Raw genomic sequence first — 72,089 nt, 5'->3', positions numbered from 1 at the left:
TAATGAGAAAGGGTAGTGATGGGCAATAGCAACAAGGAACCTCTCAATGCAGATATAAAGTCCTGGATTCCCGAAACCACAGCTTCCACAGTTTGCCATTTCCATACATGCTTTTCATAAATAATGCCAACTTTTACCATCAAAGCAATAATTACTACTTGCCAAAAAGAAACAAAAAATACCAGCTTTACACAAAGAAATTTGCCAACATGTTGGATTGGGCTCAGTTCTTCCTTTAGATTTTTATAAAATAGTAGAAGACAATACATGGCAAACAATTGTGACATGTTTATTATAACTAAATAAGTCTAAGTATATGAAAAGCTAATCATATAAAGCAAGCAGTTCACAGATTAAAACAATGATGGTGGTGAATGGTCTGATAACTGTATACTGTAATATGCCTAGTTTGCCTAAACAGCAATACTTCTACCATAGACTATGGTAGACAGCAACATAAAGGAGGAAAATGTTTCAGCTATCTTCAGCTTCAATAATTAGCACCAGATTTCAATAATAGTTAGTTAGATAATTGGTAAGGAATCTCATAAAGTTGTAAATGACATAAGCTTTATAGAATTCTCTGCAGGTATGCACATATATTGCAATGCTGGAGTATCCAATTATCTAAATTGTAAATGGGTACCATCCAAAGAATCCTTATGATTGATTTTTGTAGTTTAGGTTGCATATAATGCACTAACTGTAGCAATGTAACCCACAGTGATCTAGGTATTGTCAACAGCAGAAACAATTCCAGCGATAAACCAAGCTTTTGGTGTGCATTTGAATCTCCAGTTTCTGTAGTCCCCACATTCATAAGGCAACCACAACCACTATGGACACCAGGTAGATGACTGCTAAAGTTCGAACCCACTGTCTCCAGTTCCTCCAGGTACAAGTGCAAAGCATGTTTTTGTACAAATCAGCTCTGAGTGGCAAGGGAAAGGAGCTTGAAGGAGATTGTAATGGGAACCCTGTCCTTTGTTTTGTCAACTCACATACTATGGAGAAAGAGCTGTTGTGTCATTTTACCAACAGCTTAAGCCACCTCCTTGGCCAGAACTGTGTTTGTGCTGCTGTTACTGCTGCAACTGAGGCCACTCAGGGTGCTACCCTGCACACTCCACTTCTGCCCCACAGCTACACACCCACTGGCTATTTTCTTTGAGGACTGAGATTCCTCCCTCTGGTGTCTCTTCACCCAATTCTGCTGGTAGATAAGGCCTCAGGATTTCCTCACTCATTCACATGGAACATCCCCTGTGATGGAACCCAACGTCCAACCAGGACTTTTAATTTAATGTTTTTATTAATGAATGCATTAGATTACAACTTGGAAGAAATCCTGTATTAGTATCTCAACTGTCCTAAGAAGTGAGTTCTACAAGTTTCCACGAATAAACTTGATACTGAATCCCAAGGATACTTTACATATATTCATCATAAATGACTGCCTGCATTCTGAGTTTTGAGAGGTTCTGAAGTGCCTACCTACCTCCAAATATCTCTCACATCAGACTGCTGTAAAAGCTAAAATCAATACATTAGGACCACTGCTTTGGACAGCATATCTTTAGAAGGCCTAATATTAGTACTCAATTTTTATCAGGTAAATACATTCAGAGTACAGGATTGAAAAGAAAATTGGGGAGAAAACTTATTTTAGAAAGTTTGGAAGCAAATGGTGTTGACCCTAAGGTGAAACCAGACATCGTCTGCATGAGAATGGGGCACTGGGTTACCAAGTAGCTGAAAAACTTCTTAATCTCTATGGGTAAAAGTAAACCAGAAAATATCAAAGAAAAGCTAGTGTAGTTTAATGATCAGGGATGACAAATAGCATAAGAAAATTACTAGAGGGAAGTGGGTGGGTAAAAAAAAAACTTGATTTGCTTCATACTAGCCGTGCCTACCCCTACTCGTCACCCCAGTCTTTTGGGTATAAATACAATTACACTTGAATTTGCTTAAGAGGAAAACAATCAGTAGCACTATTTAGCTGTGCTATTAAAAAACATCTTCTCTCAGAGTATGGAATAAAATAATTGGAAGAAGCAGCAATCTATATGAGCAAGCATCCTCTACAGGAGATAACACAGGAATAGACTTGGGGAGGAGTTTCCCAAGACTAGAGGAAGAATCACAAAGAGTTCACATGAAATGTCTTTCTTCTGAAGTGCTCAAAAGACTGTGTGAACGCAAAATACCTTGGAGGATGGCTATCATGGTGTCCTCAGGGTCTTCATTATGAGGTGAATACATTTTTTCTGGTTTTGCCTTGTACTGAATTCCTTACTAGAATATATGGTCAGGTACTCAAGCTCCTGTGTATTGCTAACGTGCCTCTATACATAAATAATACAAATTGTATATGAATGCCAAAGTGCATGATTTAATTATATCTTTAATGTCTCATCATATATTTGAAGTTCATATCATTTTATTGGTTTTCTTTCCAATTTTTCCCTTGGGTTAAAGACAAAGTCTAATAATTGAAAATAATGAAATTTCCTTCAGTTGAGAATGTCAATGTGGTTGGTATTCTGAATGGGTTTTCTAAAGGGAAGAAATTAAGCATGGAACTTTTAGTAAGACAAATATTACTATATATTAAATCTGGACTAAAATTTAGATGCTACTCCTTAGCTCTTAATGGTACTTAACATGGCTATTTTTCTACAGCATAAAGTAATGTGGTTGGAGGCAAGGTGGGATAAATATAAAATCTTTTAGCCAATTGAAAGATATATCAACACAGTGATATTTTTAGTTTCAATTTTTATGATTGCATATGTGTGCATGTGATTGTACGTGTGTGATGTAAATCATCCTTGCTACAATACCTGCCTTGAAATTATTAGGTTGCCTTCCTTAACTCTCACTCTTAGTAGAGGTAATTCTGCCATAGGGCAGATTACCAATACAGCACTGCATCAACTAGCACTATTTGCTATGTCCATAGAGATATGTCATTACCTAAAGATCTCCAAAATGTCATTAACTAAAAAAGTTCAAGATATGGATATGAAAGATTAGCCAAATTTTAAAATATGTTTTCAGAGTCCTCCATCCAGGAAGTTGGTCCTGTTATTATTATAATAACTGGGGCAAATATATCTATGCTTTCAGAAACTAGTGTGTAATATTTAGTTCACATAATGGATTATGACCTTTTCCTGAACCCTCTTCTTTCCCTTCCTACGAAATATAATAGGATTAAGAAATATCATATGTATTATTTTATACTGAGGAGCATTTCTTAGATATGCTAACAAAATGATGAAATTCTTTGCTTACAGAGTAACGTCTTTCTGGCAGACTCTAATAGTGGTAAAATAAAACAAATTGCATCAACTTGTTCACTTTAGTGCAGTAGAAGATAAATTTTTATCTTAATCCATTTATATAAATATTGGCAAACTTATGTAGGTAAACATTTATTGAGTAGGTAATCTGTGCCAGACACTGCTCTAGATCATATATGGGAATCATTAACCTGAATATGTTTACTAGAACATTCTATTATTAATAATGTCAGAGAAAAGAGGGAATACTGTATATAGTTTTGACTCTAACAGTGAGTCTATAGAACATGTAAGTTTATGTATACTAAATTATTTTATGTTTAAGATCACCAAACACTTCTTTATTGCCAAAGTGATTAGTAATTTTCAGTCTAATCTGCTGACACACCATGATGTATACTTGTTATGGTACCATTTACCGGCTCCTCTCTTCAAGAAAATACTGCCCAGATGACTTATAGAATTGTGAGCTAAATAAATGCCTGTTGTCATAAGCTACTAAGTCTGGAGGGTTGTATGTAATGCAACAACAGTTATTTCAAGTTTGGGGCTATCCCTTGTGAATAGAACTGGTATAGACATTCTTGTATGATATGGTTTGTCTCTGTGTCCCCACCTGAATCTCATGTCAAATTGTAATTCCTAACGATGCGGGAGGGATCTAGTGGGAGGCCATTGACCATGGGGGCAGAATTTCCCCTTTCTCTTCTCATGAGACTGAGGGAGTTATCACGACATCTGCTTTTTAAAAAGTATGTAACACTTCCTCCTTTACTTTCTCTCTACTGCCACCGTGTGAGGATGTGCTTGCTTCTACTCTGCCTTCCACCATGATTGTAAGTTTCCTGAGGCCCCACAACCATGCCCCCTGTACAGTACAGGAACTGTGAGTCAATTAAACATCTTTTATTTATAAATTATCCAGTCTCAGGTAGTTCTTTACAGCACTTTGAGAACTCACTAATACAGAGAATCAGTACTGACAGAGTAGGGGGTACTGCCATAAAGACACCTGAAGGTGTGGAAGTGACTTTGGAACTGAGTAAAGGGCAGAAGTTGGAACAGTTTGGAGGGACTAGAAGAAGACAGGAAGATGAGGGAAAGTTTGGAACTTCCTGGAGACTTGTTGAATAGCTGTGACCAAAATGCTGTTAGTGATATGAATGGTGAAGTCCAGGCTAAGGTGGTCTCAGACGGAGATGAAAAATTTATTGGGAACTGGAGTAAAGGTCAATCTTGCTATGCTTTAACAAAGAGACTGGTGGCATTGTGTCCCTACTCTAGAGATCTGTGGCACTTTGAACTTGAGAGAAATGATTTAGGGTATCCAGTGGAAGAAATTTCTAAGCAACAAAGCATTCAAGAGGTAGCTTGGTTGCTTCTAAAATCCTATGCTCATTTGTTTAAACAAATTACGTGAAACTAGAATTTAAAAGAGAAGTACAGCATAAAAGTTTAGAAAATTTGCAGCCTCAGTATGCAGTAGAAAAGAAAAATCCATTTTCTGAGAAGGAATTCAAGGCTGCAGAAATTTGCATAAGTAAATAAGAGCTGAATGTTATTAGCCATGTCAATGGATATAATGCCTCCAGGGTATTTCAGAGACCTTTGCTGCAATCTTCCCATCACAGGCCTAGAGGTGCAGAAGAAAAAAAATGGTTTTGTGGGTCAGGGCTTTGCTTCTGTGTGCAGCCCTGAGACATGGTGCCCTGTGTCCTAGCTGCTTCAGCTTCAGCCATGGCTATAAGGGGTCAAGGTATACTTCAGGCCATTGCTTCAGAGGGTGAAAACCCCAAGCCTTGGTGGTTGTCACTCAGTGTTGGGCCTGCAGGTATGCAGAAGGCAAAAACTGAAGTTTGGGAACCTCTGCCTAGAATTCAGAGGATGTATGGAAATGAGTGATTGTTCAGGCAGAAATCTGCTGCAGGGGCAGAGCCCTCGTGTAGTACCTCTGCTAGGGCAGTGCAGAGGGAAAATGGGGGTTCAGAGCCTCCACACAGAGTCCCCACTAGGGCATGGCCTAGTGGAGCTGTGGGAAGAGGTCCACTGTCCCCCAGGCCCCAGAATGGTAGATTCACTGACAGCTTGCACTGTGCATCTAGAGAAGCCACAAGCACTCAACGCCAGCCCTTAAAGGCAGCCATGAGGGCTGTACCTAAAGAACAACAGGGCTGTAGCTTCCCAGGGCCTTGGAAGCCCACCCTTTGCATCAGTGTGGCCTGGATGTGTAACATGGAGTTAAAGGATATTATTTATAGCTCTATGACTGCCCTGCTAGGTTTAGAGGTTTATTTTGCTGTGGTTAGGGACCATGGCCCATGACACAGCCTCAGGAGTTCCTGAGAACATTTGCCTAAGGTGATGAGTTACACCTTGGTTTTATACATGCTAGGGAGACAGAAGTTGCAGGCAAAGACATAAATAATATATGTAAGGTATACATACGTTATACCTTAATGTAAATAATTTATTTAAATTATATGTTGGTTCAGCCCAGAAAATTGGGACATCTTGAAGTGGTGGCTTCCAGGGCATAGGTGGATGTAAAGATTTTCTGGTTCTTAATTCTCCCTGAAGAGCTGAATTCGGCATAAAAAAATGCTTGAGTTTAGATATGGGAGTTGTGGAAGTCAAGGTTTTTATCAGGTACATGAAGCCTCTAGGAAGAGAAGATGGTGAATGGCCCTTATCAGACCTTAAAAGATGTCAGAGTCGCTGGGAAAGACCTAGCAAGGGAAGAAGATTCTCTACGGAATGCAATTTTTTTCCCACAAGGGACAGATTTGCAAGGCCATTTCAGCATATGTCAAGGAAATATATTTGGGGGTAAATATTTTGATTTCCTTCAGGGACTGTTATCTGTCATATGATGCTATACCAGTTAGGTTGAAATTTGGTCATAGAATTATTGCTACAAAGAGTCTGTTTTCTCGGTCTTAAGAGCTCTGTTTTAATGTCGGTGCTGGTCCATTGTGTCTAAACACCAAAGGGAAGAGGTATGTGTCATATCTGATTCCCTCTTCTCATTATGGCCTGAACTAATTTTTTCAGGTTTTGTTGAGTTCTCCTTGGCCAAGAGGGGTTCCATGCAGTCAGTTGGGGGCTTAGAATTTTATTTTTGGTTTATATCTGCCATGTAATGAGAATAATAGCTAAAAGTTATTAAGTACTTCTTACGTGCCAGACACTATTATGTGTGGTTTACATGAATCCACTTAGCAAATATTCTCAATAATGTGAAAGCAGGTGCATTGTTTTCCTTAATTTTACAGAGGAAACAGGAACAGGGAGTTTCAGTAACTTGCCCAGGATCCTGCAGATAACAATCAGCAAAGCCAGGCTTTAAAGCCAGGCAGCCTGATTTCAGAGTCTGTGCTCAAAGTCATTATGGTACACTGCTCTTGATCATTTGAATTCTGGAGTTAAGCATCCATGAGCTAGAATGGTAACTCTACAGTGTTATCACTAATTCTGTCACCCTATATGCTTCTGTTTACCCATCATTAGCCACTGTGTTTCATCTGATAGTCAATAGATGACTGAATTACTTCCAGCATCACGGCAGTGTTCCAATAAATAATAACAAACAGCAACATAGACAAGTTGACACTCACCTCTATCATAGGAAAAGTAAAGAGCTTCATTGGCAAAACTTGTCCATGTACCTCAAGCACGAGCAAGGGATTGAGATTTCCCTGGCCCAAGGTTTTGACCTATACTGCCTCCATGGTCTCATCATCAGGAGTCTTTGTCCCAGTGTAGAAGATAGCCCTTTCAGGCTCTCTGAGTTCCATATCAGTAAAAATTTTCAGTGATTGCACTGAAAACCTGGATCTGATTCTATGATCACCAATTAGTCTCCTGATTATGCTTTTGCCTCCCATTAAGGCAGAGAATGTGCTATTCTCTCAGATGCTATGTGGAAATCTATTGAGCAGGAGAGTGAAGCCTGGCTGAGGACACAAATTTTGATTAATTTTACTTGGAAATCCTATAGTTACATAATTTTATTAATCCGTAGCTTATACCCTTTTCTTAATATAGTTTAAAACCTCTTCAGCAAGGGAAGGATGCATGGAGAGAGGGAGTCTGGATCAAAATATTCCGATCTCATTAATTTGGATAAATGAGAGGGGAAAGAAAGGCAAGGAGATATTACAGAAAAGTGAAATATGCAAACAATTTTAAAATAAGTGTATTTTAAAAATGAATGTGATATCCCTAAAGGTGGGCACTATATCTATTTTTGCTCAATGTTGTGTACCCAGTACCCGGCATAGTGTCTGATACAATAGATACCCAATAACGAAGTCAAATTAATGAATAAATGCAAATATTACTAAAAATAGGCACCAACCAGACATGCTTGAATTAATATATAATAAACTTATGGTGAATCATTATTAATTTCAGAATTATAAATGCTTAAGCTTTTGAAAACGTTTGTTCACTATGTGATTATTAATTACTTAAATAATTAATATGCTCCACAAATAATTCAAAATTAATTAGTTTTTTTACCATTTACAAAGAAGATTTATAAGTTAATATCCACACAATCTCTGTATAAATTATCATGAATTTCATTTTAGAAATTCGAGTTATTGAAGAGTTAGTAGAGTTGTCTATTCATAACTTACAGCAAGCAGAAGTAAAAACCTGCCATTTACAACCCTTTTCAATAATAGTCTGTTTACTTACCTTGACCACAATGATGTCAATATAATAGTCCCTATCAGAACGACTTATTCCTGATAAAAGCTAGATGAATCAAGCCTGTGCATAGAAAAGGATTTGCCTTTAAGCTTCTTGAATGGAAGAGTTTAAGATGGTATCTAGAGAAAGAATAGCATATAGAATAACATTCCTGTCTACCAAAGAAAATTATTCTGAGCAAAACTATCTCTTCCACTGGCTTCTTTTTGTTCTTGAATTTCTTAGTATTGGCTGAACTGCAGGTTACACTGTATTGATATGGAGAAAGGTAGGAAGTAGAAGTGTGTGAGATAAAACAACATTTTGGTCAATATTCTAATCACTTTAGTTAGATTATTTGAAAGAGGTTACTTTTTTGTCAGCTGCCAGTGTAGCACGAATCATTATATCCAGAATAACTCATTCCACTTACTGTGATGACATGTTTTGATCGTTTACTCTGTGCCTGTCACTTTATAAATGCTTTACTGAAATATAACTCATTCAATCCTTGCAGCAACCTTGTAAAATAAGCAAAGTTTCACCCATTTCACAGATATTAAAATTCAGGCACAGAACTGTTTAACCGTACTTTTCCAAGGCCACTCAATCAGTAAGTAAATAAGCTGAAATTCAAATTTGGGCATCTGCCTACAAGTTTCCTGATCAGTGTATCTAAACTGCCTTATGACAGAGACTAGGGCCCTGATGAAGTGGGGTGAAGGAAAGGTGATATAAGATGATGACAATATATTCAGGAGAACAAGAGGGCTGTTCATGCTGTGAGCATATGGAGAAAAAAGGGTAGAGAGATAGTCAACACACTTTATAACTTTGCTAATGACCAACCCTGTTTATCATTATTTGTAAATTTTATCATTTGTCAAAGATGCTTTTCACATTTATTCTTTGCATTAATTTTCAAAAATTATAATGTCAGATATTTATGGGCTATTAAAACACCGCTAAAAAAATGTAGCCTTCTGTTGATACTTAGAAATTTACATCAGTTATACATTTCAAGAAATGGTATGGCAGAGGAAAGATACACTCATCAATTAGAATTTGTCACTTTTTTTTTTTTTTTTTTTTAGGCAGAGTTTCCCTCTGTCACCCAGGCTGGAGTGCAGTGGCATGATCTCAGCTCACTGCAACCTCAGTCTCCCAGATTCAAACAATTCTTCTGTCTCAGCCTCCTGAGTAGCTGAGACTACAGGTGTGAGCCACCACGCCCGGCTAATTTTTGTATTTTTAGTAGAGACACGGTTTCACCATATTGACCAGGCTGGTCTCAAACTCTTGACCTCATGATCCACCTGCCTTGGCCTCCCAAAGTGCTGGGATTACAGGCATGAGCCACCACACCCGGCTACATTTTTAAAAATATATAAAAATAAAAATGACAATCTAATCTATGTGGTAGATTGTTTATCAGTTTTTTTTTTTTAAGGTATAGAAATCAGATTTTAGGACAGAAAAACAAGAAACAGATCTTTGGTACACATAATCTGATTAAAACACCAGTAATTTTCTAGGCCCAGAAATAACAAGTAATTTAATAGCATACAACTTAACGACACTCAGTCGCTGACTGTGCAAAACAGTATAGCAAGCACAGTGATGTAAATGTGATACTATGTACCTACAGAGAAACCTTATAAACAAAGGGAATCAGATATTTTAAAAATAAAAAAACCTTCAGAAAATCTGTCTTATAATCAAGCTCTTGGCTACTCTTTACTTTTAAAATTAAATATGAATAACCAGATTTAATTATTTTTATACACACACATACACACACACACAGAGGAAATAAGCTCATTTTGCTGAGTACTAACAATATATATTTAAAGACTTTGCACTTTTTTTTTTATTTTGAGACAGAATCTTACTCTGTTGCCCAGGCTGGAGTACATTGACGTGATCTCGGCTAATTGCAAACTCCACCTCCTGGATTCAAGCGATTCTCGTGCCTCAGCCTCCCAAGTATAAGTATATGGAGTAACAGACATGTGTCACCATGCCTAGCTAATTTTTGTAGTTTTAGTAGAGGCAAGGTTTCACCACATTGACCAGACTGGCCTTGAACTCCCGGCTTCAAGTGATCTTTAATAATAAATATTTAGGAAATATTTTAGGTAGAAACATGTGGATTGGCTGTCAACTGAAAAACTTTTGTTTACACTTTCTGGTTAAAATAAAGGCAGTACCAACATTACAACTTGCATATTGTGGCACTATGCACAATAGCAAAGACTTAGAGCCAATTCACATGTCCATCAATGATGAACTGGATTAAGAAAATGTGGCACATATATACCATGGAATATTATGCAGCCATAAAAAAGGATGAGTTCATGTCCTTTGTAAGGACATGGATGCAGCTGGAAACCATCATTCTCAGCAAACTATCACAAGGACAGAAAACCAAACACCACATGTTCTCACTCATAGGTGGGAGCTGAACAATGAGAACACATGGACACAGGAAGGGGAACATCACACACCAAGGTCTATCGGGGGGTGGGAGGCTGGGGGAGGGATAGCATTAGGAGATATACCTAATGTAAATGATGAGTTGATGGGTGCAGCAAACCAACATGGCACATGTATACCTATGTAACGAACCTGCACGTTGTGCATATGTACCCTAGAACTTAAAGTATAACAATTTTAAAAAGTCCTTGATTAATTAGTATTGGAGTCTTAGACAAAGCCATGGAGATAATAAAAAAAAATCTTATAATGCCACATTAACTACATTCTGGAGGTTGCAGAGAATAGTATTGTGTGATAAAATATGAACTTTAGACTTTGAAAACCTGAAGTCAAACATGACTAAAAAGAGGTATCCCTGGATATAAAATTAACATAAAAAGTGAATTGTCTTTCTATACACTAGCAATGAACACAAGGAAAAATCAAAATTAAAAATACAATGCCATTAATAATCACTTAGAGAAAAAATGAAATGTTTAGTTATAAATCTAACAAAACATGTATAGGACCTATATATTGAAAACTATGATACACTGATGAAATATATCAAAGATGGTATAGATAATTTGACATATAAACCATGTTCATAGATTGGAAGACTCAACTTGATAAATATATCAGTTCTCAGTAAATTGATAAACAGGGTTAACATAATGCTATTGACACCCCAGAAAGATACTCTGTACTTATGGATAAGATTACTTGGAAAGTCATATGGAGAGAAAAATACACTAGAATTGATGAAACGATTTTGAAAAGGAAGAATAAAGTGGGAGGAGTCAGTCTACCTAATTATAAAACTTTTTGTAACTATCATTTTTAGAGGGGAAAGACACATAGAATGGAACCAAACAGAAGAGAAATAGAACTACATGTATATGGTCGCTTGATTTTTGGCATAGACACAAATGTGATTCAATGGAGGAATGACAGACATTTCAACAAATGGTGATGAAACATGTGCATACCAATAGGCAAACATTGACCTTAAACTAAATCTGTCACTTAATTAAAAACTTAACCCAGAATGCATCATTGACTTAAATATAAAACTTCAAAATATACAACTATTAGAAGTAAACACAAGATAAGATCTTTGGAACATAGGGCTAAGCAAAAAAATGTTTAAACATGACACCAGAAAAAATGATGCATAATTTTTGAAAATGATACATTGGACTTCATCACAAGTAAAACCTTTTGATCTGCAAAAGACTCTATTAAGAGGAAGAAAAGACAAGCTACAGACTGGGAGAATATTTGCAAACTATCTTTATATTTAAAATTTATAAATAACTCAAGGTACAGTATACATTCAACAATAAAAGCTACAAATGGACAAAAGACATGCAAAACATTTCACAGAGGAGTATCTGCACATGGCAAATAAGTGATGAAACATGTGTAATATCATGAGTTGTTACAGAAATGCAGATTAAAACCACAAGACATATCACTACACACCTATTAGACCGTTAAAATAGAAAATAGTGGCAATAACAAATGCTGCTGCTGATGCAGCATATGTACCTCTGATACCTTGTTATTAGGAATGTAAAATAGTATAACCACTCCTGAAAACTGTTTCATCAGTTTTTTTAAAAAAACTAAACACACATTTACCATATGACCTAACAATTGCCTTCTTGGGCATTTATCCCAGATAAATGAAAACTTAGTCCACATCGAGACCTATACATGATTGTTCGTATTTGTATTAGCCTAAACTGGAAAAAAAGTGTTATATGATAGGTAAGTAGTAAACCAAACTTTGACACAGCCATATCATGGAATATTACTCAGCAATAATAAAGAACAAACTATTGGTACTTGCAACAACTTAAATGAATCTCAGGGGCATGATGCTGGGTAAATAAAAGGGTCACATGTAGTATGATTTTTTATTTAAATAATATTTAAATAAAAATATTATTATTTTTATTTAATCCTATTATCAAAGGGTTACATGTAGTATGATTTTTTATTTAAATAATATTATTTATTGAAAGAAGTTTATTTACATTCCTCAAAATGGCAAAATTATAGAGATGAAGAACAGATTTGAGGTTTCCAGGATTTGGTTTGGGGAGGGGAAGGTGATGTGGCCATACAAGCAAGGAGTATTCTTATGGTGATAGAATAGCTCTACGCTTTGATTGTGGTGGTTATTACATGACCCTATACATGCAATATATGGAAACAAAAATGTATACACATTGTAGCAGTGTCAATTTTCTGGATTCAATAGAATACTAAAGCTGTGCAAGATGTCACCATTTGATGAGAGCTGAATGAAGATTAAGTAGAAACTATCTGTAATAGTTTGGCAACTTTTTGTGAATCTGTAATTATTGAAAATAGCAAGTTAATGAAGAAGAGATAAAATATCTCTAAATGCGAATAAATTTTTGAAATGACTTACCAAAGAGGAAAGACTTAATTATCATTCTAATATCTGTGTAGAAAATTAGACTTAAAATTCATTGTCATGTGAAGAGGCAATCACAGAGTATACATGTTGGGGGAAAAAGTATTATAAAAGTATTTCAGAGAGTTATTCATTTTAAAAAGTTATGTTTCTGGATTTTTTTGAAGTTTGAGGTATTTGTCAGCTTTAAATTTTTATTTTCATTTTTTTCCTTGCTGAAAATGTATTCACTTTTGTACCTAATTTGGTATTTATAATTTTGAGCTCAATTTTTATAAGTCCTTCATTTTATGGAAGTTTCAGGTCCCACAATAAGTGGATCAGTTTCTTACTGCAATTGGAACCTCTCGATATCACCCCCACTCCAAAACCCAACCTCGTCCCAAGTTAGTAGGTCCTAAGTCCAGTGTTTTGTGCAGGGAGTTTTATATTTAAGCTACCTCTTGAATTTCAACAATAGGCTGTCTTCTGTTGACGAGGAGAAAATGTAAGAGGTGAAGTAACACTATCTAACTCAGTGAATGACTGGAGATCTGAAAATTGCTAGAAAATAGAGAAAGCCTGGTACTTGATAACAGGTGACATTTTAGGGAGATGGTGTTTTCTGAAAATTCAGGGAGGGAGACAAGTTTAAAGAGATAAGTATCAACAGAAGAATAGCAGTGGAACTTTAGAGAAAGATAACTTCATGTGGGACAACACAAAATTCAGCAAAGTTAGGCACTGCTTTTTAATATTCTACAGAGATTCAAGGAGACACGATAATTAGACAGGGAAGGAAAAGAAGATTCCCTTTTTCTTTCCAGCACCCTTCAATACATGTTCTTCACAAACATACATACACATTTGCATATAACTTGAAAGTAGCTCTTATAATTTGTGTAAATTGCAACTTCACTTAGTTCAGTTGGTTTTTGTCCCTTTTGAAGAATTTTGGCCCAAAGAAGTCCAAACAATATCAAGAATCCAGTACCTGGAATGTCTGAACACTAACTCCAAATGGTTATTGAAGGCATCAAATCCCTATCATTGCAGGATTATTATGTGTTGTATTTAACACTTTTGTCTCATGTATGACCTATCCTACCTGCAGATATTACTATTCCTTGAGGTGATATAGTAAAGACTCAATACATTTAAATCTGATTTGTCAAAACTTTTGTGATATAGAAGGTAGGAACTAATGAGTAAAGAAGGTTTTTTAAAAATTATTAATGCAACCCTAATGCCTTATTGCAAGACCATAAAAAGGAGAATGAAAATATATTTTATTAGGATAAGAATAAATTCTAAGACTACTTTCAATTTATTTATACATCTCAGTGCTATTTATATTTATAATCAAGAGGTAGCTTAAATGTAAAATTCCTGCTGGGTGTCGTGGCTCATGCCTGTAATCCCAGCACTTTGGGAGGTTGAGGTAGGTGGATCACCTGAGGTCAGGAGTTCGAGACCAGCCTGACCAACATGGTGAAACCTTGTCTCCACTGAAAATACAAAAATTAGCTGGGCTTGGTGGCAGGCACCTGTAATCCTAGCTACTTGGGAGGCTGAGGCAGGAGAATCGCTTGAACCTGGGAGGCGGAGGTTGTGGTGAGCCGATATCACACCATTGCACTCCAGCCTGGGGGACAGAGTGAGACTCCATCTTAAAAAATAAATAAATAAAAATAAAAATAAAAAAATAAAATTTCATGCACAGAGAGTCCACACTGGGATAGTAGTGCTTGTCTGTGTTTGATGAAACTATTAGCTATTCTTATTAATTTTAATATCACCATTTTATACGTAAGAAAAGTGAGGTTCAGAATATTGAAGCGTTTTTCCTAAATAACATTCCTAGTTTTATCATGTAATTTTTATCAACAACAACAATATGTGTATTATCATCATGTGACTGGAAATGTTCTCTGCTGTTGTCTGACTAAAATAATGGCTCTTTAAATTGTGAGGGCAAATTTAAAAACCTTTCAGATGAATCAGCTTAAAATGTTCTTTGCATTTGTATGTTCTATATCTATTTGCAACAGAACTAGAAGGGAAATAGTTTGCTATGTGGACAAAAGACCTACTAGAACTGAGTGGAAGCTTTGTGATTGATGCAGAATAAGGACTAGAGCACAGCACACTAGGATGAGTACTAGATTTAGGCTCAAGAGCTTTTGTGTTTAGCTCCGTCTCTAATTCTAGCTATGTAGTTGGCTTTTGTTCTGTTTTGTTTTGTTTTCCTTTTAGATGCTCAATTTTTGATCTGTAAATTGATGGTATTTGAGCAAAATGATCACTGAAGAAGGTCACTTTAAGAGTACTATTTGATGAGAATAAACCTGCCTTGTCGAGTAATCCTAAAGCTAGCACTGTATTATTCGTATAAAATAAGCAGCTTGAATATTTCAACAGCAACAAATGCATGACTGAATTCTCTAGATAGTGCTCTCTGAAAATTTATGGCTTCTGGGACAAGCTTTCTTAGGAATCATGTTCAATAGTAAGGTATGATGCTTATAGAATTTTTAAGAAATATGAAACGTGAAGAGGCAAGATATAAAAGAGAAACAGGAAGAAAGTCAAGGTCATAAAATGATTTGAACATGAAAGCAAAATTATGAGATAGGCTAGGAAGGTCAGTCACCAAGGTAGTAAGGCGTAAGGTAAAGAACTCTAAAGCTGGAACTATTTAGGCACCTGAGATCCCATTTACCCACGTGCGTTTTCTGAAAGGTGCTATGCTAGGTTGGAAGAGCCAATACGATGTAGGAGTCAGTCATACTGCTCTCTTTGGAGCATTCTTAGCTACAAGACCCAAAGCCCTGCTTTGCTTTCATCATGAGACACTCTTCAAATAACCAGCCTATGTAATGGTAAGTAATAAAATATGCAGTACTGTGCCTCTGGACATTATTACAATAAAAGAGAAGGTGACATTAATGACTATAAATCCCTAAAGAAAATATTTTCAAAGGATAATGAATTTATACATTCTCATAGTCTCCCAGTTATCCAAAGCTGCATGTGGACATTTTTGGTAGGCATTCTAGTGGCTTCCATTCATTAAGTATATCTGGCTTGTAGGAAATTGTGTTTTATTGTTGTTGCTGCACACCAGTTTTTCAATTTATTTTCAAAGTAGGCCATTGAGAAGGTAAGGAAGAATGTTTGGCTAGGATAGGTAGTTTTATATTAAAGAACTTACTTTGTGTTATTATTTCTACTTTAATAACAAGAGTTTTCAGAAAAAAATTCATAATTGTGTATTTTAATAATATTTCTAATTCTCCAAGATAAATTGAAAGAAAATATTATACAAAGATTATAAATAATACACTGTATCAATTAAATTACTGAACCACAGGGAAATTGAAGATTTGGAAGATAAAACATTTAAGCATTTAAGGGGCAATGTACACACACACAAAATAACAAAGCATTTTCAGGGTGCAGATTACCAAAAACTCATTTTACTACAGAATACCCTCACCAAGACAGAGTGGATTAGCCTTCAAGACTCTAATGAAGATAATTTTGTCAAGGTCATTAGCTGCTCAATAGTGTTTTATAAGAGCTGTAAAAGAATTGCACCTGGATTCTCTCATAATTGTTTGTATATCAGGAAAAGGGAAACGGTGTGCAGATTGGTTACCAATTATATTAAAATATTAGTTACAGCACTTGCAAATGTTTCTGAGTCATAATATCAGCCAGAAGACAGGTTTGGAATCATCTGTTATAAATTCTAGTTTCACAACAGGCACAGACGCATCAGTTCGTGCCTAATACTCTTCCATGTGAGATATAAAATACGTCAGGGTTTCTATAATACAGACTCATTAAAACAGTTAAGACATAATTTTAAAACTCTTTCTGCTAGAGTTAATGTTAATATAGATACTAATTGCTCCGATAGGCCTTTGGGGCCCATATTTACCAAACTGCCATTCTTTTTGACTTACCTAGATTCTGTAGCCACAATTACTTCCTGACAATGAAACTTCTATTAGAAATTCAGTTTTTATACTTGAGAATGAATTTGGATAGCTGTACTGAGAAATAAGAATAATTATTTTGGGTTCCTAGTTTACATAAAAAAGAGAAAATATGACACTATTTACAAAAATTCTAAAGCTATAAATAGTTAAACTCAATATGACATTCATCATCAAACCCAGCCAATCTGAAGTTCTCACATATTGATATAATTGACTTTAATTTAGTCATCTGTCATTTTTCATTTCATATTCTTAAATTCAATTCAATTAATCAAATAACTATTAGGTGCAAGTTTCTCTGATAGAGTTAAAGTTGAATAAGATACAGGCTTTGCCCGCCTCTCATTCATGGGACTTCCAAATAAATGGAAGAGGCAGGTAAGTACTAAGCAACTAATACAAGGCAGAATATCATAAAGATTATAATGTAGTTCAAGTAAAGTGTAACAGGTGAACATGGAGGGAAATGTAGACAGGAATGAAGAAAGGCTTCACAGAGGATATTACACTTGAATAGGTCTTTAAGGTGTACATAAAACCTCAACATATGGAATTTGGAAAGAAGAAAAAGAGTTCAACATAAGTAAAAGCATGGATGCAGAAAACAGAGACATGTATGTTATAGCACGGTTGAAGTATCAGCATGTACTAGGAAAATATGGCTAGATAGATAAGCTGTTTCCAGATACTGAGTTGAGTGGAAAATTTTGGATTTTATTTTGCATACAATAAGGAATAATTGAAAGGTTTTTTTGAGGAGAGTAATGAGTTGGCATTTCCTTTGTTGGCAGTGTAGAGACGTATTAAAGAAGAAGAGACTAGAGATGAGAAGACCAGTTAAGTGGCTATTTAAAGAGAGGTTTAAATTAAATGAATGTAAAACAATTAGAAAAAAAGCATCTTGGAATTAAGACACACTAATTTCCTTATAGGCTCGAAAATAACCAGGCAATATTGCCATGTTCACTTGTATTCATGTATAGCATGATATTACAATATGCATGAGGATTAAAATGATCATAATATTACACCACTAAATCTCAGAAAGATCTAAAATAGGTCATTAGAAACATGTGAGAAACCATCTCCAGTACCTCAGAATTTGACTGTATTTGGAGACAGATTCTTTAAAGAGGCAATTAAGTTAAAATGAGATTATTATGTTGAGTCCTAATCAAATAAGACTGGGTTCTTTCTTACAAGAAGAGGAAATTTGAACATAGGCACACACAGAGGGGAAAAAAAAATGAAGACACAGGCAAAAGACCATCTACAAGTCAAGAAGAAATGCCTGGATCTGATCCTTCTTTCACAGCTCTGAGAAGGCACCAATCCTACCAACACCTTGATCTTGGACTCATAGCATCCAGAATTGTGAGAAAATAAATTTCTGTTGTTTAAGCAACCCAGTCTCTACTACTTGATTACAGCTGACCTAGCAAACTAATAAAAGTTTGCTGTGGTTAATCCAGAAAAGGTGACCTCAGTTAACAATTTCTCCATGACTATAATAATGAAAAATATGGCCAGAAATCTGTGTCAATAACTAGAATAAAAAATGAACACAAATGAACATTACACCACCTTGGTGTCATGCATTTCATCCAAAAAACATGGATATATTAGGAAACTACAGCTATAAACCACTTAAAGATAGGAATACATCCTGAGACATATGTAATTAGTCAATTTCGTTGCTGTGAGAACACCGTAGAGTGTACTTAGCAAACCTAGGTAGAATAGTATACTGCACACCTAGGTTATGTCATATAACCTATAGTTCCAAGGCTACAACCTGTATTGTGTATCACTGTACTGATTACTGCAGGCAATTGTAACATAATGGCAAGTATTTGTGTATCTAAACATATCTAAACACAGAAAAGACTCAGTAGAAATACAGTATGAAAGATAAAAAGTGGTACAGCTGTATAGCGCACTTATGGATGGAGCTTGGAGGACTGGAAGTTGCTGTGGATGAGTCAGTGAGTAAGTGGTGAGTGAATGTGAAGTCCTAGGATATTGATATAAACAACTGTAGACTTTATAAAAACTGCATGCTTAGGCTACATTTTATTTATTTAAAAATATTTGTCTTTATTAATAAATTAACCCTAGCTTACTGTAACTTTTTTACTTCGTAAACTTTTTAATGTTTTTAACTTTTTGACTCTTTTTTAATAACACTTAGATTAAAACACAAACACATGACATAGCTGTAAAAATATTTTATTTTTATCCTTATTCTCGAAGCTTTTTGCCATTTTATTATTTTTTTTTTTATTGCTGTTTAAATTCCTTGTTAAAAAAAGACACAAATGCAAACATGTTCCAGGCCTAGACAGGGTCAGGATTATCAATATCGCTGTCTTCCACTGCCACACCTTGTCCCACCGAATGGTCTTCAGGGACAATTCCACATATGGAGCTGTCATCACCTATGATAACAATGCTTTCTTCTAGAATACCTCTTAAAGGACCTGTCTGAAGCTGTTCTGCAGTTAACACTTTATAAGTGTAATAGAACACTCTAAAATAACAATTAAAAGTAGAGTAAATACATAAACTAGTAATATAGCCATTTATTATCATTATCAAGTATGATGTACTCTATGTAATTGTATGTGCTATACTTGTATATGACTGGCAGCACAGTAGGCTTGTTTAAACCAGCATCACCACAAATCTTGAGTAACGCATTTTGCTATGATGTTATGACAGCTATAAGGTCACTAGGTCATAGGAATTTTTCAGCTCCATTATAATCTTACAGGACCACTGTCGTATATGCATTTCGTCATTGACCAATACATCATTAAATGGCACGTGACTGTATATAATTATTTGGTATTCTTAGTTAATGAATGCATACAATTATCCTTCAAACATGGCTTGATAAAAGTATTTTAATAAAGGCATAAATACAAATGTAACAATATTTTATGAATTAACTGTTCTGAAATTATTAGAATAAAGATCTTTAATCTGGTCTCCAAACCATCATTCTCTTCAACCTATATTAATTATTGTAGTACATGCCAGATGAGCATTCTTAAACCAGAGTTATGATCATATTTCTTCTCTACTCTGTATCTTCCACATTTTATCTACTGCTTCCCTTACTAGATATTGAACATGCTAGAGGTGAACTCAAGGTTTTCACTTATTTCCAAGGTGGAGTATTTTTTACTGTTTATCATTCTCCTTCCCATCCCAAGATGTTGGTCAGATTTTTAATAGCGGTGATCTCACCTTAGTTTTAATTGATCAGTAGCCCTTTCTAATGTGTTAGTTTTCTGTTTTAGGACTGACTCCTGTATCTCCTTTACATTTTCCACAGATCTTGTCCTGTTAGACTTAGTCCATCAGTCAGGATCTGGATATATACAGTAAACAGAAATGTTGACGATAACATTTCTGATTGGTACCAGATTATCTGACTGAATTATTCCTTTTTTGTCTCAAACTTTTGGTTACATATATTGTTGTCAGTCTCTTTTGAATTAAGAATTAAAATTATAGGGCTTCTTCACATGCTGTTCCTGTAATATCTAATTAGTTAGACTGTCTAAATCAGAATCTCTCTTCCTCAAGTCCATCTTGAAAAGAAAAATTCTGTTCTCACCCTGAAAGCCTGGTTTTGCTAAAGACTCATTTTGCTTCATGTCTAAACCAGTCTAGGTTTAAATGCAAATTTTGAATTTTGTGAGGTCAATGGTGCCTTGCTCTTTCGTTGAATAGAAATGCTATATTTATAGTGAGACACATATATATTTACTAGTTTATGGTGTCAAAAATAGATAAGGACTTTTGAATGGCAAACAACAGAAATGTAATCTAGGTAATATGAGAATAATATGGTTGAGATATTTAATGAAAGCGTTTTTATTTTTGCTAATGCCTAATTGCTAGTTGTCCTGTGGTACCTACAGCCAACGAACCAATAACAAAATACATTTGAACACAAAGGAGTGTATTTATTAATTTATTTATTTGCCTTGGTGTCTCAAAATAGAGGGTTGGTTTTTTGTCTTTGTTTCTGTTTTGAGGTTTATGAGTGTGCATAAATGTTTACAGATTTTCATTTTTAGATTTTTTTTATTTTTTAACTTTTATTTTGTGTTGAAAGTACATGTGCAGGTATGTTATATAGGTAAATTGAATGGTCCCCATTACTTCATCACTCAATTAATACGCAGAGTTTTTCAATCCTCACCCTCCTTCAACCTTCCACACTCAAGTAAGCCCCAGTGTCTGTTGTTCCCTTGTTTGTGTCCATATATACTCAAGGTTTAGCTCCCACATATAAGTGAGAACCTGAAGTATTTCGTTTTTCGTTTCTGCATTAGTTCACTTAGGATAATGGCCTCCAGCAACATTAATTTTTCTGCAAAATACATGATCTCATTTCTGTTTTTGGCTACATAGTATTCTATAGTATCACATTTTCTTTATCCAGTCTACCATCGGTGGGCATTTGAGTTGATTCCATGTCTTTGCTATTGTGAAAAGTGCTGCAATGAACATATGCATGCATGTGTCTTTATGATTGAATGATTTTTATTCTGTTTTTCTATTTTTCATATTCTTGTTGGCTGTGTGTTTGTCTTCTTTTGAAAAGTCCCTGCTAATGTACTTTACTCATTTTGTAATGGGGTCATTTGTTTTTGCTTGTTAATTTGTTCCAGCTTCTTATAGTTTCTGGATACCACACTTTGTCAGAGCCATAGTTTGCAAATATTCTCTCCTATTTCATATGTTGTCTGTTTACTCTGTTGGTAGTTTCCTTTGCTGTGCAGAATCTCTTAATTTAATTAGGTCCCATTTATCATTTTTTTTTTCAATAGCTTTTGGCATTTTTGTCATGAAATATTTGCCAGGTTGTATGTCTGGAATGATATTTTCTAGGTTTTCTTTTGGGGTTTCTACAGTTTTATGGTTTACATTTAAGTCTTTAATCTGTCTTGAGCTGATTTTTGTATATGGTGTAATGGAGGGATCCAGTTTCAGTCCTCTGAATATGGCTTGCTGACTATCCCAGCACCATTTATTGCTTTCGCCATTGCTTGTTTTTGTCAAGTTTATAAAAGATCAGTTGGTTGTAGATGTGCAGCACGATTTTGGGGCTCCCTATTCTATTCCATTGGTCTATATGTCTGTTTTTGTACTAATACCATGCTGTTTTGGTTATGGTAGCCTGGTAGTGTAGTTTGAAGTTGAGTTAACATGATGCCTCCAGATTTGTTCCTTTTCCTTAGAATTGTCTTGGCTATTTGGGCTCATGTTTGGTTACATATGAATTTAAAAATTACTTTTTTCTAATTCTCTGAAGAATGTCATTGGTAGATTGATAGGAATATCATTGAATCTGTAGATTGTTTTGGGAAGTGTGGCCATCTTAAGAACATTGATTCTTCCTATCCATGAGCACAAAATGTTTTTCTATTTGCTTGAGTCACCTCTGACTTTTTTGAGCAGTGTCTTATCATTCTGGTAGAGATCTTTCACCTCCCTGATTAACTGTATCCCTAGGTATTTTCATTTTGTGTGATTATTTTGAATGGGACTGCATTCTTAATTTGGCTCCCAGCTTGGACGTTGTTGGTGTATAGAAATGCTATTGATTTTGTACATTGATTTTGTGTCCAGAAACATTGCTGAAGTTGTTTTTTCAGATCTAAGAGCTTTCGGGCAGAGATTATGAGGATTTTTACATGTAACAGTATACTGTCTGGAAGTAGAGATAGTTTGACTTCCTAGCTTTCTATTTGGATGCCTTTTATTTCTTTGTCTTGCTTGTTGGCTCTGGCTAGGACTTCCAATACTATGTTGAATAGGAGTAGTGAGAGTAGGTATCCTGATCTTGCTCAGTTTCTTAAGGGAAATGCTTTTAGCTTTTGCCCATTCAGTATGATGTTGGTGGTGTGTTTGTCATAGATGACTCTTATTATTTTCATGTATGTTCCTTCAATGCTTAGTTTGTTGAGGGTTTTTAACATGAAGGGATGTTGAATTTTATCAAAAACCTTTCTGTGATTATTGAGATAATCATATGGTTTTCTTTTTAGGTCTATTTATGTGATGAATCTCACTTATTGATTTGCATATGATGAATCACCCTTGTATCCTAGGGATTTAGCCAACTTGATCATGGTGGGTTATATTTTTGATGTGCTGGCAAATTGGGCTTCCTAGTATTTTGTTGAGGATATTTGCACGTATGTTTATCAAAGATATTGGGCTAAAGTGTTTTTGTTGTTGTTGTTGTTGTTGCCGTTGTGTCTCTGCCAGGTTTTGGTATCAGGATGATGCTTGCCTCATAGAATGAGTTAGGGAGGAGTCTCTCCTTAATTTTTTGGAATAGTTTCAGGAGAAATTATGCCAGCCCTTTTTTTCTAAATATGGTAAAAATTTGCTGTGAATCTGTCTGGCCCCAGACTTTTTCTGGTTGGTAGGCTTTTTATTACTAATTCAATTTCAGAACTCATTATTTGTCTGTTCAGGGATTCTACTTCTATCTGGTTCAATTTTGGGGGTTGTATACTTTCAGAAATTCATACATTTCTTCTAGGTTGTCTAGTATGTGTGCGTAGAGGTATTCATAGTAGTCTCTGAGGGTTTTCTGTGTCTCTGTAGGGTCAGTTGTAATGTCCCTTTTGTGTTTATTTAGATGTTTGTTTAATTAATCTACCTAGTGTTCTATCAATCATGTTTATTCTTTCACAACCCAACCACTAGGTTTGTTGATTTTTTGTATGATTTTTCTTTTGCCTCTCAATGTCTTTCAGTCCAACTCTGTTTTTGGTTACTTACTGTTTTCTGCTAGCTTTAGGGCTAGTTTTTTCTTGTTCCTCTGCTTCATCTAGGTGTGATATTAGGTTATTAATTTGAGACATTTATAACTTTTGGATATGGGTGTTTAGTGCTATAAATTTCTCTCTTAACAATGCTTTAGCTGCGTCCCAGAGATTCTAGTATGCGATATCTTGGTTCTCATTAGTTTCAAGTAATTTTTTTCTTTCTGCCTTAATTTCATTGTTTACACAAAAGTCATTCAGGAGCAGATTCTTTAATTTTCATGATATTGTATGGTTTTCAGTGATTTTCTTCATACTGATTTCTAATTTTATTGTGCTGTGGTTTGAGAGTATGGTTGTTATGACTAGTTTTTTGAATTTGCTGTGGATTGCTTGTGGGCCAATCGTGAGGCTGATTTTAGAGTATATGTCTTGTGCAGATGAGAAGAATGTATATTCTGTTGTTTTCTGATGTAGAGTTCTGTACATGTCTGTTAGGCTTAGTCAAGTGTCATGTTAAGGTCCCAAATATCTTTGTTAGTTTTCTTCTTCAATGACTTGTCCAACACTATCAGTGGGGTGTTGAGGTCTCCCTTTATTATTGCACAGTTATCTAAGTATCTTTATAGATTGCTAAGAACTTGCTTTATGAATCTGAGTGCTCCTCTGTTGGGTGCATATATATTTAGCGTACGTAGGTCTTCTTTTCAATTGAACCCTTCACCATTTTTAGTGCCCTTCTTTGTCTTTTCTTTATATGTGTTGGCTTAAAGTTTGTTTTGTCTGAAATTAGGATTGCAAGCCCTGCTTTTCTCTGATTTCAATTTGCTTGGCAGATTTTTCTCCATCCCATTGTTTAGAACCTATTCGTGTCATTGATGTGAAATGGGTCCCTTGAAGATAGCATGACATTGGGTCTTGCTTCTTTATTCAGCTTGCCACTCTGTGCCTTTCAAATAAGGCATTTAGCCAATATGCATTCAAGGGTAATATTTATAAGTGTGTATTTGATCCTGACGTTGTCATGTTAGCTCTTAGTTATACGGGATTACTTGTGTGGTTGCTTTATAGTGTCAGTGACCTGTGTACTTATATGTGTTTTTGTAGTAGCTGGTAATGGTCTTTCCTTTTCATATTTAGCACTCTTTTCCAGATCTCTTGTAACACATGTCTGGTGGTAATTAATTACATTTTCTTCTCTGTAAAGAATATTATTTCTTCTTTACTTATGAAACTTAGATTGGCTGGATACGAAATTCTTGGTTGGAATTTCTTTTCTTTAAAAATGCTGAATATATCTCCACAGTCTCTTCTAGCTTGTAGGGTTTCTGCAGAAAGGTCCACTGTTAGCCTGATGGGGTTCTGTTTTTATATTATCTTCCCCTTTTCTCTAACTGCCTTTAACATTTTTCTTTCAGCTCAACTTTGGATAATCTGAAGACTAAGTGTCCTGGGATGGCTGCCTTGTATATTACACAGGTGTTCTCTGCATTTTCTGAATTTGAATGTTGGCCTCTCTAGCAAGGTTGGGAAAATTTTCATCAACAATATCCTCAAATAAATTTTCCAAGTTGTTTGCATTCTCTCCCTCTCTTTCAGGGATGACAATGAGTCGTAGATTTGGTCTCTACATAATCTCGTATTTCTGGAAGGCTTTGTTCACTCCTCTTTATTATTTTTTCTTTATTTTTGTCTAACTGAGTCTGGAGAACTCATCTTTAAACTCTGAGATTCTTTCCTCAGCTTTGTTGATTCTACTGTTAATACTTGAGATTGCATTGGAAAATACTTGAAGTGCGTTTTTTAACTCAGTCAGCAAAGTTTGTTTCTTTCTTAAAATGGTCATTTTGTCTTTCATCTCCTCTATCATTTTATTGCATTCCTCAGATTCCTTGAATTGGTTTTCTTCTTTCTCCTGATTCTCAATCATCTTCATTCCTATCTATATCCTGAATTCTATTTCTGTCGTTTCAGCCAATTCACTCTGGCTAATAAACACGGCTAGGGAACTAGTGTGATCATTTGGACATGAGTAGAAACTATAGATTTTTGAGTTGCCAGAGTTCTTGTGCTAGTTCTTTCTCATCTGTGTAGGCTGACGTTTCTTCAATGTTTGAAGCTGCTATCCTTTGCATGAGTTTTTTTTTTTTTTCTTTTATTATCTTTGATGCCTTTGGAGGTTTGATTGTGGTATAAGGTTGATTCTGTCAACTGGCTTCATTTCTGGAAGATTTCAGGGGGCCAAGGCTCGACTCAGCACTCCTAGGCTATGTGCACTAACTGTTGGGGGCTGGTATCAGGCCCTTGGCTTTGTTTTCTGGCTTCTTGAGGTTAGAAACCTGTTGCACTGGAGGGTTCCAAGTGTTCTTAGTCCACTGACCACAACACTCTGATGAGTGTTGCTGGCCAAAGTGCTTTGTTGGGGCTGTGGCAGGGAGATCCATGCTCACTTGTGAGTGTCAGCAGCTGTGGCAGCACAGCAGGGTGTATACATGTTGACTGGAATCAGTGTACTAGTGGAAGTAGGGCAGCTGTGTTTCCGCACATGCTTGCACCAGTGCTGGCAACATCCTATGGGGACCAGAGTGCTGGTGGGCATGGAGCTGGTGGCATCCATGCATACATTCACACTGGCAGTGGTGGCAGTGCAGGGGGTTGGGGCCATTGACATTTGTGTTCACATTGTCACTGGCAATGGCAGTACAGCCAGGTACCTGCACATAGGCAAGGGGTAGTGGGGTGCACTCATGCACATGTGCTGGCAAAGTGGTAGGGGGTGGCCATGGGTGCATCTGTGCTGGCAAAGCAGTGTGAGGGAGAATGCAGTGCAGAGAGGGTGTGGGTGGACTGGTGCACTTCAGTGGGGCCTGCTCTGCTGGAACTCTCTGACAGTCAGGTGCAGTCTTCTCGTGAAAGAGCTATGATGAGGGCCTCTGGGAAGTACTCTGGTGGGGCAACTGAGGCTTTCTGCAAGCAGATGCAGCCAGGCTGAGAGGTCCTGAGAGAAGCTAGCAGAGAGCAGAGCACTCAGATTTGACAGGCCATGTCTCACAGGCAAGACCACGCTACTCTGTCCAGGTCTGACAGTCCTTCCAAGACTAAAGTCTCCTAGAAAAGCATGGCCAGTCTTATGGGATGGGCATCTTTGGCCATGCTCCACTGCAGAAATTCCCACATAAAACTCTCTAGGCTTTTACCAGGCTGGAGTCTGCTCCTTATCACCTCTCTAAGCAGCGCTCTCAGTTGGCTCAAGTATCTGTGGGGCTCCTGGAGTCTCCTGCTGCCAGGCTTCCATAGATCTGTGGTAAGAGTGGGCCACTCTTCACCTATTTAACTCATCCATTCCCCAGGCATTGCTGGGGACCAGGAATGAGTCTCAGTGCTTGGTAGCTACATGCAGGGTTCCCAGTTTCCTCCCATTTCAGCCTAGCATCGGGATCTTCCCTCTATCCGCCCTCAATGCCTTCCCTCTGAAGATCTCCTCAGAGTAAGCCAGTCTTCCTGAGATCCCAGTCTCTTGCTGACAGATGTTCTTCCTGGTTGCATTTAGTCAACCATCTTGGATGAAAAAAAAAGTTTTCTTTTTTCTCCTTAGTAAGAAATGTTAAACATAAGTACTTTTTTTTGGAGCCAGGATTTGTTGAAGAAATAAAATAAATTTTATTTCTTCCACAGCTTGGCTTTTATATATTAAAAGCTATGTTTGGCTGACTCAGGTTGCATAATTTTTTCTGCACATCACAGAGTAGGAGAGGATAAATATATTATATAAAGAAGATATCTACCCATTAAAATTATAATGTTCTTCTGGTGCCAGAAATGAAACCAATGGACAAAAGTATGGGTTACACAATGGAGGTAGTCAAAAACCTGAAGAACAAACTCAGACAAAAGGCCCTTTTCCTGCTGCCAAAATATAACATATACATCCCTATGTATATAGATACCACCCAAGGAAAACTAATATGAAGGAAAGGGGAAGTTGGAGGAGTTAGAAGCCCCCAAAGACTAGTTTTGCTGTAAAATAAATGAGTTGTGAACTTATTGGAATCAACAGAATTTAGCTGAAGTATTTTTATCTTGCTCTTTTAGATAAAATGGAATTTCAGAACAAAATCAAGGTAAAATTCAGAAACAATAAAATGATATATTTTGGTACATTTGAATTGCCATGTGTAAATTTTGCCTATACTTTATTGGCTTAAATTTTTTAAAAAAGACATGATAATTTATTGGAAAAAAGTCATCTACCTTACAGAATTGAGGAAATTGTTAAACAACTAGGGCTTGGGAAGAGTGAGAACCAGCATTGTTTTTTAGAAACAAGCAATAGAATTTTATTTAAAAGGGACCTATTAATGTTGCAAGACTCTAAGTATTCTCTGTCTCCATGTCTCTTCATTTTTTGGATTTCTTGAGGAGGATAGTCTGATTGTTTTACTGTGAGTCAAGCTTCTACCCTGGGACCAATGTACTATAAAGAAAGGTCAAGACAGTCAAGACATGGCCAGTGAGAACTATTCTCTGCCTATTGAGGGTTGTTTCCAGGAAAAGGGGATGTTTCATTTACCCACCATTTATACCTAAACTTGGTAGCTTAAAATGACAACAGTCTTATTGCTCACAATTATTTGAATCAAAAATTGGAGCAGGGCTCAGCAGGGATGACGATCTCCTGATATCACATGGTATCAGCTTAGGGACAGGAAATTTGACTGAGGGCTGGAGTACCCAAGATAGTCTCACATGTCTACAACCTTGGAGCTGGCTGTCAGGTAGGTGAGTTACTTTAGTTCTTCCTGGAAACCCTTCTGTCTTCATATGACCTCTTACCATTTTGTAGATTAGCTCGAGCTTCTCTACTTGGCAACTGGTTTCCAAATGGAAGGTGCCAGATATCTTAGGGCTTAGGTCTTGAAGTCACAATGTATCATTTCTGCCACATAATATTGATCTAAAAACGTCATGGGATAGCTAAGATTCGAGGAGAGGAGAAATGGACTCTACCTCCTCGTGGGAGGACTGGCAAAATAAAATTGCAAAAAGCCATATGAGATGGAAAGAATTACTGTGACCATCTTTAGAAGCAATGTAATATATGGGAACTGGAATAATCTATGCTGACATTACAATTAGTGTCCATCATATTATATATAGGATAAGGACAGCAATTTAAGTTAAGAAATGTGCTTGCTGAAATTCTCACCAGGCTTGCGTTCACATATCAATGGATTCCCTAATATGGCTCTTGTTGCAGCAGCTTAATATCCCATGAGGGTCTCACTGGACAAAAAGAATGCAAGAACGGTGGAAAGAAATAGGGTTCTGGAAGTATTTTGGCTATAATGCCCGTAACACTGATACTACTGACATAATGCTATCACAGTAGCATTTATAACTTTAGTGGGAATTGGCATCAGTAAAATAGGTTCCACATTTGCAAAATAGCAACAAGAGTGATTGAAACATCAGAGCAATGCTGGAGAGAAGAAAATCAGATGCTATATAGTTGCCAAGAGGACTATTTGACTTAGCATCCATGAAACTCCTCTAGGGAACGGTCAGAACTCTTTGGGAGAAGTTTGAGGAAGGCTGAAGTTTTTAAAAAGCACATAGAGGTAGATTTACAGAACATAGTTTCATGGTGATGACTGTCACACTCTCAATCCTAAACTTGTCAGACCTAAAAAACATGTGAAACATTCTATTGAAGCAGTTCATCCTGTTCAAAGTGTGAACCGCCAAGTTTTGAGACAGTTTTCAGTCAATTTAGAAAGTTTATTTTGCCAACATTAAGGACATGCACCTGCGAAACAGCCTCAGGCGGTCCTGATAACATGTACCCAAGGTAGTCAGGGAACAGCTTGGTTTTATACATTTTAGGGAGACAAGAGCCTTCAATCAATCTATATAAGATAAACTTTGGTTCAGTCCAGAAAGACAGGGCAACTCAAAGCAAAGCTGGGACAACTCAGTTAGCCTTTCCAAAGGAGGCAGTCAGATATACATTTGTTTCGGTAAGCAGAGGGAAGACTTTGAATAGAATGAGATTCAGGAATGCCCTAAGCAGTTCCCAGATTGACTTTTCCCTTTAGTTTAGTGATTTTGGGGTCCTAAAATTTATTTACCCTTTACATCTGTCCTCTTTTCTTTGTAAAATCTGTCAGAGTTCGATATGCTTTATCTCTGTGTCCCCACCCAAATCTCATCTCGAATTGTAATCCCCACATGTTGAGGGAGGGTCTGGTGGGAGGTGATTGGATCATGAGGGCGGTTTCTCCCATGCTGTTCTCGTGATAGTCAGTGAGTTCTCACAAGATCTGATGGTTTTATAAGTAGCAATTTCCCTGCTCTCTCTCACCATCTTGTGAAGAAGGTGATCACTTCCCCTTTGCTTTGTGCCATGATTGAAAGATTCCTGAGGCCTCCTCAGCAATGAGGAACTGAGTCAATTAAAGCTCTTTTTTTAATAAATTACCCAGTCTCGGGCACTATCTTTATAGCAGTGTGAAAATGGACCAACATAATCTTTTGGAAGAAAATGAGTCTCTGGTCTCAGGTTTTGCTGCTCTCTCATGGCTAAGATGGTTTATTCCTAAATGGATAGGTCCCACATTATCAGGAAAGCTCATTTTTAGCAGGTTGTGAAGTCTCATGTCCTACAACGGGAAAATAGGGAAAGGAAGGGAGAAAAATGACAACAAAAGAACAATCTTGGAAAATTAATATAGGCCCTCTTACTATAAAGTTCATATAGGCCCTCTTACTATAAAGTTCATACATCAGTAGGCAGGGAAGAAAGTGGCTTATGTATGTAAATAGGTTGCTGTTATTTTTTTCTGAAGTTTAAGTTGTCTAGCTTTGGTTTGCAGGGCTTTAAAAAAGCACAGATTAATTTTCAATAATTTCAAATTAGGAAAAATTGGGAGAAAAATGGGAAGAAAAGGAAAATAAAGAAGGAAAAATTGTTTAAAGAAAACATTCTTATTGCACTTATGCAAAAAACTACATTTCCATAAGTTAAGAATACTCAAAAATAGTTTCCAAATTCTGAAGAAATCAGGTAAAGAGAAACAAATATGCTCCAAATTTTGTTCATAGTAGTATACTGTACTCAATTGCAACAAGCTATAAATAGCTCAAAAGAAACATTTTCTTGACTTGAAATAAACAAAACAAAGGAACAGCAATGTTTTAAGCAAAAAAGTCAAAAAGGTTATTTCAGTCTTCTGTGAGTTCAGTCTATGAAGGTAACTCCTGTCCTGCTTGATATTCATGAACATTCCAGCTCTCCATGAGAGTCCTGAAAGATGTTCCTCTATTCCAATGTCACAATCTCAAAAGTTATTAGAACCCTGCCTTCAAGAACACCTTCTAGAGTTTTATAACTTATTATAAAACTACCTTCTAAATAAGACCAAAACAAGATGACAATGATCTGCAGATGACAAAAAGTTTTGGAGCAGCCACAGTCAAAGACACAATTGACAAGGAAGTTTATTACTTCTGTGGCACAAAATATTTTAACATAACAATTATAATTATTACTTATAATATACACTGTCATATCAGAATTATAAGAGTTTTCCATAATTTTGGACCATGTACCAATAACATTTTGTACAAATACAACCCAAAGAAAGTCAAACATTATTTCATGTTTGACAATGCTTCCTGTATGATTTTTATACCAAATAAGTCAAATATGTCAGTTTTGAATTTTAGGGAACCTAATATCTTAAAGGATTAATTGGATCAGAGAAAAAAACAAAATTTATAATTTTATCTTGAAAAGTTTGTCAAATATCAAAGGTTTAAAATACTTGATATTACAAAATAGGATCACAGGTAATTGTTAAATAAGTCAATCATTTAACCAAAGTAATAACTCAAAGATTTTTTTTTTAAAAAAGGCACAAACCTTTATTCTTTGAGAGAAGAGACTTAGTTTTCCAAACAATAAGCCATAATAAAAACAGCATAAAGCCAATTAAATTTGTTTTTCAAAATGTTATAAACAATCTATAAAATTTGAATCATATGGGCCATAAGATATGGTCTTTATAGCCTTTATTAAGGGGTTGGTTAATTCTCAAGAAAATCTTGTTAATATGACACAGGGGTCCATATTCTGGTACTGCATCAGTATGCCTTTGACATCAATGTTTAATTTATAGAGAAACTGAAGTTATTTTTTCTCTCGAAATCAGCTCTTACAATCTCATGTGCCCACCTCTTCTATGATAGTCCCTTGGCCTTGAAGAGTGGAATAGCTTTACTTTGTGGCCCTGTGTCTCATGAATGCAGTTTATTTTGATTAGTGTCTTCTATCAGATCTGAATTTGAGGCTCTGACTGCTGTCAGTGTTAAGATTTAGCAGGACTTGGTGTCCTTCTTAGACTAAGAAGTCAAAGCCCTGTAACTTAATGACACCAGGACTTTAAAAATACATGCAGAAAGTTACACAGATGTAATCTTAATTAAATTTGTTTATACTCTCAGTTTTTTTAAGCAAACCAAACTTAGTAATAATGACATATGATTTATTTTGATAAACCATAAGATCTGTATCTTATCAGGCCGGTTACCCAAGGCAAAAGAAAAGACTTTGCTGTTCCATATGGGAAATATTATGTTAGGAAAAAAAATCCTTTTAAGATATAAGTTTTATTTTTATGTTTTATTTCTTATTTATTTTTTTTTTTTTTAGCATTAGGCCATGGCAGTTAGAACCCAAAAGGGGAAAAAACACAAACTTATGCAAATTGAAAATGACTTGAAAGATAGAGTTATTATTTCATTATAGTCCTTTCAAAAGGTGAGAGAAAGCTTAAAAAACAGTGAGACACAGTAAAAGTTGAATTTTCCATTAAAAGTAGTATAATGTCTTGTATTTTAAGAGTAAAGCAATATCCCAATAATATTTTGTAGTTTGAATGAATTCTTCAGTGTTTAAGGTTTTTTTAAAATCAAAATTTAATCTCTAGAAAAACCATTATAATTTTCATTTAATTACATGCAACTTGATCAATGAAAGTTTTTTTAAATATAAATCCTCCTGTTACAACTTACACAGACCATTTATGACATGATTGGACTTTCTGGTTTGTCCTGACCATCCTTCTTTTTTTAAAAAACCAGTCATTTTATTCTAGGACAAATTTACCATACAAGATTCTTTCCCTTATAAAACTATTGGTGTTTAAGCTTTCTTGCCAAAAATACCTCTTTATTTCTATAACATTCTTTAAATCCCTCCTATTTCCTAGTTCCTTTTACATTGTTTTATACATAACCTTTAAATAAACTTTGAATTAGACACAAATTATTCGTCTTTTAAAAAGGACACATTTATTTTTTAGAAATAATGTTTTTCTACAATATTATTATTGAAAAATACCCAATTAATAATATATCCATTATTTAATTTAATATAACTTTAGATTCTAAATTATGACAAGTGTATCCAGAAGTATTTATCCCATTAAATTTACCTAATTGTTTTGTTTTAATAGTTTACTTAGATTATTTATAAAAACTATGATAATCGTCATTTAGAGTTATGAAACCACACTGAAAAATTATAACTGAGACAGTGAAAGAGATCTGACCTACTGACTCCATCTTGTTTCTAGCTTCCAAGCTATCCTTGTTCATTCCTGAGCTGAGGCTGAACTAACTTTGATGGGAACTAGTTTATAGTTTACCTTTGAAACAAGGATGACAACAGTCCTTTCTCAAAACAAACCCCCGTCCTACCTGGAGACTAAACTGCCTAAAGCCACAAGATTAGAAATTATGGTTCAGGATTCATGCAACTGGAGGCTGTGAGATTCTAAATCTCCCCAAATTGCTAATAGGGATAACATTGCTATTGTAAAATTTAAAATCAGTGCTTCAGATATTTTGTAGACTCTGCACTCTCTGGATCAGCTGGCACCACCCAGATTGATACACTGGCTCATCTAGTCTTGTGGCCCCCACCTGGGAACTAACTCAGTCCAAGAGGACAGCTTCTACTCCCTAAGATTTCATCTTCAACCCAGCCAATCAAAACTCCCAAATCACTGGCTCACTAACCACCAAACTGTGCTTAAAACTCTGATCCCTGAATTCTCGAGAAGACTGATTTCAATAATAACAAAACTTCAGCCTTCCATACAGCTGGCTCTGTGTGAATTACACTTTCTTTGTTGCAATTCCCCTGTCTTAATAAATCAGCTCTGGGTAGTGGGTAAGGTGAACCTGTTGGGTGGCTGCAGTTATTTCCCTGTCAACTATTTTATAGCCTGTGAATTTTAGGTGTTTACCTAAGTAAGTACCTTAAGATTAACTAAATAATTTAAGATTTAGCAATTTTTATTAAACCAATATTAACATCTTATGTATCAAAAATTACAGAAGCAAAGATTATTCTATTCTGGGCTTGGTTTATAGATTTGTAACCCTTATTTGACAGGGATAACTGTGAAATTGCTTGATCAATAAATTCAAAGAAAAATGTATGCTGGAAATTCTTAAAACATTTCTAATATGACTTTACCAATGATTTTAAAGCTAACTTATTTATTAAAAATTTTACTTAATTCAAATAAATGGGAAAAAGCATTTGACTAGTCTTTTTTTCTGATAAAGTATTTGATTTAAGTGCTTTTATTTTTCTTAAGCTAATTAATTAGAGTTTTGTATATTTTTAATAGTGAAACATTATGTACACAGCTCATGGATACATAGACATATTAGGAATGGTGATGGAAGTACATCTTATAGATTTATAAGACTTTTTCTTAGAACAAAACAGGTATATTTCTATTAGACTACCTGATACAGAAGATAGTGTGGTATGGATGGATAGTGTGAATGACAAATAATACAAATATATTTCATTTGAAATAAACAAAAATGCATACACAGCTCAATGAGTAACAAACTGTTTGGAAACAAACTTTTGCTTGACTATATTACTGAGCAGAAACAAAATGTAAGCACAAACACCTTTTTTTTTTTGACATGTATCTGGAGATAGGTAGGAAGACACTACTTGTTTTTTTAAAAATCTGATCTTCCCTTAAGGCCTGGTTGCAGACATATAAACAATGTAAATGAATCCACTATTACCAGTTGTCATATCATATCTATGTCACCTGTATATTCTGAGATTACACACATACCTGCCAATATACCTGAGAAAGGTTATTTTATCACAGTTACACTTGATTTCTTGGCAGGCAGAACCGAGAAAGAGTGATTTGAAATAAGTTTTACATCCTGTTTAGAGGAAAACACTAGTATTTCCTTAAATAACAGGTTACAACAGAAAGACACTGCCTAGAAGTTATCCTTTTCACTTTTGTTCATTTTTAGTTTTTATGACTTACATAGATGTTTAATTCATTTGCTTATAGTACAATCCTGCCATAAAGTATTAAAGCACAAGATACCTAGTATTCCTTCAACATCTGCATTTTTCAAGTTTTATACTCTATATCCACAGTATGTCAGCAGTTCCTGAATGTTTAAAAAAATGGGTAAAATGCTTCTAAAAATGCAGACGTCTATAACTACAATGGTACTAAGATGGGAAGGAGACAATGTGAGAAGGGATAAAAGCAAACATGTTCATGTACAGGGAATGTGGTTCAAGTGTTTGGATTTAAAAACAAGTTCTGCAGAGAAGCTGACACTTCCTTTGCCCTCCAAAAAGGACCTGAAAAGTTCCAATCCAAACTTTGGAATATTACAGTTACAAGATGCAATAAATGATGATCAAAGCAGTCAGAGGGAGAAGGATGAATGTGTCCATTTAGCTATAGATTGTAGCATAGCCTCTTTAGGTGTTGATGGATCAGTAAAAACCAGTGAAGTACCAGAAGTGGTTGGAAGGATAGGGGTAGAAAGTAATGACCATAATACCTTGTCTAAATCAGTACAGGGCTTCATGGCTGGGAAACTGTTTTAAACAGTAAAATGTCATTAGGATAGATTTCTCTCTCACCAACATTAAATATGGCAGAATTAACAACGATAAAAAAAGGTTTACACATAGATATAGCAATAACAGAAAACTACAAGGCAGAGAACACAAAAGAATCAAGACAGTGCTATAGGTTCAACAGTATTCCATGAGGCCAGAAAACCAGTTAACTTTGAAAGCCCTAGCAAAACATCACTCTTGTTTATAAATTACTTATTTATCATATGACTACACATTGAATCTTTGTCTTTCCACATACTGAAGAATCCTACATTCAGCCTTTAAGCATTCTGCATTTCTTGGCCAATCTTGTAGCTGACTATCTTGTTCCAGTCGATTTTGGTGCAGGTAACTGGAAGCTGCAAGCACAAGGCCTTGAGCGTGGTATCTGACACTGTTTGATAGTTTTCACCAGTTGCTGTCTGATACTCATTTTCTGCATTCTCTATGATTTTAATAAACTCCTTTGCAGTTTGGGCTTCATTCGAAACAGTTAGTGAATCCCGTACATCTTTATGACTAACCAACTGAACACTGCTAACTTCATAATAGTGAACCTGAATCTTAAGCACTCCAACCACCTGGGTTGTAGGTAGTGTGATGGTGAACTTCCACTCTGGTCTCCAACGACCATTCCAAAAGTTTTTAGGCTGAAACTAGTGGCTTTCAATATGTGCAGTAATAGTCTGTTGTCCATTAATAGTTTTAGCATAGACAATACAGAAACCGTTGGAATAATGGTCTTTCACATAGGCTCTTAAAACACTGTCACAGGATTCTCTCCAAGATTTCAGACCTCCATCTAATTCTTCTGGATGGGGTCACTGCTTCTTTCCGTAAGTGATCAAATTTAAAGGAAATTTTGTTTCTTGATCTAAAAATCTGCTATTACCCAGATTACTGTGCTCGGTAATTAAGACCTGATCTTCATATCCTTCTATCTTCACAGGCTTGAATTGATCCATGTTATACTAGGCGAATGCATGTGCTACCCCTCCCCTGAGGAGACTGTCATTATTAAGTAGTAGCTGAATATCATTGAATACTTCACTAAATTCTTCCGGGGGTGCATGAGTGATGAATTTAGCAGCTATGCCTACCTTCTCATCAGACACACAATCATCAAAGTCGGCCATCTTGGGCTGTTCTAAGACCTTTTTTTTTACACTTTTAAAATGATAACCTGTTTTATTACCCTAGGTAATTGTCAGCTAAATAACCACAAATTTTCATATTAAAGAAAATAACCCTTAGGTGAAAATTTGATAACAAAAATTTACATCTCAAAGTAAAGAGAAAAAGTCTGGTGTGCTAGAGGGAAATCGAAACCAGCTTAATTGCCAGTTAAACATAAAATAGAAATCTATCATAAAGGCCTTTTAAATATATACACACACAAACATACACACACTCACACACAAAGATTCTGTAACTTTTGCTTCAGAACTCTAGCCATGAAATATTAATACAAATTTGCTGGCTTTCAAAAACAAAACAAAGAGGTTGGGTTCAAACCGTGGTTTTTAATCTCAGTAGAAAAGTAACAGCAGATTTAAAGCAGGCAGAAAAAGAAATAGAGAAAAAGAGAATTTAGGAACTCTACAGCTTACACATTAACCTTAGGGCTCTTTTTCCTAATGTTAATATGCACAAAGACCATAATATTTCTATTTTTCACAAACTTTAGTAAGTAGAGGTGCCATAAAACTAACACAGTGCCCCGAAGGAGGTCATTCTCCTTGTTTTCTCCTCATTATTACATAATTTCTTTTCCACTGTTTATTTTCTTAAAAGAAGGAACTGAGTTGTCATCCAGGGTTTTTGCGGACTGGGTTGAAGTGTGTGCTGGTTGCCAGTGGGAGGCTACAGTATGTTACCACTGAGTCATTGCTACCCTCTATGTGTTTTGTCTCTAAGCACCTCCAGGGAGGCACAAAGCATGGACTGGCCAGCTCCCATACGCACTTTCTGGATGAGCCTTTTTAAAACTAATTCTGTTGGTGGTTCCCTGTAGGACCATTGCACATCATGGGGGGTAAAGCCACTAGACACTCCCATGAGGCTCCAGATCACCCAGGGGTGTCTTTCAGTTGGGAGGAGTAAAACGCATTTTCTGTTTGGAGCTGAGGAAACTCAGTCTTTCATTTACCTATGAAGACAACAGGTCAGCTCCTCATGTAAATGCACACAGACAAGCCACATTGAAATTAATTTGGGGAGAAAAAGAAATAGAGAAAACCCTTTATTGAACTAGAATTACAATTCTTATAAAAACAACTTTCTAGGAGGAAAAAAGATAGCCAAGACCACTTGCTATAAACTGTCCTCACCCACCCCTCTACTTTGTAGCTCTCATCTGCCATTACACATGCCAAGGTCAAATCCTTTCAGAGTACAACATATTCTCTGGTACCCCCAGAGTCATAAAGTTTAGGTAATGCAGTGCAGGAAATCAGAACTTTGGACCTAAGAAAAATCTGCCCCTGACTCTTGAAACTTCACACACACACAAAACAGAACACCCCAAAAGGGGTAAGTGGCAACATTGTTTTTCAATTCTTTAAATGGGTTTGAGTCATTAGAAGCCTTCTCTAGACTTTTCTTGGTACTGAAGATGGCAAAGGGAGAAGGAGGTATAGGATAGAAGAAAAGCAAATGAAACAACTTTTTTTTTTTTAAGATGAGAAGCAAACACAGCAACCAAGTTAATGGTTTTGTTTGTTGTTTTCTTTTTCCCCTCTTTTGCAGCTGTGAGGAATTTTAGCCAATTCAGTGAGGTCTTGTTACCCATAATTTGGAGTTCTCATTTGGATTTGACCAAGTTAGGTAGAGTTGGTTAAATTAGATAGGAGAAAGACCAGAATAAACAGTAACAACAACAACAACAACAAAAACCCAAGAATATGACCACTGAGTGCTCCAATGGTAAGGAGAAATTTAGACCAGTTTGTTGTTAATGTTAACTTTAGCCAAGACAAAACACCGATTTATCTACTTACCTAGGGATGGGTCTCAGGCTAAAGACTGCTCTCTAACATCCTAGAAGCAGGAAAAAGTTCAAACTCACCTTCCCTGTTTGAAGTGAGCTCAAACTCCAGAAAGAAGCTATCTGCCTTCCATTGTTATGGAAGCAGGGAAACTTTCCTTTTTTGTTGGAAGCAAGTAAAACTCCAAAAAAGAGGAGTTGTGCAGCAAAATACACTTTAGATCTTGACCAAATTTGGGTACATCAGGGATTCTCTGAGGGGCGGGTTGGGGCTAGGGGGCTTCCATGCCTCAGCAAATTATCCTATTTGTTTGAGCCATAAAGATAGTACAGGCTGGTTCTGTTACCAGTGGAAGAGATCCAAGTTACCCTGAGTTACCAGCGGTGTATCCATGAGGGTCTGCAGCAACTTCGGTCCTTTCCTCCTCAGAAGAAAGAGTTAGACTGAGGGACAGAAAGGATTAGACTGAGGGGCATAAAGCAGGAAAAAAGACGGAGGCAAGTTTCAGAGCAGGAGTGGAAGTTCATTTCAAAAGGCTTTAGAACAGGAAAGAAAGGAAAGGTCACTTAGAAGAGATCCAAGAGGGCACCTGAAGATCAAAATAGAGTCAAAAAGGAGCGTTTGATCTTGATCCTAGGACTTTATATGCTCACCTCTTTCCCAGGACTCTTTTATTAGGGTGGACTTCCTTCATGCATAGCACCCTTTTTACCCTTGGGAACTGAGCATACGCAGTTTGTCTAAAGAGCTGTACTCACCCTCATCTGAGGCTTTCTTCTCTTTTTCCAGTGGAGTGTACCCGGAACGTCATACCTCACCACTATGTCTCCTAGTGCACATGCCCAGGAACTTTCTTTTCCCTGCCATCTGCATTCAATGAGCACTTTTAATGTTAATAGCTATGAACATCATGAGACTATCTCTCCCTGTGGCTGCTGAAGTACTATTTTTAGAGAAGCAGTGTGATAATCATCAAACTGTCACTTGACATTCCTAGTGGATCAGGGGAGAGCCCTCTTCTTCCCTGCTCGTGCCTATCTAACTACCTGTAACAGTACCAAGCACCGATAGATTTGTGAAAGGTCAGGGACACCTCCACTCAAAATCCTATCATAGTTACCAACATATGAACCCTCAAAATCTGTGACATGTCTTAGTCCATTTAGAAGGTTTATTTTGTCATATATAAGGATGTGCGCCCATGGCACAGCCTTGGAGGTCCTAAGGACATATGCCCAAGACAGTCAGGGCACAGATTGGTTTTATACGTTATAGGGAAACATGAGACATCAATCAATATATGTAAGATGAACATTGGTTTGGTTGAGAAAGGCCGGACAACTCGAAGCAAAGCGGGGAGAACTTAAGTAGGGAAGGGGCTTACAGGTCACAGGTAGATAAGACACAAATGGTTGCATTTTTTTGAGTTTCTGATTAGCCTTTCCAAAGGAGGCATTTAGACGTGCATTTATCTCAGTGAACAAAGGATGACTTTGAATAGAATGCAAGGCAGGCTTGTCCTAAGTGGTTTCCAGCTTGACTTTTATCTTTAGCTTAGTGATTTTGGGGTCCCAAGATTTATTTTCCTTTTACAAAACAATAATATTATTCATGGGATAAAGCTCATAGAAGGAAATCTCAACCTAATAAAAGATTTGCAAAAGCCACAGTTGCAGTGATTTATACCACTTTCCACTAGTGTGAACTAGATGGTCTTTAAGGTGATAGAGTAAGACTATTAGAGAAGCAGCAATTATAGAGCTCAAAGAAGCAGCTAGTAGCCAGATAAGAATATAAATGACATAATCGTAAGTTAAATACAGTTTTTCATTACTACATAATGTATTTGTATGCACCATTAGTTTTTCAGTTTCCAAACCTACTTGAAAATTGGATGGTTTAAATATTCCCCATTCAAAAAGAACATAGATAAATGGAGAGCAGAAGCAACCTACAGCGACTGACCGCAAGAGAGGCAAACGAATGAATTTCCTCACTACCAGAAGAGCTGAATATGGACACCATCGTCAAAATAGACAGTGATATTTTATTCATCACGAAAAAGGGGCAACAAATTCTTCTCAGGGGAAATTGGCAAAATATTAGTTCCTATTGCCAGTACTGGTTTTATTCAGAGGTAAAACAAAGTTTTTAAACTTTATAAGTTTTTAGTATGTATTAAAAACTACATTGAATAAATGTTTTAGACTGCTTTCATTGCAGAGCAAGTGAGAAAAAATAGTTGAGTTTCAAAATATTTAGAATGACTTTTAAAGAAACCTATCATGTAGGCATTGATTTTATGTAACCAATTCCATAATTTATGAAGTATCTACTATGTAGCAACCACTGTTCCGGACACTGTATGAAGGGTGGCAAAGACACAAAGAAAACTTCCCCTAATGATTTTTACAGTGTAAAGGAAATGCCATTTTGTGCCTTTTTTAAAAGATTGTGTTGATCTAACCCTCAAATCTCATATCCCACTGTTGCAGAACCTACTCAATTCTTTTTTTCAGGCCCAGAATCTTGAGGAAGCCCGAAATCTTCAAAAAAATCTTGTAGTTAGTCAAGTAAAATGAAGTGAGCAGCAGGTCAGAGGACTGACTCCACTGGAATTATTTCAAGGAGCTTTCCAAAGTACAAATTTCAAGGGTCTCTTACTTTGTAGTTTATGATTCCCAGAGATCCTAGATTTTTAAAACATGCTCCCCAGGTGATAATGATTCCCAATAAGATATGAGAACCAGGATTCCAGTTTGTTATTCAGGAACATACTTTACCTCAATTTTTATTCTGAGTTTGTTACCAAATCTAACGATTGGAATTCTACTTCCTTACTTATCAACCTAATAGACACTCTTCCATTTTCTGTCCTTGCCTTGCCTAAATTTAAGTCTGTACATCAGGACTAGCACAGTCTGAAATGTGGCATTAATTTTTGAAACTTCTCAGTCAACTGAAGCTTGTATTCTATTCCTGAGGCCACTTAATTTCTGGCTCTTAGCATCTTCTAAAATGACAGTATGTCTGCCTATTGATATTCAAGTTTCTGTTCTGAGAGACCATGTAAACCAAAAGTAAAATTCTAAGGCCTCTAGCCATCTGAATGCACTTCCTCCTAGGCCAGGTCACTCTAATTTTTAACCTGAAATACTAGCTCAGGCCATAACAGAAAGTAGGGGTTGGATATGCCTCATTATACCTCTCCTGGCATTAACATCAACACAGACTGTAAGTCTCATAAAAAACATTTGCAATCTATTATCTCAGAACCCTGCTATCTGGAGACTTTATCTGCATGATAAAGCTTTGATCTCCATAACCTTTTATCACAACCCAGATAGTCTTTTCTATTTGTTAGTGGTGATGAATCCATATGAGTCTGTGGCAACCTCAATTCTTGCCTCTTCAAAAGAAAGAATTTGACTAAGGGGCATAAGGCAGAAGGAGAGACTGGGGCAAGTTTTAGAGCAGGAATGAACATTTATTAAAAATATTTAGAGCAGGAATGAAAGAAAAGAAAGTACACTTGGAAGATGCGCAAGCAGGCAACTTGAAGAACAAGTGAAGGGTTGACCTTTTGACTTGGGGTTTTTTATGTTGATGTACTTCCGGGGTCTTGGGTCACTTCTGCGTTGATTCTTCCCTTGAGGTGGGCTGCCTGCATGCACAGTGGACTGCTAGCACTTGAGAGATAAGCACACACAGTGTATTTACTGGAGTTGTACACATGCTCACTTGAGGCGTTCTTCCCTTTACCTGCAAAATTTCCCTGGAAGGTCGTACTCTGCCATTTTGCCTCTTAATGCACATGCTTGAGCCAATTTGCCCAACTCCTAAGATCTTATCAAAAAACTGCTGAGAACCTGTTTCAGATGTTTTCTATCTGTAGGGAGACTACTTTTCACTGGCACTGGCTGCAACCTATTATTATTTTAGAGAGGCAGCATGACAACTGCTTGACCATCACCTGATAGTCGCCTGACTTTCCTGGTGGGGTGTGGGAGCCCTCTCCTGCCTTGTTCGTGTTTGACTACTACCCACAGTAAGATACTGATAACTCTTTCAACCAATTGCCAATTAGAAAAATTTTAAATCTGCCTATAACCTGGAAGTCCCCACTTCAACTGGTCCCGCCTTTCTGGAACGAACCAGTATATATCTTAAATGTTTTTGATTGATGTCTCATGTCTCCCTAAAATGTATAAAACCAAGATGCACTCCAACCACCTTGGGGACATGTTCTCAGGATCTCTTGAAGGCTGTGTCATGGGCCAGAGTCACTTACATTTGGTTCAAAATAAATCTCTTTAAATATTTTAGAGTTTGACCCTTTTTGTTGACACCACTTTTTCTAGATTTTTCTGAGAATAGAACAAATATAATGAAACTGACTCTGAGTTACATAGCTAACCCCATGTCTTAGTTGTTGGTGTCTCTTGGGTGCCATAATCAGTTTAAATCTTGCAAGAAGTAAACATACTGCTTCATTGTCAGATATTTTCTAGTATACTAGAAGGTGAGAAGAGCTGCAAAAAATAGAGAATGCTAAAAGAATGAGAGTTACAGGGATAATAGTGTGGTTAGTAAGGATTGGGCCTCACTGAAAAAGTGAAGAGAAAGAAAGAAGAAGGTAAATATCTGGAGGAAGAGCTTTCCAGGTATAGGTGATTGATAGTGTAAATATGCTGAGTTAGAGACTGCCAGGCATGTTCAAGAAATAAAGCCAGAGTGTAGTGAGAGAATACAGAACTGGAATATAATGTTAGAGAGAAAATGGGGATCACATTGTGTAGGACCTTGGTAAAGAATCATAAGGACTTTGGCTTTCATTCTGGTGGAATTGAGGAATCAATGGAGGGCTTTGAGCAGAGAAATATTCCATAGTTCTTTCCAAAGGTTCATTCCGGTTTAGTTGGGAATAAATTGTAAAGGAACAAAAGTGGAAGTAGAAAGGCCAGTTAGGAAGCAATGAAAATAATTCTGGTAAAGAACGGTTATGAAAGTGACCATGTGATATGCATATGATGAAATTCTGCATAAATTATGAAGGAACATATACAAGATTTCATTGATGGATTCTTTTTTTTTTTTTTTTTGAGACGGAGTCTCGCTCTGTCGCCCAGGCTGGAGTGCAGTGGCCGGATCTCAGCTCACTGCAAGCTCCGCCTCCCAGGTTCACGCCATTCTCCTGCCTCAGCCTCCCGAGTAGCTGGGACCACAGGCGCCTGCCACCTCGCCCGGCTAGTTTTTTGTATTTTTAGTAGAGACGGGTCAAAGAGATAAAAAGAGAAGTAAACAATAAGGTCAGTGCTTTTGGCCAGAGAAGCTTGAAAAATGGGGTTGCCAGTAAATGAGATGGAGAAAGCTATGAGCAGATTGGGTTAAAAGGATGGGTGATAAATGATTTAGTTTTTGTATATTAAGTTAGATATGTATATCAGAAATCCAAGTGAATGTATGGTATTGGAGTATAAGGGCAAAACAATAGCTCAACATTTCTAGTTTTGGTAACCGGTAGATGGTAGTATTATTCACTGAGATGAGGAGTCCAGAGAGACTGAAGAATGAATGGTAAGTGACAAAAGAGACACTTAACTATATTTTAGAAGCATGGCTGTAAATGTCAAAGAATGCTTTATTTTTAAACTTTTTAAAAAGTTTTTCCTTAAAATTATTATTACATGTAGAGGTGAAGGATTCATTTATTACACTATTTTCCAACTTACTTATTTTAAGGGCTTTTGGACTAATTTTGTTTTCCATAGCAGTGGGGTTGATAGATAAATTAGGTAATCTAATTGTTTACTTTAAAAGTAATAATTTAACTTTGAAAAACATTTCATTTGTTCAATTTTTTTTTTTTTTTTTTTAACCAGGCATTGAAATCACCATTTTATTTCATCAGATGCTTCGTTTGGGCCAATACAAATGGAACCTCTAGTTGGGCATGCACCTGTGATGCCTGGATAATTTACATTAATTACTTTATTACTAAGTAAGAGTTAATAACAAAATTATCCATGTTGCAAAAAGCATTCTGGTTATAAGAAACAAAACAAGCTTCTGTAAATGGGGCGACTATCAATCTATGGAAACAAGGTTCTCTGCATCTCACTGCCATCAACAAAACTCATAGTGAACTTTGGTCATTCAAGTGCTAATTTTGTGTATAGAGATGATAGAGCACTGAACACCGTATAATACATCTGTAATAACAGGATTCAAGACCCCCTCCCCTGGCACAGTTCAAATTACAGAAAACAGAGAAAGATGTTATCATTGGGTAGATAAGGCCCCTACAAAATCTTAGATTGTGCTATATAGGCATTCATGCATTTGTTTTCTGTACAAGGTTGATCTTGAACTTAAATGGTGAGAAGTGGATATTTTGACAGTGGATGTCATTGGCATGGATAACCTACATTTTATATTAGACACAATGTCATGTGACAATCATTATTCTCATTTTTTCAGGTGAAGAGAATAAGGTTGAGAATTTAGTTTGCTCAGTTAAAAAATATCAGAGCAGATATCCAAATCCAGAGTTTCTAAGTCCGTGTTCAATATTTTTTTTCATTTAACATGTTGTTTCTAATTGAATTTAGTTTATTTATGAATTTATTTGCATTTAAATATAAAAGTAATGCATTCTTACACTAAACCTTCAAATAAAATTTGAGTGGAATATAAACCAAAAGTTGGAAAATGTCAAAGTATTCAACCTACATTTATACTCATTATAGGCAATTGATCAATTTATTCTTTGTCTTCAAGAATTTTTATATAATTTCCATATATATGTATATATACTTATGTGTGTGTGTGTATAAAATAATCTGTATTGGTTTAGATGTCTTCTGAGAAACAGATGTAAATATGCCATTATATGGAAAAGAGATTTATTGGGGAATCTCCTGCGAAAAATGAAGAGAGAGGAAGGAGGAGCAGGCAAGAAGAGCCTTTAGCCTGAAACATGTGTGACACCTGTGACATAAAAAAGGAAAGGGGCAACAATTGGGAAGGAAGAGTCTCAAACCATGTAACACAGTTCTAAAAATTTATGTGTTAGACTAATTGGGAATCCCAGAAAAAGAATTGCCTATTGCAAGAGCCCCGGGTCATCAACCGCCCAAATCTAGCAACCCTCCACCCTGTTAGTCATTGCTTGGCAGCATCTCAAAGGAAGTAAGGCCTCAGCATATGAACACCACAATAAATTTAAATGTTTCACATATGGCATATGTAGGACAAGTGTGCTCACGAAAGTGGGTTCTCTTGAAGAAAGACGTGAGCAGGACTTTCATCACCTCCACAAGGTCATGCTCTATATAATGTTCTGCAACTTAGTTTTCTCTTAATAATAGCAAATGTTAATCAATTTTTATGAGATGGGCCAGGTGTTAAGTACTTTGCATAATTGTATACATGTAATTATTACAGCAACTCTTTGAGTTCAGCACTATTACATAATTATGATCCTCATGTTGTAGATGAGGAAACTAAGGATCAGAGAGATTAACAAAGTAGCCCAACGTTAGACAACACAAAATGACACCTGACTAATAAGATGTGATTCCCCAATATTAAAGTGCAGAAGATCAGGATTTTATCATTGAAAGGTGACAAACATTTTTATCATTTATCTGCTGTTCAAGTAATAGTGTAAAGAAGGTGGTAGTGTTTATTTCAGAAGCCTATATTTATTACTTACTTTATTCCAAAAGTGACTTAACTCTAAATCATATATAATACAATGATGTTATTTTAAAATTAAACAGTAAAAATTGTGATCATTTAATTTTAAAAATTAAAGTTATTGAATAACATTTTATTGGACATAGCAGTTTGCTCATATATCTTTCTTTTCTGCTTTACTAAGCAATGACTAAATTTATTTTTTAAATTAACAAAATGTTTTAATATATAAGGACAAAGTGTATGGGAGACATAGTGCAATGGGCAAGAGATTTTATCAAATTCGTAGAAGACATAATTGAAACAGTGGCAAGTGATTATCAGAGAAAAAGTACTTCAGAGTCTCAGCCTTTAGAAGCATGAGATATTATGGTCGGTGGGAGTAAGGTGGAGGCTTAAGAGAGAAATTGATTGTACATCTCTTTAGGTTGCAATTCTTTTTATAAAACTATTAATCCTGCACCTCTGAAGAAGCAAAGCTTTCTCTAATAAAAATTAAATGTATTTATGAGTTTGTATGTATGAAAGTTGGTGGAGACCTTGTCTATTATAGAAAATGCATGAAAACATTTTATATGCCTATTTCTTTTAGAAATCTTAGAGAAATTTCAGGAGATTGATATAAAAATGCAGCTCAGTGAAAAAAAATGTGGTCTTTAGGAGGGAGTCACATTATGTAATCTTGCTGTATAGTCTTCTGATGCATTAATTAACTCCAAAAATAAGGTTTAAAATGTGTAGACGGGAATAGATAGCCTACATCAGAAAATTTTCCTGTATATTATTTCTTTAAGGTAAGCTTTTGATATAAAGTATGCACATTTAAAGTGCATTTGTCCATTGACTAGTACCTTTCACAGTCTTACCTATCCATTGTCACCTAGTTTAATCTATTTATTGAGTCAGAGATTTACATGACAATATCTAGAAGTGTCTGTTTACTGTATTATTACTTTTTGGCTTGTCAGTAGATCAAATTTGGCACAAAGTTAGTAGCACTATATGTAAGTAATGATTGTCTTTGTTTATTAAAGTTATCTAAATAGGCAATGTGGTATATCTTTTAAAAATCTGGACTATGATAAAAAGCCCTGAGTTGGAGTCATAGCTTTGTTACTAACTACGTAACTTGCATGAATGATCTTGAAAATTATTCAATTTTTATTTATTTAAGTTTGATTAAAAATTATTAATCACCGATCATCCTGACCAACATGGTGAGACCCCATCTCTACTAAAAATACAAAAAAAAAAAAAAAAAAAAAATAGCCGGACATGGTGGTGCATGCCTATAATCCTAACTACTTGGGGAGGCTGAGGTAGAAGAATCGCTTGAACCCGGGAGGCAGAAGTTGCAGTGAGCCGAGATTGTGCCATTGCACTCCAGCCTGGGCAACAAGAGTGAAACTCCGTCTCAAAATAAATAAATATAAATTTAATAAAAATCAATTAATTAAATTATTAATCAGCTAGTATAGCAAGGCTTATGGGTAGGTAATCATTAAGAGCGTTAATAGCTGTAACATTCTTTAATTCGAACATTTCTCTAATTTTGGGTGGTGTCTGTTAAGAAATGAGAAAATTTTAGCACATGGGTGGCACACCATATCGTACTTTCTGGCACTCAATCCTCTAACATATTTAAATTAAAAACTCCATTCCAAAATCAGATACTGTTAAACTTTATAAGGTGTTTTGGTTTGTTTTTCTTTCAAAAAAAAAAAAAAAAAAAAAGGAGAGATGAAGATGGCTATTTTAGTTTAAACTAATATGTGTGTGTAGTTTTACCTGTGGGTATGTGACTAATTATAATTTTATATTTTTTACCTTGATAGATAGATATCATGTGCATTGATGTTTCCTTATGCCTAAGATATTTTTGTTACAAAATATAATTATAAAAGTTCTTTTGGGGTTTATGGCATACCTCAGTGAGTCATTTAAGTGGTTATGGAAAAGGTGGTAACAATAACACAAACCCACAGAGGTTAACTCATGTATTTTTCTCAAGCTATGGCAGCCTTTTAGACTCTGCAAATGGCTCTTTAGTTTAAAGACTCTTTAAACTAGCATTGGCTTTCAGTTCAGAAATAAAATTATGGCTCTTTGAACCAGAAAAAAACATTTGAATAGGGCAGTATAAAGGAAATATGATTTGACCAAACAGGCTCCTAGGAAAGATAAAAGATGTGCTAGATATTGGAGCCATGTGACTTTCAAAGGGTTTTAGCTCACACTTAAATTTATAACAATAAGAAATTGAGCTTCACTCATGGGTAGAAATAACCTGGGAAATAAGCAGCTGGCCATCAACTGAGGACAAGAACAAATGGGCCAGGGGAAAGAGTAGACCTTTCAAGGCCAAGATCTAAAAGATTTCTAAGAAATATGAATGTGCCAAAAACTATTTAGGGTAGGATATTTTGAATCTTAGGAGAGAAATCTCTGGCAGCAAAACAGAAGTTTGGTAAAATAGGGATGGTGGTAGAACTTTCTAGGGTAGAAGCCGTGGGGGCATCTAGGAGGGGAAAGTGAAGAACACTTAGAAAAAGACTAAGTAGCTGAAACCTAGTATTGATTGTATACTTGCCTAGTGTGTTAGGTATTGTGCTAGGCATTTATAAGCATTATTTTGCTTAATTATAAAACAACATAGTAAGCATTATCTTTGTTTTACATTTAGAAAACTAAGTTGACGGTTGTTAAGGAATTTGTCCCAAAGCATATAGCTGATAAATGGCAGAGACATGATTCAGATGGTATAAATTCAAAGCTTTTCACTACACTTTTCTGCTACTGAGGTGTATTGGATTCTTTCAGCCTATGGGAACAAAGAAAGGAGACCACAAATGCCCTGGGCCTGACCAGACAGAAAACCAGTGAGGTTCCTTAATAGAGAACTTAATGGTTTTATACTATACATTTTGTTGTAGAAACAATGACACTAGTCAAAAGATGTTGTATGAACTTAAGAATTAGGTAAAGCTGCCTTTTAGGGACAATATTCCAGAAAAATATCAATTATATCCATAGAGGTGTGCCTATGGTAAGTCTCCTTAGATTGCCTGCAGTTGGTATCTGCCCTTCGAAATTGTCTGCTTTGTTAGCATTCTCAAATTTTGAAAGTATCTTGGAGCCTGGAAAAGAAATCCTTTTCAATGTACACACTAATACTTTGCTGATGTCAGGATGATCTGAGAGAAGTCACCATTACTTTGAATGATGCTTAATATCAGTTTGAAAGAGCAGCACTCTATTTTCTTGTTGAAATATCTGATAGGTAATATCAGAGGGAGAATTTAGAGAAAGAAACTGGACAAACTGTCCTTAGAATCCTCTAAATTAAGCTTTCACAATGCTATTTCATTAGTAGGTTTAACATTATTTTGAAATTTAGACCATAGTAAAGACAGAAATTGCATGCCAGAATTCACTAGAAATTTTCTTTAAATTATTCACACCTCAGTTGTTGTTTATTAACAGAATTTCTACAGTTGTATCCTTTCAGGTTTGCTTTTGACTCCAATGATATTCAATTAAATCTGGAAAAGATTTTCATTCTAATGCAAATTTGAAACTAATAAAAATTTTAAAAATATAAACAGGAAAAAATAAGCACTGTGTATTAACACAATGCTGAATATGTTAATTAAATATGATTTAATTATAGAAAAAGCACAGACTACTTATGTTACATAGGAGATATGTGACTTTGAACAAAATCCCTAAATTCTCTTTTTTAAAATTTTATTTTCTTTTATTTGAAGTTCTGGGATACATGTGCAAGACATGCAGGTTTGTTACATAGGTAAGTGTGTGTCATGGTAGTTTGCTGCACCTGTCACCCCATCACCTAGGTATTAAGCCTTTCATGAATTAACTATTTTTCCTGATGCTCTCCCTCCATCTTTCCCTCCCCAACAAGCCCCAGTATGTGTTGTTCCCCTCCCTGTGTCCACATGTTCTCGTTGTTCAGCTCCCACTTATAAGTCAGAACATGCAGTGCTTGATTTTCTGTTCCTGCATTAGTTTACTGAGGATAATGGCTTCCAGCTCCATCCACACCCTGACAAAGGACACGATTTCATTCCTTTTTATGGCTGCATAGTATTCTATGGTGTATATGTATCACATTTTCTTTAGTCTATCATTGATGAGCATTTGGGTTGATTCTATTTCTTTGGTGTTGTGAATAGTGCTACAGTGAACATCTGTCTTCACGTATCTTTATAATAGAATGATTTATATTCCTTTGAGTATATACCCAGTAATGGCATTGCTGGGTCAAATAGTATTTCTGGTTCTAGGTCTTTGAGAAATTGCCACACTGTCTTTCACAATAGTTGAACCAATTTACATTCCCATCAAGTGTAAACGCATTCCTATTTCTTCACAGCCTCGCCAGCATCCATTGTTTCTTGACATTTTAATAATCACCATTCTAACTGGCATGAGATGGTATCTCATTGTAGTTTTGATTTGCATTTTTCTAATGATCAGTGATGTTGAGCTTTTATTCTTAAGTTTGTTGGCTGTATAAATGTCCTCTTTTGAGAAGTGTCTGTTCATGTTCTTTGCCCACTTTTTAATGTTTTTTGTTTGTTTGTTTGTTTGTTTTTTGTAAATTTGTTAAAGTTCCTTGTAGATTCTGAATATTAGACCTTTTTCAGATGGGTAGATTGCAAAAAATTTATCCTATTCTGTAGGATGTCTGTTCACATTATTGATAGTTTCTTTTGCTGTGCAGAAGTACTTTAGTTTAATTAGATCCTATTTGTCAATTTTTGCTTTTTTTGCAATTGCTTTTAACATTTTCATCATGAAATCTTTGTCCATGCCTATGTCCTGAATGGTATTGCCTGAATTTTCTTCTAGGGTTTTTATAGTTTCAAGTTTTACATTTAAGTCTTTAATCCATCTTGAGTTAATTTTTCTGTAAGGTGTAAGGAAGGGGTCCAGTTTCAACTTTCTGCATACAGCTAGCCAATTTTCGCAGCACCATTTATTAAATAGGGAATCTTTCTCCATTGCTTGTTTTTGTCATATTTGTCAATGATCAGATGGTTATAAATGTGTAGTCTTATTTCTGAGATCTCTATTCTGTTCCATTAGCCTATGTGTCTGTTGTAGTACCAGTACCATGCTGTTTTGGTTACTGTAGCCTTGTAGTGTAGTTTGAAGTCAGGTAGCATGATGCCTCCAGCTTTGCTCTTCTGGCTTAGGATTGTGTTGACTACACAAGCTCTTTTGTGGTTCTGTATGAATTGTAAAGTAGTTTTTTTCTATTTTTGTGAAGACTGTCAATGGTAGTTTGATGAGAATAGCATTGAATCTATAAATTTGGACATTATGGCCATTTTCACAATATTGATTCTTCCTATCCATGAGTAAGAAATGTTTTTCCATTTGTTTGTGTCCTCTCTGATTTCCTTGAGCAGTGGTTTGTATTTCTCCTTGAAGAGGTCCTTCATGTCCTTTGTTAGCTGTATTGCTAGGTATTTTATTCTCTTCATAGGGATTGTGAAGGGGAGTTCATTCATGATTTGACTCTTGGCTTGTCTATTGTGGGTGTATAGGCATGCTTGTGATTTTTGCACATTGATTTTGTATCCTGAGACTGCTGAAGTTGCTTACCAGCTTACGAAGCTGGGCTGAGACAATGGGGTTTTCTAGATATAGGATCATGTCATCTGCAAACAGAGACAGTTTGATGTTCTCTCTTCTTATTTGAATACGCTTTATTTCTTTCTCTTGCCTGATTTCCCTGGCCAGAACTTCCAATAATATGTTGAATAGGAGTGGTGAGAAAGGACATCCTTGTCTTGTGCCAGTTTTCAAGGGGAATGCTTCCAGCTTTTGCCCATTCAGTATGATATTGGCTGTGGGTTTGCCATAAATGGTTCTTATTATTTTGAGGCATGTTTCATCAACACCTACTTTATTGAGAGTATGTAACATGAATGGGATGTTGATTTTTATTGAAGACCTTTGCTGAATCTCTTGAATAATCACGTGGTTTTGTCTTTAGTTCTGTTTATGTGATAAATTATGTTTATTATTTTGCATATGTTGAACCAACCTTGCATCCCAGAGGTGATGCTGACTTGATCATGGTGAATAAGCTTTTTGATGTTCTGCTAGATTCAGTTTACCGGTATTTTATTGAGAATTTTTGCATCAGAGATATTGGCCTGAAGTTTTCTTTTTTTGTTGTATCTCTGCCAGGTGTTGGTATCAGGATGATGTTAGCCTCATAAAATGAGTTAGGGAGAAGTCCCTCCTTTTCAGTTGTTTGGAATAGTTTCAGAAGAAATGGTACCAATTCCTCTTTGTACCACTGGTAGAATTTAGCTGTAAATCCATCTGGTCCTTGGCTTTTTTTCTTGTTTGTTTGGTAGGCTATTTATTACTGCCTCAATAAGAACTTGTTGTTGGACTATTCAGGGATTCAACTTCTTCCTGGTTCAGTCTTGGGAGAGTGTATGTTTCTAGGAATTTATCCATTTCCTCTAGATCTTCTAGTTCACTTGCATAGAAGTATTCTCTAATTGTTGTTTGTATTTTTATGGGGTCAGTGGTGATAACTCCTTTATCATAAAATTCCTAAATTATTTAAGATTCACTTTCCTCAGCTGTAATAGTGGATCACCAAACAAAGATTTTCATGAGTGTTAAGTGAGATATGGCCACAAAATGGCCTAGGTCATGGCAGATTTTCAATAAATGTTAACATTTCCTGTTATATTACTTACTTCCATCATTGAGTCAAGGTGTGAGATGGGTGGAATAGAAGATAATTATATTGTTATATGCCTCAGGTACTGAGCATAGATCACTGTGGGTATCTAATCTTCATACCTACCTTGGAAACTCTGGTATATCAAAGGAGCACCTGAAGCACTATATCAGAAAGCACCCTGGGTCTCCAGAAAAGCAGGGGACTCACTCATTAGTAGGAGCAAACAAAAGATAATATTCCTAGGTTTAAAGAATTGGTTGATGTCCAGCAAGTAAGAACACCTTTTATGGAACCACTGGATGTTCCTAAATGTCCTCTTGCCTAACTGTTAGAAAACTGTTTCTAATTTCCTTTTCTTAGTGGCCATAAATGTGAAAGAACCAGAATACCTATGGAGGGCCAAAAAGAGGTACAGTCCCTGTGGCCAAATCATTGTTAGGGAAGTAGGAGAAAGTTAGGTAATTGTGAGAGTCTGTACTCCAATGATCAAATGCAGAGGTTGCTAACAGATGGAATGCAGCCACATCTGGCTTCCGAAAAGGTTTTCTTTGTTCCATGTAAGTGCTGAAAAATACCAGTTAAATGTAAGGCTTATAGCTATAAAGATACAATATTTCTCAAATTGTATTCTGTAGAACTTGTTTATCAGGATAGATTAATATTTTTTTCTGAGAAAATCAAACTATCCCATTGTTTAAAAAGCTTTAGGGAAGAATTAATGTGATCCCACTATTTTGTAGATTTAAAACACATAATCATTTAATTAAAGACTCCAATAATTATTATAGTAAAAATACCTTTAACTGTTTCCAAATTATGTCTAATGCTGAGATCCTTTTCAAAGAAAAAATGATAACATGGATACTGCACAATTTGGGAAAATATCAGCTGATAACTTGGAGATGGACTCAGGTGATAGCAGGAGAATAGGAGAAGAGGACATAGGCAACATGAAGGGGCAGGGGCAGAAGCATCAGTTCAGACAGCAGCAACTAAAGTAATGAAGATGAATAAAACACTATAAGCATCAGAAATAGTGGCAGTATAAGTGATAGTAGAAACTGTATAAAGGGAGGATTCTGGGGGTTTTGCCATCCCAGGAATGCAACTGAGTGAGGATTTGGTAACGAGTGACACTGTGATTGCCACCCAAAGCTATGATTGCTCTCTAGGCTTATATGCTCCTAGAAAATGATGCCCACTCTAATGTTTGACACTGTCACCATATTCAAGGAAGGCACAATAACATACTTGTTAAAAGCATGGCCTCTGGAGGCATATTGTATGGCTGCAAATTCTGGCTCCACTATTTATAAGCTGTGTGATTTTGGTCAAGTTCTTAAAGCTCTCTCTGTTTCAGTATCCTCATTTGTAAAATGGGGTTAATCATGGTACCTAATTCAGTTTTATTAAAAAACTAAATGATATAATACATGAAAGCATCTTAGATCAGTGTCTATTATATGGATATCCTTCAGGGAAAGTTGAATATTGTCATTCTTAATATTGTTATTATTTTTGGTACTATTTGTGATGAATAATATTAAGTGTCAACTTGACTGAATTGGAAGTTGCCTAGATGGCTAGTAAAGTATTGTTTCTGGGTGTGTCTGTGAGGGTGTTACCAGACAAGATTGACATTTGAGCCAGTAGACTGGGATAGGAAGACCCACCCTCAATGTGAGTGGACACCATCCAATCGGCTGCTAGCATTGCTAGAACAAAGCAGGCAGAAGATGAGATAACCTTCCTTGCTGAGTTTTTGGACTTCCTTCTTTTTCCTGTGCTTGATGCTTCCTTCTGCTCCTCCTGCCCTTGGGCATAAGACTCCAGGTTCTTTGGCCCTTGGACTCTGAGAATTGCATCAGTGGCTTTCCAAGGCTTCTTGGGCCTTTGGCTGCAGATTGAAGGATGCACTGTCAGCTTCCCTAGTTTGCCACAGAATAAAAGCTGCACTTTGGGCTTCCCTGGTTTTGAGGGTTTCAGACTCAGATTGAGCCACTACTGGCTTCTTTCTTCCCCAGATTGTGGGACTTTGCCAGCTAATCATGTGAGCCAAGTCTCCCTAATAAATTTTATTTTATATATACATATATCCTATTAGTCCTGTCCCTCTGCAGAACACTGATTAATATACTATAATTTCAAAGGGTGCTTATGTTCTCAAACAAAAAATCAAAAAACAACACAACAGTGACCAGGAAGAGCAATCATAAACTCCCTTGACAAAACTTTATTTTGCAATCAATAACACATTCTATCACAAAATTTATTTTGACCTTGGCCTCCAGAATTATTTGTTGTCATTCTTAATTTTAAGCTAGCCCTGGCTTGTAAAAACTGTAGATAAGTAGGTCAGTTTTAAAAAATCATTGTTAAATACCACCAGAAAAGGGTGGCACATCTTCTCCTGGCTATGTGCACTTCTATGCTTCTTCTGTATCCTGCAAATTGACCTTATCTTGTCAATTAAGTATTCAAGATAGACTTCTAATGCTTATGGGAAACTTATATTCTGTATAGTGTTATATGACAATGAATAAGAGTCTACAGCAAAATTGTAATGTAGCTACTTATCATTAAGTTGGAAGGGTAATAACAAATAATATAAATTCAGTAGTTATTCTACCACATTACAGACTGCACATTTAGCTTCTTTGCTTAACCAGTTACATTTATACGTTTCCTTAACTGTCTCCCATAAGAGACTTCAGTGGAAAGGTTTTGAAAACTCATGTAAATTAGTAATACAAATCACTTTTATATGGTATGAGTTATTTGAAGTATTCTGTTCCTGAAGTCTTCTTGCATTGGTTGATTTGCTTCTAAATGCATACTCCAATGGGGTAAATGGAAATTGAAAACTCATTGTGTTACTTTCTGGATGTCATTACACAATCTGAGATAAACTGCCAAGAGGATAGTAGTATCCCCATGAGAAGAGGACGAAAACATTCATTTGCTTCATGACTAATGTTATAGTGATCCAGTGGGAACTCCTTTTTGAAGTTTTAACAATAATAGCTAATTTTATTTGCACTTTCATTTTACTAAGCACTTTACATACATTATTTAATATTTAAATAGCCTTAGGATGCCATGTAAATCATCCTTCACTGGTCTTTTTATTTCTTATCTTATACTGCATTCATAACAAAGTCATGTCAGTTCTAATTCCCAAGTATATCCTTTATCCATCTTATTATCTCAGTCTTCCTGTACCACTTTAGTTGAAGCCATCATAATATATCACTTGAATTACAAGAATAGCCATCATTTCCTTCAATTGATTTTTCCTAAGATGAACAAAATTCACCTTTGCTTGTTATCAGAAGTCCAGGAGAGGTAGGTAATATGAAAGATAACAAACATGTTATCTGATTCTGTACTCAGTATTAATGTAGACCAGCTTTGACACATCTTTCTCAATGATATGAGCAATCCTTTGTTTTCCATTGGTTATTCCAACAGATAGCTTCCATTTCGATATGAAGCTGTCTATAAACAGAGCTCAAATGTTTTAGGTATAAAAGAAGATAAGAAATCTGTTGTTTAAATATGCTTCACCACCCAGGGGGGAAAAAAAAAACTGATTACAATTGATTCATTGCCACTGTCACAAACCTATTTGCTGATAGGGACCATTAAGTTTTGATAGTTTTATAAGACATCTGCACTAACACCTATGCTAATGTGTTTCTACTCTATCTATTCTTCACTGTTTCTGTTATATAGATCAAAATGTACAAGTGTAGCACAAAATGATAATGCCAGTAATCTCTGAGACCAACAAGAACAGATAATCCACAAAGTCAAAATTATCTTTTTTGTAATAAGAAGACTCCTTTTTTATTTCTTTTTTTGTTTGTTTGTTTGTTTTATTTTCTTGTTCAAAACCCCTGTTAAGCACATCTGAGTATGGGCTCTTTTTGAAGTTAATGGGAATTGTAGGCTTGGTTTTAGCTCCACGGGGTATAAAGAAAGATGAAAATCAGCGTCCTACTCTCATAGCAGAAAACACCATAACAACTCTCGCTGTGCAATTATTAAGTACTGCTTTCTTTTTTGTTGTTTGTTTTGAAGGGATGACACAAACAGTCAAGGAAGAAGATTTTGTGACCAGCTGCTTTTCAACACGGAATCTACTGGAAGAAACAGATGTAGAATCTGTCACTGAATGAAAGGGCACAAAACTGGTTTAAATTAATCTACATTTCACTGCAGGTTTTCAAACTGGAATTAGATAATATATTTGAATTATTAGAGAAATTAAGTCATATAATATGACTTATAGCACTCAATGTTTTACTACCTGTATTTATTTAATTCTTTCATGTTTTTGCCTTTACTACCTCTTTTAAATTCTAGGCATTTTATGTCAAGGAATCTGAGAGATTTTTAACTGTTGATTATTTATTTTATTTTAAAATATTTAATTAACAAATAAAAACTGTATCTATTCAAGGTATGCAATGTGATGATTTGATATATGTATACATTATGTAGCAATTACCACAGTTAAATTAAACAACACATTTATCACCTCTTTCAATTTTATGTATTCCAAGTGTGCCTAAGGACTGAAACAAGTCCCTGGTTAATGCCTCACCTAATCTTCTAAGAGGTCACCAGTATCCTTTACAACTCTCCTCAAAATCCCTTAAGTCTTCCATCTCTATCTCCCCCTCTTTTGCCATAGGATCTCTCCTGCTACTTCACAAAAGAAACAGAAGCATTCAAGTACAAATTTCTCTCTCTCTCTTCTCTCTCTGACCCCATTCCCCTCCACTTTTCTCTTCTTCTCCTTTGTTGCTTTTCCCTCCGCCTGCGTGTTGCATAACATGGAGACCTTTTTAGTCTTTTTGAGAATTAGAATACAGTACTTGACACTATAATGGACCTGGCTTCATCCAGAAGTAGCTAATAGTTTTTTTCATGTAGAAAGTCCAACTGAAGGGCTGAGAGTGTTGCTGCTGAGGTAGCTGAGTAATTGTTTATCATAAAATACCATAAGTCTGTTTTTATTATTGAATCTTGCAGGTAAAGGGGCAAAAAGTCCCCCTTGGGAAGGGCACGGTGGCTCACGCCTGTAATCCCAGCACTCTGGGAGGCCGAGGTGGGTGGATCATGAGGTCAGGAGATCCAGACCACCCTGGCTAACATGGTGAAACCCCGTCTCTACTAAAAACACAAAAAATTAGCCGGGCGTGGTGGCGGGCGCCTGTAGTCCCAGCTATTCAGGAGGCTGAGGACTTTCAAAGGGTGCTTATGGAGAGCTCCGGGAGGCGGAGCTTGCAGTGAGCCGAGATCGCACCACTGCACTCCAGCTCAGGCAACAGAGCAAAACTCCGTCTCAAAAAAAAATAAAATAAATAAATAAATAAATAAATAAATAAATAAATAAATAAATGTACCTCTTACCATTTCCCAAAAGTGTATTTTAATTTGAAGATATAGTGCGTAGGCACTTTATAAAGTGATATTTACTTCGCTAATACCTGATATTCAATATTGGACTCTCCAGACAGAAAAAAATATACATTTTATTTTTTTTAATCATTTACCGTGTTTTTCACTAGCGTTCCATTTTTTTTCTCAAACTGGCATGTAACCTGTGAAAGCGATTTTTGTGCTTCTTTCCTGATAAAAGCCAGCGTGTTTTATCTTCTAAAAGTATATGATTTGGACTTTCAAAGGGTAAAATGATACAAGTTAAATGGCAACTTTCACCTCAGAACTAATGATAGGTGTCCTAGACAAAAGAAAGCAAAAGACTTCAGAGCGGGGCTTAGGCCACAGAATATTAGAGCTAGAAAGGAATTTAGAGATAATTTAATACAAACCCCTCATTTTGCAGAGGAAGACACCTCTGAAACCTGAGATTCCATAGAATGCTGAGAAAATAAAGTGCATTGTAGGTAGGATCAAGGCTTTACTTCCCCTTTCATTGCCTTTTGCCCATCACATGAGTTCCCAAAAAAAATTATTGTGAAAGAAGTAAATAAATGTGAATTGTCAGTTCTTATTAAATTAAAGCTTTAAAAAATCACTAAAAGGGTACCAAATTGTGCCTTAATTGTATTTCTGATATTAATATTTAATCAGCTTTTGAAAACAATGACACATATTTAAAATATACAAATATTAAGAATCGGGAAAAAATAGTACCTAGCACTGAGTTATTTTAAAAAATAAAATAAAATAGGACCTAGGCTGTATCAGAGATGTTTTTGTTGTGTGGTTGTGTTTTTGGCTTTTTTTTCTCTTGCTATAAACTCAACTCAAAAATGAGTTGTCTGATGTACAAAATATGATATATGACTTAAAACAGCTAAAATAGTAGAAATTAATCACATTTAAACCTCTCAGATGCTATAACAATGATGAATGGTAACCTACAGAGTGCTGCTGAATCATCCTGCATTTTATCTGTGATACTGTAGGTCTCATCTACAGATACACTGATCTTCATTCTGCCCCGACAGATTTGGTTATCTAATTTCAGCTTTTGAACATTGACTTGGTATTTCAAAGTCATTGCTTATTTTTTAAAAGCATATACCAAGTTTGCCAACAATTCTGTTGATTACTCTTCTGTCACCTTTCTTGTCTCATGAATCACAGGCAGGAGACATGTCTCATGAATCTTAGTCATATTGTGAATAAAATAAACCATTAATTTCAAGTGAGGGAAATGAAGAAATGTTTTTGTGGCAGTGTTAAAAGCTGCAATAGAATGTGTGAATATATTGATTCATTCATTTATTTATTCATTCAAAAACTAGCCAGTATTTATTAGGACAGTAATCTAGGCATTGAGGATATAGTGGTGAATAAAACAGATACAGGCCCAGTACGCTAGTATGTACATTCTAGTTGGCACAGGAAATACAGCAGTCTTGCCTTAGGGATGAAGCACTGTTGGCAGAGAAGTAAAATAAGGGAAAGAGTCATGTGTGATGGAGTTTGGTTTAAGATTTTTGGTGGCTCAGAATGGGCCAGTCAGTACCCCCCTCGGTGACGAAGATGGGGATAAATGAAGATCGTATCTTCCCTTTTTGAAACTACTGTTTTTACATTGTGAGCTCCTACTCATCTTTCAAAATCTGGCTGTAATATCTCCTTTTCAGGAAGCCATTTTAAGTAAACACTTCAAACAGCAGATAGGAAAATAATTTAAGAAGGTATTATCAGATTTTACTTAGATTCCAGGCATTTTCCTGACTCCTCCCCATCTTGTGCCCGATCTACTTCCTAATATCTATTCAGAATGACTCAACTGTGTAGTCTGCTTGGAGATTGTGTCTCCACACTACTGACTCAAGATACCTTCAAAAATGGTAGTTACTAGCTAGACTAATAAAGAAATAAAGAGAGAAGATCCAGATAAACACTATCAGAAATGACAAAGGGGACAATACCAATGACCTCAGAGTGAGACAAAAAACCCTGAGACTAATATGAATACCTTTATCAGATAAATTGAAAAAACCTAGAAGAAATGGATAAATACCTGGAAACACACAACTTCCAAAGAATAAACCAGAGGAAATGGAATCCTTGTACAGAATGATAATTAGTTCCAAAAGTGAATAAGTAATAAAAAACCTAACAACCAGAAAAAGCCTAGGACTAGATGGACTCATAGCTGAATTCTATCAGATATATAAATAGGAGCTGGCACATTCCTACTGAAACTATTTCAAAACATTGAAGAGGGACTCCTCCTTACATCATTCTATGAAGTCAGCATCATCCTGATACCAAAACCCGACCGAGAGAGAGCAAAAAAAAAAAAGAAAAAAGAAAATATCAGGCCAATATCCTTGACGAACATACCTGCAAATATCCTCAACAAAATACTAGCCAACCAAATCCAGCAGAACATACAAAAGCTAATTCACCACAATAAATTAGGCTTTATCCCTCGGATGGAAGATGAATTAAACATATGCAAATCAATAAATGTATTTCGTCACAAAACAGACCTTAAAACAAAATCTACATGAGCATCTCAGTAGTCACAGAAAAGACTTTCAATAAAATTCAATATCCCTTCATGTTAAAGCCCTCAATAAAGTAGGCATTGAAGGAACATACCTCAAAATAATATGAACCATCTATGACACATCCACATTCAACATCATACTGAATGGACAAAAGCTGGAAGCATTCACCTTGAGACTCAGAACAAGACAAGAATGCCCACTCTCACCACTCCTATTCAACAGAGTACTGGAAGTCCTTGCTATAGCAACCAGGCAAAACAAAGAAACAAAAGGCGTGCAAATAGGAAGAGAGTAAGTCAAACTATGCATGTTTTCAGACGACATGGTTCTACACCTAGAAAACCCCATAGTCTCTGCCCAAAAACTCCTTGATTTGACAAATAACCTTAGCAAAGTTTCAGGATACAAAATCAATGTAAAATAATCAGTAATATTTCTATACACTAATAACGTCCAAATTGAGAGCCAAATCAAGAACACAATACCATTCATAATACCCATAGAAAGAATAAAATATCTAGGAATACAGATAACCAGAGAGGTGAAAGATCTCTATAAGAAGAATGATAAAACACTCCTCAAAAAAATCAGAGATGATGCAAACAAATGGAAAAATATTCCATACTTATGGATAGCAAGAATCAATATTGTTAAAATGGCCACACTTCCCAAAGCAATCTACAGATTCAATGCTATTCCTATCAAACTAACAATGACATTCTTCACAGAATTAGGAAAACTATCTTAGAATTCATATGGAACCGAAAAAGGGCCCACATAGCCAAGGCAATCCTAAGCAAAATAAAGCTGGAGGCATCTCGTTACCTAACTTCAAACTACACTACAAGGCTACAGTAATTAAAACAAACAAACAAACAAACAAACAAACAAACAAAAAAAACACAAAGCATAGTATTGGCACAAAAACAGGCACATAGACCAATGGAACAGAAAAGGGAGCCCAGAAATATTGCTGCATACCTAAAGTCATCTGATCTTTGACAAAGTCAACAAAAGCAAGCAATGGGGATAATAATTCTTATTCAATAAATGGTGCTGGGATATCTGGTTTATCACATGCAGAAGATTGAAACTGGAGCCCTTCCTTTCAGTATATACAAAAATCAACTCAAGATCTATTTAAGACTTAAATGTAAAACTTTAAACTATAGAAATTCTAGAAGAAAACCTAGAAAATTCTATCTGGACACATAACCTGGCAAATATTTCATGACAAAGACCCCAAAAGCAATTGTAAGAAAAGCAAAAATTGACAAATGGAATCTCGTTAAACTTAAGAGCTTCTGCCCAACAAAATGAACTATCAACTGAGTAAATAGACAATCTACAGTATGGGAGAAACTATTTGCAAACTATGGATCTGACATAGTCTGATATTCAAACTCTATAGGAAACTTGAACAAATTAACAAGAAAAAAACAAGCCCATTAAAAAGGTGAGTAAAGACATTAGTAGTCACTTTTTAAAAGAAGACATACATGTGAACAGAAACTAGACGAAAAAAATGCTTAACATCTCTAATCATTAGAGAAATGCAAATCAAAGTCATGAGATACCATCTCACACCAGTGAGGAAGGCTAGTATTAAAAAGTCAAAAAATAACAGAAGCTAGAGAAGTTGGGAGAAAAAGGGAATGCTTATACACTGTTGATGGGAGTATAAATTAGTTCAAACCTTTTGGAAGACAGTGTGGTGATTTCTCAAATACCTAAAAACAGAACTACCATTTGACCCAACTATCCCATTACTGGATATATACCCAAAGGAATAAGAATCATTCTATCATAAAAGGCACCTGCATGTATATGTTCATTGCAGCACTAATCACGAAAGCAAAGAAATAGAATCATCTCAAATGTCCATCAATGATAGCCTGGATTTTTAAAAATGTGGTAAATATATACCATTGAATACTATATAGTCAAAAAGGAATGAGATTATGTCCTTTGCAGCAATAGTAATGGTGTTGGAGGCCATTATCCTAAGTGAACTAATGCAGAAACAGAAAACGAAATACCACGTGTTCTCACGTATATGTGGTAGCTACATACTGGAACATATCTCAAAATAATAAGAGCTATTTATGACAAACCCACAGCCAACATCGTACTGAATGGGCAAAAGCTGGAAACATTCCCTTTGAAAATGAGCACAGGACAATGATGCCCTCTCTCACCACTCCTATTCAACATTCTATTGGAAGTTCTGTCCAGGGCAACCAGGCAAGAGAAAGAAATAAAAGGTACTCAAATAGGAAGAGAGGAAGTCAAATTGTCTCTGTTTGCAGACGACATAATTCTATATTTAGAAAACTCCATCATATCAGCCCTGCTGTGGCTCTGACTATTGTATTTTATCAAGTTGGTATCAGCCTCCAAGACAAGCAGATAGAGGCTCATGATTGTTTCCCTTTGGGGTTTCAGTCCAAGCTGCTCTATTTGATATCTTTTGCTTTGGGATTTTTGCTTGAAGACACTGTGCTTTATTTTCAGAAATGAAGTCTTCAGCACCAGATATTTTAATCTAAGAAAACTCTTAGAATATCAGGAGTATTCGACATATTTTATCACTGTCTTCCACTTGAAACACTTTTTCCACATTGCTGCCAAAGTGCTATGCTTTCTGATTTTGAATCTATATCAATGCCTGCTCTATCTCAGCTACCTTTTGTGCTATATCTTCTGGACACTTCTTTTCATATTGTCAATCAACATCTGAAGGTAAATTTCACAAATGGCACTTGGAATTTTCTGAATGAGAGATTGAATATTCATTTATGAAACTAAACAATTTTATTCAAATTCATAGGATAGTCCTTTTATTCCAAAAGGTTATCTCTGGCAAAAGCACCAAAAGAAGTTCAACAATTTTACCATTATATTTGTTATTTAGTTATTTAATATTTTATATTACCTATCCCATAACCGATATGTTTACCCATGATTACATAAAAATAATTTTCTTTTTCATAAATCTGTGTTTTATTTCTTTATTTCCCTTCCTGAGCATTCTGAAAGTTTGCTACCTGCCATTTTAAGTAATATTTTTGTTTGACCACTTAATTATTCTCTACCTTTGGTTTCTTTCTTAATTTACCGTTTAAAAAGTTACTAAAGGAGCATATGCTTGTTGTATCAAGTGAAATTACATAGAGATTTATAAAGTGGAGTAAATAGTCTCCTCTTCCTTCTCTAAATCCATCTCTGCCTCCCAATCCCACACTTTGATGTAGTAACCAATATTAAAAATTGAGTATTATATACAATATTAACAGTTAAATCTATACACAAACTTTATAAGGGTAATATTTTTTGAAAGAACTCCTATTGTGCTTCTCTTTTCAGTAGCCCATTATTTTTCCATCATCATTACCAATGGCAAGAAAAAGGTTAAATGCAGCAGTGGGAAGAAAGAAAATAAGATTTTTAAGAAGGTCATCACAGTCAGAGAGAGAAACTAATTGATGCCAACTCTAGTTCCTAAAGGAAAATCTTGGATAGTACAGAAAGCTAGGGATAAGTGAGAGAAGATCCTCCTAATTTCTCCATACAGACAAGTGTGGCATGGCAGGGATTTCTATGTTTCCCATGGGCCTACATTTGGCTCTAGAAGAAGAGTGGCGCAGAGATTCCAGTCTCCTTACCTTCTTTACTCCCTTTAAGAAGTAACTTGGGGCCGGGCGCGGTGGCTCAAGCCTGTAATCCTGGCACTTTGGGAGGCCGAGACGGGTGGATCACGAGGTCAGGAGATCGAGACCATCCTGGCCAACACGGTGAAACCCCGTCTCTACTAAAAATACAAAATATTAGCCGGGCGAGGTGGCGAGCGCCTGTAGTCCCAGCTACTCGGGAGGCTGAGGCAGGAGAATGGCGTAAACCCGGGAGGCAGAGCTTGCAGTGAGCTGAGATCCGGCCACTGCACTCCAGCCTGGGCGACAGAGCGAGACTCCGTCTCAAAAAAAAAAAAAAAAAAAAAAAAAAAAAAAAAAAAAAAAGAAGTGACTTGGTAGGACAACCTTGCCCCATAAGAAGGCTTTGAGGTGAATATCTTACTCGTGGTGAAGTGGGGCAGTAGACATGCTTCTGTAGACTCTGATATTGAGACTCTGTGGGGAGGGTATGGAGCTGGATACCCAATGTCATTACCAGTGCCCATGATTGCAACATCAGTGACATATCACCAGTGCCTAAAACAAACCTGCCTGTGAATAGTAACAGAACAAATCTCGAGATTTATTATTTATGCATATCAGCAGCTGATGGCATTTTGATGCCCAGAGAGAAAATTAAGTCAATTAATTGTACTACATCAGAAATCTGTGAAGACCTAGAAGATGGGGTGTACACACATGTACTCCCTCCTCCATCACCATGAGAACATGAAAACTTTCATCAACACACAGATGCTGGCACTGCAAGAAGGACACAATTCTGAAAGTGTCAACATTTATTGTAAAGAGTAACCTAAAAAAGCCAGTTCTTCATGTTCATGTATGCACATGGGAAAATCACTTAAATGCTCTTTCCTTCAGTTTCTTTGAGTACAAAAGGAGTTGTAATAATACCTGTCTCATAAGATTACTATGAAGATTAAATGAATTATACATGTAAAGCATTTAGAATACTACCTGGTACATATTAAAAACTATAGCTCTATATGTGTTACTTATAATGAAATTGGAATAGACATGGATGCCTTTGTTTGGCAGAATTTATCATTTTCCACCAAACTCTGTCTTTTCTACTACACAGTAGAATAAAGACTATGGATTAGATCAGTTATAGAAGCTAAAATTCTTTGGCAATCTACATTGTAGTGTGTGTGTGTGTATGCATATGTGTGTGTGTGTATACATATATAGTGTACATATATAAGTAACTTTTTTCTTTTTCTGTCTCAAGAAATGGGATCTTTCTTAATTTCTACAGATATTTCAAATTTATTAACATACCAGGACTTAGTAAATATGTTTGACAACATTATTATTTTTCATGAGTCCATAAATTTTAATCATATTTCCTTTTGCCTTTGTCTCCAGATAATCAAGTCCTAATATTTTTAATCTATACTTATCATTCGATATATGTTGCCACAGCTGTTGGAGGAAACTATGATAATAAGATGTGGTAAATTCTAGCTTATGTTTACGACTAGAAGAATAAGGATAATCTTAATTAAGAGCAGTTACTCTAGACACAGAGAAGTTAAAAATGATCAAAGGTCATTCTCGTTCCAATTCTTGTTAGTACAGTATTTGAATACTGACTTGCTAGGATACATTGCTTCATTAATTAGAAAAAGATGAGCTGTTAGATTTTTATTTGAAAATCAGTGTCAATTGATACACATTTATTTTACCAAAGGACAGCAGCAATAATTGACAGCTTTATTGTTTAGGAACAGAATTCCCTATAAAAACCTTAAAAATGCAGAGGTTGGTCACAAACAATACATTTTTTCAAAGTAAATTTTTTTTTTTTAATTTAGTTATAGCAAGTTGAAAAGTTTTTAGGGAGCTCAAAGTTTATTTAGTGCTGGACTGCAGAATAGATGGTCATAAGACTTTGGAACGTGTTCACCAGGATTCTGCCAGTATTTTTAGGAAGTGGTCTGTACAGACATGTAAGATAGACACTTCTTATATAGAAGCTCTGAGTGGTAAGAAGATAATTTGGGGACTTCACAGGAAACTTAGAATATGTGTTTATGGAACAGAACATCACATTGATTTCTGACTGGTCCCTTGGACGCTGTGATTTTGTTAAGTGATTTAAGCAAAAAGAATTAAATAGCATATTGAGTGTATTTGCTGTTCAGCATTTCCATTAGTCTCTACTTTCCATAGCTCTTACAACACTGCAGATTTTTTTTTGCACAAGTAATTCATGTCAATTCCAGAAACTTCCTAACTCCTTCATATTATTACCAAATCACAGATATTTAATAGTAATAACTGCTAACAGTTTTTGAGCCCTCACCATAGCCAGGCACTATTCTGTTTAATTTATATACATTATATCATTTAATCTTTAATCTTATAACAACTGTATGAGGTGGAATACTGTTATTGTTTCCATTTTATAGATGTGGAAAACAAAGGGCAGAATGATTGAGTCATGATCCTCAGGTTGCACACGTGGGGTGTTGTGCTGATCCGCTACATTTGTAATTAAAGTTGTTTTTAGGCTTGATTTTCTAGGTTTTAGTTAAATAGTTAGAAAATCAGAAACACTTGACAGTTCACATGGGAGAGAAAAGAAAAGGCATGTGGAGGGGAGGGGTTCCATGTATGCCTGCGATTTTTCTTTTTCCCTTCTATTTTTAGGAGGCGACATAGTATTAGAGATGTAAGGAGTCTGGGCTCCAGGGTCTAAGCTTTGAATCTGGGCTGCACCACTTATCTAGTTGGGAAAATTACTTCAGTTATCAGAACTTCTGTTTTTTTTTTCATCCGTAAAACAGAAACAAGTTGTGTTTACTTCACAGGGCTGTTGTGGTAGTTAAATAGTGATTAAATGGCATCCTTCCATAAGTCCCTTAGCTTTAAATATATTTATTACTATTATTACTATTTTATCATTCAACCTGTGCCCCCACTAACTGGGCAATAGTTTCCTAACTCCTTTACTTGGGGCATATATTCACCTATCCATTTTGAATATTGCTGTGAGCCCAGTGTAATTACCCAGAACTCCCTTACATCATATCACTATCCTACTAGAGAAATTATATCGTAGAATGGAGGCCTTCAGAACACGGAATTTAGAGTCCTGTAAACTTGCCCCTGAATCCTAGAGTAGCAGTTGGGTAACCAGTCTTTAGCACAGCAGCCATCAGACAGTAGGCAGGAAAGAGTTATTAGTTACAGAACAAAATGCAAACACTTTTAGAAGAAAAACTGCACCAGTGAGTTTCTCCTATAGGCTGTCACTAGTGTGAGTTTTCATGGCCTCAGCAAGCAGATAACAAAAAGTCAATAAAAATAAATAATAGATGTACATGAATAAATTTATATAACAAAACCACAAATGTGGAATGCAGGATATGTTTTTAATATCTACCCTCGATGTTAAAAGAGATTTGTGAAGGCATAATTGAAATTCAGTAAGTAAAGCCTTTTGAGTAATGAGGAAAATTTACCCCTTTCTTGCCTAGGAATCTTAGACATGGACTGCATGAAACAAAAATGGTAATCATGTTAAATGCAATGCTATTTATATAATCCTTATGTCCATGCAAGCACTGAAATAAGAGCATAAACTAGATTTTTTTTTTCTGTATAACGAGGAATACAGAGGGCAATATAAACAAACCAATTGGCTAAATAGAACTCTAATGAGATAAAATGAAATCACAATAATTAGCTGTACTCACAGATCAATCATTTTCCACATAAAATTATGACCTGCTTAAAATGGAGCATCTGCACAGTTTCTCTCTGAAGAAAGAAAATGATGCATTCCATTACTGCCTCATTTTCTTGGAGTAGGAGTATGACCTTAAAAACCTAACCTTTTAAATGAACCGTTCCTGAAGAAAATTTGAAGTGGTAGGTTTTAATCAGCTAAAAGAGGTAAAAAATAAATGTTGGGTGATTTATAAGCAGTGTCAGATAGAGATTTTATATATTTTTGTTAGAATTGTGAAGCCAATGGATATACGAGTATACCTGTGGGCAAAGTCTCTAATACCTACTGCTGTTCATAATTATGCCCTGAACATACATCTGGGCTAAATCAGTGCGGGAAGGCAACTGATTCTTATTTTATGTCTAATATGGTCCTTAGCATTTGTGTCTCAGAAACTAAATCTGATCTTCTATCCCTTGCCCAAGATTCACTAACCCCTCTCTTCCCTCTACCCTATCCAGGTCTGTATTTAGTCAGCCTCTTTGACTACTGCCCACTCTCAGTGAGGCTCTTGTAATCAGGGAACAAAAAGTGAAAGAAATGACAATCTTCTCAAAACTTCTGTAGGTCTTGGTTATTGCCTAGTAATTTGACTCCAGAGACTGTCTAGATATGATCATTTGGAGGTAAACGTCCTTGTTATACGACAGGATACAGATCTCAGATGGAATTTATATCTGGCTGGTATAAAAACAATTACGTTAAAAATCATATTCCTAAGTAGAAGACAAATTGAAAAATAAGTGTATAATTTGGTAATAGAAAAGTTAATTTTAACTTGTGCCAATAATAAATATATAAATAGAAATAAAAATATGTGACCACACACGGTGGCCCATACCTCTAATGCTAACACTTTGGGAGGCCGAGTTGGGGAGATCACTTGAGCTCAGGAGTTTCAGACCAGCTTGGTCAGAAAAGCGAGATGCCATTTCTTCAAAAAATTAACAAATTTGCCAAGCATGGTGGCACATACTTTTAGTGCCAGTACTCAGGAGGCTGAGATGGGAGGATCACTTGAGCCCAGGACTTGAGGCTGCAGTGAGCCATGATCAGGCCACTAAACTTCAGCACAGGTGACAGAATAAGATCCTGTCTCAAACAAACAACAAAATTATACCAACATGTATAGTATATAATATCATATAAATATATAAATAAACATTTAGCTAGTTTATTTAAACACATATTTAACTATTGTGCTTATTATATACTTATTTATATTGTTATGTTTATATATTTTTAATATGCCACAAATTGAAAATATTAAAAATTAATAATGCTATGTGGTGTTAGCAATTCAGTGGTGCAAAGGACAATATTACATACAGTTAAAGAGAGTCTAAATTGATACCATCTTCTTGGTGGCTATCTTTGCATTACCTATCCAAAGTAAACCAAACTGTCTGGGTTTCTATCATACAGAAAATGTACAAGGGCATATGAACAAATATATTCCCTGAAGCACTATTTGTAATAAGAAAAATCTTGAGGCAAGCTAAAGGTATATCAGTAGGGGGAGAAATAAGCAAATTATGGTATGTCATCATTGGGAAAACGATGTAGCCATTAAAATAAATTTTATATATATATATGTGTGTGTGCGTGTGTGTGTGTATACACAGGCACACACATATACACATTAAAGTAGAATGTTCATTGAATGAAAAAAACCCTAAACAATATGTAGAGTATGATGCTGTTTTTTGTAAATTGCTGTATCTCTATGCTCCTTTTCTAAGTCTGGAAGGACACAAATTGAGCCATTAAAAGTAGTTACTGCTACAGAGTGAGAATGATAGTGAGAGGGGGATATCTTACGATTTATATTATATCATATATCTTTTTTTTTTTTTTTTTGACGTTTTTACAAGTGTTGTTTTTCTGATTAAAAAAAGAAAGAAATCCTGCCTGCTCTTCAAAATTACCTTATATGCATATGTGTATACATTATATTTATATTGTACTTGTTTGTAGAGGAGTTTACCTTCTCAATTCCACTGTGGGTTCTTTGAAGACAGTTCTCATTTATCTTCTACAAAATTCCTAACATAGAAAGTGTCCATTGAAAGTAAGTGAACAAATGATTGATATGGTTTGGATCTGTGTCCGTGCCCAAATCTCATGTCGAATTGTAATCCCTAATGTTAGAGTTGGGGTCTGGTGGGAGGTGATTGGATCATAAGGGTGACTTCTCATGAATGGTTTAGCACCACCCCCTTGGGACTGTCCTCAGGATAGTGAGTGACTTCTTGTGACTTCTGGTCATTTGAAAGTATATAGCACCGCCCCCATTCTCTCTCTCTACCTCCTGCTCCCACTACGTGAGACACCTCACTCCCCCTTTGCCTTCCACCATAATTGGAAGCTTCCTGAAGTCTCCGCAGAAGATGAAGCCATTATGCTTTCTGTACGGCCTGCAGATCTGGGAGCCAAGTAAACCTATTTTCTTTATAAATTACCCAGTCTCAGGTATTTCTTTATAACAATGCGAGAATGGACTAACACAATGACCAATCTACACAAACAGGCTATATGCGTCTCCTGAATTCCACTATGAGCAAGTTTAATTTAGCCCCTTGCTACTCAAGATGTAGCTTTCAGACCAGCAGCATAATTGCCAGTAGGGAGCATGTTGGAAATACAGTTTTAGACCCCATTTCAGACCTGATGAATCCAAATCTGCATGTCAATCAGATTTGTAGGTGATTCTTATGTATATTAAAGTTTGAAATAAATTGACCCAGAACATCAAGCCCACATTTAGCTCTAATGCCCGCAAAAATAGCAATTTGGGGAGAACCACCTATTTTCTCTGAATCTCAGGCTCTTCAGCTGTAAAACAGGATAATCATTCATCACATCTTATTCAGGCAAGTTTTGAATATGATTTTGAAACTTCAAGTACCGGTGGCTTTAAAAAAGATGACATAGAAAATCAATTAAAATAAATATAGTATAGATGGGCTTATAAGTTGGTCCTCATTGAGTACAAATAGAAATTGAAGAAAAAAATTTGTGGCTCAACCTAGTGAAAACATATTATTTGTGAAAAAATATCAACCAGAATGCGTATTTTTGTCTTTGTTTTCATTGTTCTTCTAAGTAGAAACATAGTTGAAGAACATATTAAATTATTTCTTGAAACTATACATGCAGCATTCAAAAGTGCTAGCACCAAAAACCAATCTGAATAACAAGAAAATTGTAGCAAGCTTTATGCCAAAATATTAATTGGAGTTTCTTTTCTACCTAACAGTCTGTCAATTATCATTACTGCTGTAATGGTTTGATATCAGAGTATTGATTATATATATATATGTGTGTGTGTGTGTGTGTGTGTGTGTAACAAATATTTTTCTCAACTGATATACCAATACAAAATTGATACATTGAGAGGGAAAAAGAAAAATTGGATTGAAGAAGCCACAAGTGTCAATATAAAAGCACCTGACCCCTACGAAAGTGCTGGTAATCTGGTAATCTTCCAATGCACTGATTAATAAGAGGGGTGTGTGTGTGTGTGTGTGTGTGT

General features: G+C 35.8%; 2 pseudogenes; both read right to left on the bottom strand.

The window, feature by feature from the left end:
* Positions 1-960, bottom strand: part of LOC103232301 (transmembrane protein 184C pseudogene) — a 1,320-nt pseudogene extending 360 nt beyond the window's left edge.
* A 34,944-nt stretch (positions 961-35,904) lies between these two features.
* Positions 35,905-36,823, bottom strand: LOC103232302 (F-actin-capping protein subunit alpha-1 pseudogene; annotated as a pseudogene).
* Positions 36,824-72,089: the final 35,266 nt, after the last annotated feature.

The sequence above is a fragment of the Chlorocebus sabaeus genome, chromosome X (genome assembly GCF_047675955.1).
Source record: "Chlorocebus sabaeus isolate Y175 chromosome X, mChlSab1.0.hap1, whole genome shotgun sequence".
Taxonomy (NCBI): domain Eukaryota; kingdom Metazoa; phylum Chordata; class Mammalia; order Primates; family Cercopithecidae; genus Chlorocebus; species Chlorocebus sabaeus.
This window is presented reverse-complemented; position numbering and strand designations above follow the sequence as displayed.